Genomic DNA, 61,105 nt, shown 5'->3' with positions numbered 1-61,105 from the left:
TATTTTGATCGGGTTTCTGAGTGGAAGAATCGAAGACCCAGTCCATCCCGGGTCGGAAAGAAGGGAGAGGCGTAGCCATTGAAGAGAGCGAAATCCAGCAAAAAAAGAAAAAAAAAAATAGTACTGAGAGATGGGGAGAAAAGAAACAGTGAGTTGGAAGATTGGTAGGGAAGCAAAAATGGCTTTGAGGATGGCGAGAGGCGAGGGTTATTATCCAATGCGGTCAAGAACGCCAAGAATCTAAGGAGGACTTGGATATCAATTCTCAGGATGCCGTCCGTTGTCGTCGAGACATTCATTGATGAGGGTTAGATTGGAAACAAAAAGGGTAGTATAAGAGCACTCCAATGGATATTATAATGCATTTTTCTTTAAAATATAAAGAAATACTCTCAAAAGTGTCATCCATTAGATCTTTTATTTTAAAAATATTTTTACATTCTGCTATAATAAATCTCTAGATGTAGAGAATATTATTTATTTTTTGTAAATATTTTTAATTATTTATCTTTCATCCTCTTGCTAAGTTTTCCATTTATTCAACTTTCTTTATTCATGTTATATAATCATTGAGAATATTTTCAAAATATATTTAATATTTTTTTTTTAATTTTTTGATTTAAGTTATAAATTTAGATTAATTTAAAATAGCACATAATTATATGACATTATATATGGAGAGAAATTGTAAATATCAAAATATACGAGAATATTATTAGTAGTTAGATAAAATATTTGAAATGAATAAAAAAGATTAAAAAGTATAATATTTAAATGATATGAAGAAAAAATAGATAAATTGATGTATGGTATATTGTAAAAATTAGTATATAAAATAAAAAAAATGAATTTTAATAATATATTTTAAATGATAAGATGAATAATCCATTACAATTGCTCTAAGTACAAATAGTAGCAGGGCAATGAGACTGATGATACGGAAAGAATAGCGCAGGTGCTAATAATAAGGAAATTGATTTATACATAATATTATTTACAACGCATTTTATAATAATGTGTTAAATAAGAAATAATTTTATAAAATATATTATAAAAATGTGTCCTATTATCAATACTCTAATATTAGGAGAGATGAAGTGGATAAGGTTAGAAACTTAGAATAATGATAGAGTTACTATCCTACTACTACCCATTTACTACCCAATTTGTATTTGGTTTTTTTTTTAAATTTTATTTTACTTAATAATTAAGGAAGTGAGTATTAGTAAAGTTATATATATATATTTATTTTTTCTTAGTAATTAAGGATGTTAAAAAAATATTTAAAATAAAATGATAAAAGATAAAAAATAAAAAAAATTTAAAATACATTTGAGTAGTAGATAGATAGTAATAGAGTAGTAACAGTATCACTACTCATAAGGTTAAGGTAGCACACATGGAAAAACGTGCTGAGTTGGGGTGTTGAGGGGTTTAAGAGCATTGACATTGGATTGACCATTCTATTGTTCAAATTTTGACTAATATGAAGCTTTTTCACCTTTAGCTAATCATTCAAAACTTAAAGTCTATATTATATTAGTTATCACATTTTCTATAATAATAAAATATTATTATTTTTTTATATTTTTTAATTAATTTTTATTTTATGAACAATAAAAATTAATTAAAGCAGGTTCAAAAGGTTTGTTTGAAGATGAAGATGAAACAGAAGAAGAAGATGGAGAAGAGAAAGCAAAACGAGGAATTCACAAGCCTCAACCTAATCGTGACTCCTCATCACTTGTCGCGAAGGCAATTAGAGCATCTTCTACCTACTGCGACACTTTTCTCTCCTCTGCTTTTGGGCACTCTTCCCGCTCTCCCTATCAGAATAAGTGAGCCATTAACACCTTCGAACAAGTAGTTGGTAGGCAGGCTATGGACCACAGCCAAAACAGAGCAGCAGGGTCACAATAGACGCCCTTTACAACCAATAGCAGACTGACTTTACAATCCAAATACAGAAATGAAATTAGAGAAGTTTTTCATAAGTTTCCATTCTGTCAACACTCCCAACCCAACACCCGCATCTCCTTCTCGTTCTCCCCTGTCTCTCTCTAGTTTCTTTTCTTTCCTCTCCTTTTTTATATATTGCTTGTCATGCTGGAGTGTTGAAACGGAACTGGATTTGGTTTCTTTGTGTCATATTTTTAAATGCTTTGATTTGTTGGAACCGAACGGAACTAGAGAGAATAGTCACAGGAGAGAAAGATGAAAGTTTTTTTAGCCGCGGGAGAGAAAGAGGGAAGAAAAAGAGAAAAAAAACTAGAAGAATAAAAAGAAGGAAGAGACGCGGAAGATGGAAGAAGAAGAGAAAGAAGAAAAAAAAAAACTAGAAGAATCCGAATAAGGTAGAGACGCAGGAGAGAAAGAGGGAAGAAGAAGAAAGAAAGAAATCGCAGGAGAGAGACGAAATTAATAAACAATCTGTTTAAACTTGGAACAGTTGTTTTCATATTTGAAAGAAAATATGAAATTACTGCAGATCAAATTTCAGATAAAAGGAATTTGGCTAATTCAATGTGAGCTAACTATCTATAAAATTAGTTAAATTTGAAGATGAAATGGATTTTGAAGAAGCCGATGCTGATGCTCTAATTCGTCACCGTGGTTGGCATTTTTCTAGTTCCTTTTTGGTTCCTTTTTCTTAAGCTCTAGCGCCTAGGTTTACCAATCAATTTTATAAAATTAAATTTATAAATTAACTTAATTTATTGATATCATTTGTATCCCATCAAGTTAAATTCATTTATAAAACTTTTTTAGACAAACATTTATGATCCTCTTTTATAGCTTTAGATGGCTCTTTCGATATCTTTATGTATTTAATTGTTAAATATTTCCTCCTCTCTTTTTTTTTGAGATAATGGATTGTGCAATACCTATTGAGGGCATAGTCCGAGAGATTCTCCCGATAAAGTTATTTAGCCTTTTCTTCATATGTTTTTTTATATTCTTGAACGTTAAAAAAATTAAGAACTTCGTTAAAAAATATTTTCTTAATCATTAAATAATAAAAAGTCAAAATTCACTGTTAGTGCATTGATAATTTATTTTTTAAATATTAATAAATATTATCAACTATAAGTTATATTAATACTATGATAAGCTTTATTAATTAAGGCCTTAAAACTTGCAGTACAGATCATAAAAAGACGGGCGCCTCTATCATCCCATCTACGAAGTCTCTCAAATGACAAATCTAGGGCTGAAGACCGACTGTAGCGCTCAGGTTTCCTGTGAATTCCAACCATATCTCCATTGTTCCCACTCTAAATCCGAACAAATTAATTAAACTTTTGAGGCAGGAAAAGGATATATGTTATATATATATAGTATCGTTGTTCTTCCTCAACATATATATATATATATATATATATAGACTGAACCAGGCTAATCTGTTCTACCATATATCTCCATTATATATATAATTTACAGACCGAGATACACTAATTATTAAGTCGCACAAATTATCGGATACAAATACCCGATAACTGTCCAGGTTTTTCGGTCTGTTTGGACAAAGTAGTGGCAGTTTCATAGAGTGGCAGCAATTCTGATGAAGATTATTACAATGATGGTATATATAATGCATGTAGGTGCACTCCATTTGAATGCCTGAATTATGCAAGTGATAAATCAAGCTGAACCAAAATAACCGGCGGAATGAAGAACATTAGGGTATCTTAACTTGCAGCAGGTGGGGGTATTTCTGCGGGAGGACTAGTTGTGCTCGCTACCAACATTAATCCCACCGATGATGATCTCATAGAGTTCCGGCATCTCGGGTGCCAATATTGCATTTTCAGAATCCGGTTCAGTGATTCTTGGGTTGATAACAAGGCTTTGCGGAGTTGATGCTCTCATGCTGAAGTTTTGATCTTGTTGATTGGGATCAAGTTGATCGTGTGTTTGATGATCATGCCCCGGTGACCAAGTTTTACTAGAAGAGTATGGGAGTGGTGGGATTAGAGGTGGAAAATGGACCCAACTAGAACTACAACTGCTCTGTTCTAATATTCTAGGATCACTAAGATCTAAAGATTGTAGTATCCTGATTGGAGGGGGTTGGTGTAGCTGATCTTGTTGGGATTTTCTGTTCAAGTTGAAATTCGGATTTAGAACATGAGGTGAGACACCTTCCTCTGAACCACTAAGATACTCAGTTACAGAAAATGTTGCTAAAGCACGAGGAATGACATGATCTTGGGACCGGAGCTTCTTCTTTATGCTTGTGTTCCAAAAATTCTTCACCTCGTTATCTGTTCTTCCAGGTAGGTGCTTGGCTATACGAGACCACCTGTCCCAAAAAAAGTTACCGGCCTCTTGAATGAAAAACTCATGATCACAACCATGTTGTCGACGATCGATGATGATGATGTGCTAAAGCAATAATATTAGAAGAAGGCGTTGGAGAAAAATTTACTTGTTACCAAGATTTCTGTGGAGTTCAATGACTAGGGCTTCTTCTTGGGGAGAGAAGCTCCCACGTTTTAAGTCTGGTCTGAGATAATTTACCCATCTCAGTCTGCAGCTCTTTCCGCATCTCTGGAGGCCTGCAATATCAAATATACATCCAATCCAAAAAGAAAAATCAAGAAATTAGAAAGAAAATAAGAACAAAGAAAACAAGAGTATCATCATATATAGATGGTGTTAACCAACAAGTTAATCAATGTCTAAAGGGAAAAAACGTATAGACAAAAGTTTTTAAAAGCTTAATTTGTTGCTTATGGGTATAAATTAATAGAAGTGAAACTTGAATGATCATCAAAGAAAATAGAAGTGAGAAGGTCACCAGCAAGTCTAGGCACTGAGTTCCAACTACCATAGCCATTGGCTGAAATGTATTTGATGAGTTTCTCATCCTCCTCTGGTGACCATAGCCCTTTCTTCACCCTTTGGTTGATGCAATAGTGATGTGCCATCCTCCTTTCTCCAAAAATTAAATCAGTAGTACTAGTACGTCCTGCAGTACTGCGGCCAGTAGTGGTTGAACTGGAACAAGTTCAAACTTTGAGTATTAGCTACAAAAGCGAAAAGGGAGAGAAAAGATCAGAGAATAAAACAAAAGAAGGCTCCAGCTCTAGCCCCAGATCGAGTACTGCAAATTAGAAGAGCGTGCAAACTGAATTAAAGGACGTAGTACTATGAACGGAAGGCATGCAGCAGAGAAAGATTAGTAGCCCTATTAGGGTTTGTGGAAGATCAGCTAAACGTTTCATGAGTACATGATATATATCTCCCTGTGAGAGAGAGCTAGCGAGCGCTAACTGCATGGGTTATATATCGATGGACGTAAGGCAGCTACCCGTCGACTCACATATACAGCTAGGGAGGTGGGTCGTCCATGTCTCTGTAACAGGTAACTCCAATATTTCAAGCAGGCATTTTTGGATGAAGTAATTATTGTGAATGGGTTTTACCAACTTCAACTTGCCTAGGCTTTTTAAGGATGTCAATGATGAATTTTCGGATGCATTGCGATAGTGAGCCATTTTCTCGGCTGATGCCTCTTCCCCAAGATGGCGATAATGAATTGGGTCTGAGCTCACCTCATCAACTGCCGCTTTTTGCATGAAATTGGTAATGTATTGCACGTGGCTCGTTTGCATATGCAAGGATTGGGTTGAACTTCCCGAACCCTTCCTAATTAAGTTGTATAGTGACCACATGCATCTATCCATCGATGATTGAACACAATTTAATTTTTTCTACGTAGACTTGTACGTATATGAATTTATATATATATATATATATATATATAAACGATTGAATCAAAATGATAATATAGACGAGTAGAAATAGATCGGATAGAACGTCAAAGTGACTCAAACCATTTCATTAGTATATATTCACCTTCTTTTTTATCATTCATTCGATATAATCGTCATGATCAGCTCAAATGCATGAGAAAATGTTCGAGTTATAAGCTCTTCGATTCAATCGTAGTAGTAGTACTGGTACTACTACTGCTGATGCAGTACTTACGTACGTATGATATGGGCCTCCATGCATGTTTTTTTTTTTTTGACCCACAAAGTATAATCTAAATGACGTACAGATTGCTACAACTCAACGAAAATGAATGATCAGTGGTAGGTAATTAATTGCAAAGGATCATATGATCTAGATCGAAGTGCATTTAAGCAAGCTGTGGGAACCTTTGGCCAATTGATCCCTTCCGCCCTTGCGTATTACGTACGTGATTAACAAAAGATTGCTACAACTCAACGAAAATGCACGTAAGCTGAGTACCAATCATCACCTTTATCCATCATCTTCAGTATCGTCATGATTTTCTCCGGTAGGTAATTCATTACAATGATAAATTAGTGTCCCGGGAACTTTGATCCCGATCGAGCTTCCTTGATTTATATAAGAAAATATTAAGGGGCCCAAGATCTAGTACGTACTTCAAGACCAATCAAATTAATGAATAATACAAGAATATCGATTGATGACTAGAGTTATTTGCGATGAGAATAAACTCATTTTGATAGAAGTTGATTATTTTTAATTGTTTTTTTTTTAACGCGTGTAATTATATATAATACGAGTTTAAATTTACCCTTTAAATTTAGAACAAGAAATATTGGAACTAAATTGTTGATTATGTCGTTTCGTCGCTTAATCTATAAGTAATTACGATCGCCATAATTATTGATGGTGATCCCATAGCTTCTTAAGTAATGGATAATGGATCAGGCCTGGCCTGATAACAAAGCCTATTAACTTGAGCAAAGTACTTGTAATTGCAAGAGTTTTTCTGGATAAAGCCCATATATTTGGCTAAATTGGGTTGGGACTGTATCCTCTCCTCCATAAATGGAAGCATTTACATGCCATTACTATAGGGTGAGCCACCGCCCACATACTATAAAATATATTAAAAATTTAATAATCTTTTTAAATTGATATTAAATGGGGGGTAACAAGCAGGCTGAGCTTTGGTGCTTTCAAATCTCGAGGTGATGTGGGTGACGTTTTTTTTTACACATGGATACGTATCTGCCGTTCATGGCCATGTCCACGAAAATGATTACCATGTGGACTAATTACAAGTTTACAACATTAGCAACCTTTAATCAAGCCTTTTTTGTTTTGGAATCTTCACCTCTTCTTCAAGTCGTAGGACGTAGCTCTTGGCCTCTTCCTAATCAATGATTACGGGTTGATTACTTTATCATTGTCTCTCAATCTTGTTTTCATTTTCTATATCAATAATACATAGCTATATTTTATATATTACATTTCTATACTCTATAATTTTATTGTATTGATGGGATTTTGTCTATTAATAATTGAATCCATGTAAAGGTTGAAGCTTGGTAACAAGTGTCCCGGTAATGCACTATAATAAAATTATTTATTTATGATCAGTTATTTTTAATAAAATAATAATTATTTTTTAAATAAATCTATTTTCATCATTAATAATTATTCTCGTTATAAATAATTAATCATAAATATTTATTTTTCAGGACTTCTATCCTCTGCAGAGAGGAAGCAGAGAGCCCGAGCCGTGAATGGTGCAAACTTCGTTGCAATGGCACAGCAAGTCTGGGACCCCAAGAATTGCCCAAACAGATGTAAAGAATTGCAACTTTGACTAATGGGTGCCAACCTGTACGACTTCTACACTGCAACGCCCACCGCTATTTCTACACTTCTACCGGCCATTCTCGTTGTATGCCTGAGCGGCATATTTCGCAACATGACTCTCTTAAGAGTTCTGCTTAGGACTGTAAAAATAGGTTGGAGAATCGAAAAATCGGTCCGAATCTGATTGGTTGGTTAGTCAGGTTTTGGATCGGTTCATCTATTTTAAAAATCGGTCATAACGGATCCGATTTTGATTTTATGTTTTCTAGAATTGGATTGGAGTGGTTTGCATATTTATATATTTTTAATATTATATATAATTTTTATAAATTATAATTATATATGAAATAATGTTATATTATAATTTATAACATAAAATTTTAATTTTAAACATGAACATTTATTTGATAATATGTTTTTAATATAAAATATATATTAATTACATTTTATAACTTAAAAAATTCTCAATATATTCATTTTGATAAATATATTAGTAATACTAATATACATTAGTATATTAATTACTATATTAGTTTACTATATACTAATAGTATTAGTGACATAGTGTATTACTAATATTTATATATATATTAATATATATATAAGTATAAGAGATTAGAGATTTAATATATATTAAAAATTGGAAAATTAGACTGACCGGATATGAACCAGTAAAATCGGAAGTACCAGTTTAAGAGGGTAATCGGTGTGATATCGGTTCTTCAAAATGCAAAATCGTTGTATACTAGTTCGGTTCCAAAATTTGTCCAAAACCTGACTAATCCAAACTGGTTACACCCCTAGTTATCATATATACAGTCACTTTTGTATACCTTTTATACATTCAACTTATATGATTGGTCAAATCAATTATTTTATATTAAAAAAAAACGCAACCAATCATATTAGTGAAGTGTGCAAAAAGGAGCCAAGATCCTTTGGATCAATTGGCAACACCTTAGTTTCTCACTTAGAGAACCAATAATCGAATCTCCCTTCCCCATGTATAAAAAAAAAAGTGCACAAAAATGAGTACACATAGAGTTTTTGCTTTCTTAAATATTCTCGTACTACTTTGTTATTATTTATAAATTATTTACTATTATTTACAAACTATTTCACTACTATTTATATATCATTTAAAATAAAGCCTAAAACAATTGAAATCAAGATTTTCTCATTATCAAAAGAGAAAGTAGATACCATCTCTAATATTTAATAGGCAAATATTGTTTTCTATTTTAATTTTTTAATCAAATTCATACCATATATTTTAAGTAAATTCTTATTAGAAAAACACTACATCTTCAAAAAGATTTTGTAAAAATAAACTCATAAACTGGCATGATTTAATAAGATACGTTAGATTTATTTTACAATAAAAATAATTTTACAATTTAACGTAACACATTTAATTATATCAATTTATAAGTTTACTTTTGTGAAATCTCTATGTAGTTATAACATTTATCTTCCTTATATATTTATTTAGAAAAAAAAAACACAACGTGAAAAGGCAATAATAGGGAGGTAGGAATTTAATGAGCTCACATTAGAAATTTTGTATGATTGCATCTCAGTCCTCAAATGTAACTTTCATTGATACGAGTCTCACGGGTCACATGCCTAATAAAGTGAAGCATACACCCTTAGAAAATTAAAAAAAGTGCGAAATATCTTAACGGTACTTTTGGTCATTTTGGACATTCTGATACTTTTGCCCACTTGTGAACACACCTTTTATTTTTAAAAATATTTAGACATGATAACATGCAAATTAAATATTTATAAATTATTATGTCTTTTATTTAAGAAAGATATAATATGATGTTTAAGTTTGTCCTCTCAATTTGATGGTCAATTTATTTTTTTTTTTTGATTTAATAATTAAATAAGTGATTATTAATTTATTAGTTTTTTTAATTTTTTTTAAAAATATTTAAAGATGTTTAGAATATATTTAATATATATATATATATATATATAATTTACACTAGTCACACCAAGTGGACAAGTTTCGGTGGCATAGTAGCACCACTCTTTATTTAAACTTATAAAATGATTTTTGTAATTTTATTTTCTAGTTCTAGTTTTTATTTTTTCTTTTGTTTGATGTTTCGTATTTATATATATATTGAAAATTAATGATATTTTCTATTTTAAATTTGATCATTTTTCATCATATCTATTATCTATATATTTCAATTGAATATTATTTACCTGATTCACATGTAAAAGTATTTAAAATATGAAAATAATCAAATATAATTAAAAATGACAAAATTTAAATTAAAAATATTATTAGGTTGGGTTTGGATACAAAACGTGTTCTCATTTTATTATTATATTTTTTTAAATTTTTACATAAAATATAATAAATAATTCAACTTTTTCAAATCTCAAAACAATAATAATATTAAAAAATAATATTATAATAATATTTTATTCAACAATCAACTTACATTTCAACTCATCTCATTTCAACTTACTATCTAAACTATAACTCTACCTATATTGAAATGAAAATTGGAGAATATTGTCTCGCTGAGCATGAGAATAGAAATCAACAACTGGTCTGACATTAGTATCTTTTTATTGAAAAGTAATGCTACATATAGTCGTTAAATGCATAAGCGCTACGCAATCGTTTTGAAAAAGAATATGATCTACAATTAAAAAATTAGTTTATTTTTATACATGTATTGTATTTATTTACTTTTTTAAAAGAGGTTGTACGGCGCTTCAGAACTTCATGACTGGAAATATCATTTCTTTTTGCTACAACTAAAAAAAAAGTCTTTTCTTAAGTATAATTTTCATCTTATCTCATCTCATTCCTAAACATAATTTAAATACAAAATTTTAGAACTAATCATTACAATTTTTTCAAACTAATCATTACAACATTTCCAAACTTTCAAACAAAAAATAAAAAATAATTTAATTTTTTTAAATCTCTAAACAAAAATAATATTATAAAACTATATTTCAACGATATTTTAACTTTATAATATTTATATTCAAATTTTTTTCTCTCATTTTCTAAAATTTAAAAAATACTCAATTCGAACTATCTCATTACTATTCATAAATTATCTTACTATTATTTACAAAATTTTTATCTCATCTCAATCCCTAAACCAGCCATTAATGTCATCTGCTGAAACTAAAAAAAAAAAAAATTCTCAAGAGTTATAAGATTTTTTTATAAAAAATAATATGCATCAGTTACTATTCATTTTCGTATCTCACGCGTATAACTTTTTCATAAGACGTGAGAATTTTTTTCATAAAATATAAATGTATTTTTTATTATAGAGTATGAAGTGATAAGAAGAATTTTTATTTTTTTATTTTTATTTTTTGGATATTTTGTTATGGTTTTGCTGTCCTTCACGCGTGAGGGTTTTGGTGGTTTTGTTTCTTCACTGCTATAAAATGATATTTGTGTCTACCCCGACACATTCCCGAGAAAAAATAATCTTCTTGCAGTTCCAGCCACCTTATCTCTGCTTCCCCCATCCTCTTATCTGTGTCTCTCTTTATGTTCTCCTCTTGAAAAAACCAAGTTCTTGGTTTTTCTCAAGGGACTTAAGAGAGATATGGAGGCTGTTCTAAAGACCAAAGGGCTTCTTTCTCTTACCCCGAACCCAAAAGCCAGGGTTTTACCCCTGTCACAGGGCTTAAAGCATAGACTTTTCACCCGAAATCCTAAATCTTTTGGTGGGTTTTGTCTATCCTCAAATGGGTTCCAGAAATTCAATGGGTTTGTCTCAAAAACTCATGGGTTTGGTCAAAAAGAGAGAAACTTGTTTATCTGCAGGGCTGAGGCTGCAGCAGCAGCTGATGGTCAGCCACTATTCGGTGAAGCCGAAATTGAGAAGCCAAAGATTTTGGGTATGGAGGTTACGACGCTGAAGAAGATTATACCACTCGGGTTGATGTTCTTTTGTATTCTTTTCAACTATACGATACTCAGAGACACAAAAGATGTATTGGTTGTGACAGCCAAAGGGAGTAGTGCGGAGATTATTCCCTTTCTAAAAACTTGGGTGAACTTGCCTATGGCTATTGGGTTCATGTTGTTGTACACCAAACTGGCTAATGTGTTGTCTAAGCAGGCTCTCTTCTATACCGTTATTTTGCCTTTCATAGGCTTCTTCGGGGCATTCGGATTTTTCATGTATCCTCTTAGCAATTATATCCACCCTGAGGCGTTCGCTGACAAGCTTCTCAACACACTTGGCCCCAGGTTCCTTGGCCCCCTTGCTATAATGAGGATCTGGAGCTTCTGTTTGTTCTATGTCATGGCTGAACTTTGGGGTAGTGTGGTGATTTCAGTTTTGTTTTGGGGGTTTGCCAATCAGGTACTTAAGATTATCTCGTGAAGCATACTTGTGGAGATAATATGTCTGCTTGATTGTTTGGATGTTATGGCTTAGATTTTCATGTCAACTCTGTTTTTGGTATAGCATATATTTATTTTATTGACAATGGATATTTGTTTATTTTATTGTGTTACAATTCCCCATTTAATTCTTTCCTATGGCTGATCAAAGTTTCAAATAATAGAGCAAATCTGCTTCTAGCGTGACGTGGACTTTTATATTGGTTACCTATCTTCTTCTTACATGCTCCCATGGGCGCTAGTTTGTGGGTCTGCGGATATCAGTGTTGTAACTGTCGTTACATGGATGTGTTACAAATTAGGGATTTTCCCGGTAGAATACTCTAGTTTTCATCACAGATTATGCTCGGAGGTTGAAGGTGAAAGCCGGTATATGGTCATATTCAAACCTTGTTATTCTTCCTGCTTTTAAAAAACCAAACAAAGCAAAAGTCCCATTGACTCTTTTTTTTTGCCTTGGCCCTGGATGGATCATTTTTTTTAGAGACGTCTAGTTTACATGTTACTTCATAAACAGGTTAATTTGATCCATTGTGAGTCGTGCCTGGTTCTGCCTTTAAGATTAGTGTGGTATAATTATGCGTTCATTTCCTTATGTTATGGTTTTCTCTAGTACAGATTGTAGCTGAACTGGATATGAACTTACTTTGTCTGGTCTGCGTCAGTGATTTGATTAATGCCTGTTAACTACAGTTAATAGGCATCTGAGGGAACGGCTATCTCCCTGATGGTGTAAAGGGACCTGCTACTTCATTCAGTGAATGATTAGCATTTATTTCTCACTGTAAATGCCTTTTCTAGATATTCTTATTTTCTTGATTATTTAAATCACAGTCTTCCTTCTTCAACTATGTTTTCCTTTCCCAACATTAATATGCGTGGTTTTAGACATAATATTAAATTCCTGATGGACAGTGGAAACTTTGGAGGTTGACTCAAATATTCTATAGTACTCTTACAGTTAGTGATAGGGTGGCTGCCGATGGCCAGCTGTTCTATTATTGAAAAATCCAAATAAAAGTTAAAAATTAAAATAAATATGTTCAATCTTATGACAGTGAAATCATATTAAAGTTAAAAATCCCACCAAAGGCTGAAACAGGAAGAAAGGTTCAATCTTATAACTATGTTCAGTTCTGATAAATCTTATTATTTTGGTTGCTGCTGATATAATTGGTCTTTGAAAATTTTACGTGAATTCACAGCATTTTACATATTTGTTTCTTTACATTGTTTATAACACCTATCAAAAACATTGGTTATAACAGTCTCTGTCTTCCTCTAGTCATCCTCTAATCTATTGTAGGCTCTTTGTGCAGATAACTACTGTTGAGGAAGCCAAGAGATTTTATCCTCTGTTTGGTCTTGGGGCAAATGTTGCTCTTATATTCTCAGGTCGAACAGTGAAGTACTTCTCAAATTTGAGGAAAAACTTGGGTCCTGGTGTTGATGGTTGGGCCATTTCCCTTAAAGGAATGATGAGCATTGTGGTGTTGATGGGGTTTGCCATTTGTTTCCTCTACTGGTGGGTGAATAATTATGTTCCTCTTCCAACCCGTAGTAAGAAGAAGAAGGTAATCTAATGCAAAGTGACTCCTATTGTTTATTATGTTTCTTTTACAGGTTTGCCTAAAAAAAGGTTTCTATTACACGTTGATCCATAATCTGTCTAAATGTGTTTAGTTGATGTTAGACATTAAAATTGGCTAGATATTTGTTTGATAAGTAAAATTGGCTAGATTTTTCATTTGTTCCTTACGTTTGCTTAATATGGCACTCTTTCTTGAGAAACTTGGCAGAAAGCTACTGAGATATGATGGATTACCATCTTGTAGGTTAAATCGAAGTTGTTTGTTATCAAGCTAGCTGGGTCTGCTAATTTGATGCCCCATAGTTTGTTCAACATTGCATATTATATCAATTAAGACGAAGCCATGGTTGTTGTTTCGTTTTCATTGATCACAACTCTTCTGTATGTGAATGTCTTGTCTAGATGCACACACGGCTAAAAAATAAAGCTTTTGTAGACTTGAAAGATCCCTCCATGGTTGATGCAGTTGTTTAAAATATGTTGATATGTAGTTTTTCGTTTTTGCAGGAGAAGCCCAAAATGGGGACAATGGAGAGCTTGAAATTCTTGGTTTCTTCAAGATACATTAGGGATCTTGCCACTTTGGTGGTTGCATATGGTATTAGCATCAACCTTGTTGAGGTTACATGGAAATCTAAGCTCAAAGCTCAGGTGAACTCATGATGGATTTTTCCAATTGTATTTCTGAATTGGCTTATCACATAAAGGGTCTCTGACACTCTAAAATGTGCAGTTTCCAAGCCCAAATGAGTATTCTTCCTTTATGGGTGACTTCTCAACTGCCACTGGAATAGCAACTTTCACGATGATGCTGCTGAGCCAATTCATATTTGACAAATACGGTTGGGGAGCTGCTGCCAAGATCACGCCCACGGTCCTGCTTCTGACAGGAGTTGGTTTCTTTTCTCTGATATTATTTGGGGATCCTCTTGGACCTTCTCTTGCAAAGTTCGGGATTACTCCTCTTCTTGCAGCTGTATATGTTGGTGCCATGCAAAACATATTCAGCAAGAGTGCCAAGTACAGCTTATTTGACCCTTGCAAGGAGATGGCCTATATTCCCTTGGATGAGGAAACTAAGGTCTGAACACTGACATTACTATCCAGGCTTCTTAGTATTGGCGTAGATTTGTTTCAGTAATGTTCAAAACCAAATTAATCTGGAAGTTGGAGTTGTCTTAATAATTTAGGTCAATGAATTTTGTAAAAGAGTAAAACTCTGGGAACCTTCATGGCCTAAAGCCTAAAATTAAGGAGATGCCACACTCCAGAGATTTTATTAGAAACTAAAAAGTTATATATATATATTATATATATATATATATATGTACACAACACACACACACACACACACACACAACACACACACACTTCTTTCAGTTTTTATACCATTTTGTTTTGACATGAACTTTTTTAATATTCATCTCTGTGCCCTTCTGCTCACTTTGCCTCTTTATTGCTTGCTTTAGGTTAAAGGGAAGGCAGCCATTGATGTTGTCTGCAACCCATTGGGGAAGTCTGGCGGTGCTCTGATTCAGCAGTTTATGATCTTGTCCTTTGGTTCACTTGCAAATTCAACTCCTTACCTTGGAGGAATACTCTTGGTGATTGTTCTTGCGTGGTTAGCAGCAGCCAAATCTCTGGATACCCAGTTTACCGCATTGCGAAGGGAGGAAGAGCTTGAGAAGGAGATGGAAAGAGCAGCTGTCAAGATCCCAGTTGTGGCTGAAAACGCAACTGGGAATGGCTCTCTTGCTAGCGGCTCAGCACTGAATCCAATGGCCGGTGACACCACAAACAGTTCATCTGAAACCTCAGCTCCCCAAAATATTTAATAATTTTCTCCCATCATGTTGCTTAATAGGAAGAATGGTGGAGCAGATGAGCAGTAGTGGGTGAGATATTTGGTTATAGAATTTTATCTACCTATAAAATAAGTATGCCATTGCTACTTGCTGTTTTTGAAGTCCAGTTTTCAATTTATAATTAGCTTACATTCTGTTTAGTCTTTAAGTTTCTGTACTTACAAAATTTCTTTGGAACCATACTGATGAGAGTTTCTTTCTTTTTACTTTTACAATAATTTCTGCTGCAAATGTTGCATGTATGATCGCCTTCACTGAGTTTACTTCATTCGATAGGAACTACTGCTTGATCTTACGATGCTATTGATCTTCCATCTTTTGATTAGTAAAGGGTTTTTATTCACTCATCAGTCTGGCTGACAAACTGAAGGCTACTTGCAATGAGTTCGTTGTCAACTGAATCATCTTCTGCTCCATGAATTCAGTCTGGTTGCCAGGCTCTAATATTCTCGATCCATTCATATTTTGTTTGGAGCCTGACAATATGTATGAGCCTCTTATCCCATGAGTTTAACGCATCGTTTGAATACAGAAATATTTTTAATTTATTTTATCTCATCTTATCATATTATTATAATTTTTTTAAATTTTTATATAAAATAAAATAAATAATTTAATTTTTTTAAATTTTAAAATAATATTTTATTAAATCCATCTCATTTTGCTATTGAAACCAGCCTTGAGAGTGAAGCCTCGCCTACCTCTCCACAACACTACAGTTCTATACAGAAAATCGTACCGACTTTGCATAAATGGATTATGGTTTTGGAGTTCTCTCCAACAAAAGTGTGGCTTTAATTAATTGAATATATATGTATGAGCTATATATCGGTGGTATTAACCGGCACCGAAGCAGAATGATCAAGTTTCGGGACCGATTAGGCCAGGGTTTTAATAACGGTGGGCCCAAGTCCACGCAGAGTCGCGGTTTGCTACGAAACCAACGAATCAAAGTTCACGTGGTAGTTGTAGCATGCAAATTAAGAAAATTTTTATGAATAATGTTACTGTATCTCTTTGTTATGCTTTTTTATTTTGATCGTATTTAATTTTTTTTAATAATTAAAAAAGTAATTATTAGCATATTTATATATATTTTTTAAAATGTTTAAATATATTTAAAAAATATTTGAAAAAAAAGAAAAAAAAAAGAAAAATACATTTTACACTGGACGGTAGAGTATCACTACTCAAATTTTATACACTATATTATCATTTTACTTTCATTTTACTGTGTAAAATATAACACATTTATTACCGTCGGATAATCATTTATTAGATAATTTTTTATTATTAAATTATGATAAATATATCACATCTTAAATAAGATAATAGTAAAATAGGAGGGATGTATATCATTATTCACAAATTAATGAGCGAACCGTTCGACTATGCATCTGTCATCATATATATCTCCTCCGTGAGTAATACTACTCGAAAAAGCAAGACGTACGAAAAAAGGTTTTATTTAATGAGATTATTATTTTAAATTTTTATTTATAAGACACTATGAATAATCATCTAGAAAAGAATTTTTTAAACATAATTTAATTTAAAAGATAAATTTTAAAATTTTAATCTTTTAAATCAAATCTTATTACTTATGTGATGTAGATGATATATTTTACGCATCAATTTAAAATTAAAATAATTTTATTTTTTTAAAAGACTTGAGTAAAATGCAAATCATTTTCCCTTATCCAAACCCATTCTGCAGGTCCTTTTGCTGGGAAAGGGAAAGGAATCCAGATAACGGCTTTTGCGCCCACTAAAGATCATCCAAAATGCTTTCTTGCAATTGCTGCGAAGGCGGAGTGAGGAATTCTTTTGTTATGGGCTGGAGGAGATCATCCATTCCTCTGGGTTAGGCCTGACTGAGATATTAAATCCCATCCTGGCCCGAGTTGAATTCCTCCAGTGCGCCCAAGAACCCTTAACACAACTAGCCCACGAGCCGTACAAGATCCACCAGCCCATAAGACCTTGAGCCAACAGGGCCGTGTCGACGTGGGTAGGGAAGACCCACCAACTTTGACGCCTTTCCGCAAGAACACCTCACATTTAAGGGCCATATCCGTCAAACTAACGGGGATCGCATACACTACCCTTGCCTCTGACAGAGTGTGCGAGAAATAACCGCTCCCTACCTGCAGTCAAAGCATGACCCAGGATGCCACACCGCATTAAAGATTATGACCTGGCACCTGTACTCGAGACATTGACCCCTGACGCGAGAAACAGGTTGTCCCCCACGATATCTAATATAAAAGATCTAATATAAAAGCCGGACACTAGGTAACAAGGCTCTTTAATTCTTTGAAGAATAAGAAGAAAACACTAACTTTGACATCGAAGGTTTCCTGGAACAATCCTGAGCCTATCATTTCCTCTGTGTTGCGGGTGACTGAACTCAGTATCCAGTGTGCAAAACACGTCATCAACAAGGGCTAATTACTCTTGTTATATGTATGTATATATATATATATATATATATAATGTTTTTCATATAGTATTACTCTTGCACAACATATGACTGTATTTAATAATTACTCTTTTTTGTAAGAAGCTAACTAATTGGAATGTCCTATGCAACGAAAAATATTATATATATATATATATATATAACAAGAGTAATGCTACATTATATATATAAAGCAAGAGTAATTAACCCCTAACAAAAAATTCCTCACTTCGCCTCCTTAGCAATTACGAGAGAGCATTTTGGATTGAGTAATGTTAGATATAGTTATGAGTTGTATTAGTGTCGTGCATTCCTTTTAAAAAAAGAATGTGGTCCACCGTTAAAAAATTAATTTTTTTCATGTAAGTCTCATATTTAATCACTTTTTTCAAACAATGTACTTTAAATATTTTTATTGCGATAGAGAAATGTATTAGCCATAAAAAGATTCCATAAAAATAAATTCACAAACTAATACGGTTCGATATAATACGTTAAATTGTAAAACTACTTTGATTATAAAATAAATTTAAATTATGAAATTATGTCAATTTATAGATTTACTTTATAGAATATACTTGTGACTGCAACACTTTTCATTAAAATACTACATTTTAGCCAATATAAATCACATATTAATATTATATCTCCACCACTGAATGATTGAGGCTCTAGTAAGGTATCTAGGGGAAAAATCTTGAGAGAGAGAGAGAGAGAGAGATGTTAAGGTCCCTTTTTGTGTTGGGCTGTATGGTAATGAATCTTGTAAATGTTAGGGGATGGGACATTTTCTATTTAATATATTTGTCCTGAGATTCTTCGGTTCCAAACGATCACAGAGAACAAAAAAGACATTTGTTCTTTGTTCTTTTTTCCCATAAGTCTGTAAGCCCACATAATGGAGATACGAAATATCCTCTTATCCTATGTTTCCCCTACAAGTCGTCTATCTAACACCAACTCCCTGAAAAAGCCACTGGCCACAAGTTGTGCACCAAGGATGAAGAACCTATCCTTGCCGGAAACTGTCACTTCCCCTGCAAAACCATCTCAGTTCGTGGCCGAATGCTGGTTCGACGATGCATGTATCCTTGACATGGACTACTTTGTCAAAACCCTCTCCGGCATCAAGGCCAAGGGTGTTCGGCACGACCTCATCGGTTCCATAATCACCCATTACGCCTCCTAATGGCTACCTGACCTGTCTGGCGGGGACGTCACCCAAAAGGGCCAAACAAATTACTTGGAAGAATCTCCGGGAAGCGTCACGGCCTCATGGATGAAGAAAAGGTTCTTCGTGGAAACCATAGTAGGAGTTCTTCCTCCTGAAAAGGACTCCATCCCATGCAACTTCCTACTTCGCCTTCTCCGGACCGCCAACATGGTTGGGGTCGAGCCCACATATATAGCCCAGCTTGAGAAACGCATTTCATGGCAGCTTGACCATGCTTCACTGAAAGAGCTAATGATACCATGGTTCAGCCATACTTGTGGGACTTTGCTGGATGTGGAGCTCGTTATTAGGCTGGTGAAGAGGTTTGTGAATTTGGATGAAACTACTAAGACGGGGGCTTCTTTGATTAAGGTAGCAAAGCTCGTTATCTCGCTGAGGCCGCCCTTGATTTAAATATGAGCTTGTCGGAGTTGGTTGCGCTTGCAGGAGCTCTCCCTGGCCATGTTCGTGCCTCAGATGATGGGTTATACCGAGCCATTGATACTTATCTCAAAGTAGGTTGCATTTTATGATTCATTTTGATTTTCAGTTTTTTTTAAGATCCCTTTGGTAGATTAAGTATATAGTTTTCTCGTTAATTTAGTTTCGGATTACTTTTTTTGGGTTCAGAAATGAACAATTTAATTTCAGATTATAATTTATAAGAGTACTACCTAATCCAGCTAGTATGATTCTCTGGTAAGAAAAGATACACAGTAAGAAATATTTATACCAAAAAAAAAAAAGTTAAAAAAAGAATACAAGAACCTCATTTGGGATTTATTAAAGTTACCAGCATGAGATTCTTCATCTGAGGATGCCTGAAAGTTGGTTAGGTGGCCAGGGTTCTTGCAGGGCACACAGAAACTTAATTGACATCAATCCCCATTATCTCGATCGATTAGTGATTAAAGTAGCCTAGATTTTTCTAAATTTGGCTTTTGCATTGTCCTGATCTCATGGAGCATGTGAAAGCTGGTCATGTAAGGTGTGGGATTGGATTGGAGATTACTCCCACGAAAGGCAAACTGACAATGATCAATTTGTTTAGAATGTGCTTTACAACATCTCCCTGTTCCCATCTTAGAATTAATACAATTTGCCCCTTATCTTAAAAGGAATCTATTCCCTTCCCAACGCAACCCATGCTTGTGCAACCGTCATGAAAAGGAAAATGGAAATGGAAAAGAAAACGGGTGTCTTATTCAGCAAAAAAGTGATAAAAGTATTAAAGAGTAAATTCACAAAGTGATGTGACTTAATGCAATACGTCAAATTGTAAATTTACTTTTATTGTAAAATAGATCTAACGAATCACATGAAACCACATCACTTTATAAGTTTACTTTTATATAATTTCTTTGTCTGGAACACTTCTCTTTACATAAATCATTTTGGAAAAAAAATGAATAGATGATCTAGTTAATTAGAATGTTTTTGTGCCCAGGAGTTTAGTAACATATAGTTTGTGATATGCATATGTCATTGCTTCGTTCATGCCTATGCATTGTGGAATCCTAACTGAATATATAGCTTGTTTGCTAGTAGGCACATCCCGCGACATCAAAGGAAGAGAGAAAGAGTCTCTGCAGACTAATTGATAGTCTGCTTCGTTTGGAACATGAACTACTCTCAACTCATCTCAACTCATCATTATAACTTTTTTAAATCCCAACACAAAATATAATAAACAATTCAACTTTTTCAAATTCTAAAATAATAATAATATTATAAAATAATATTCTAACAATATTTTATTATCTCAACTCAACTCAACTCAACTCACTTCAACATCCAAACTCACCTTAAAAATGTCACAGGAAGCATCTCTCCACGCTGCCCAAAACGAACGCTTGCCCGTCCAAGTTGTTATCCAAGTACTCTTCTCTGAGCAAAACAAGCTCAGTCGCCATATTGATTGGAGTGGCTCCTTCAGTACTAGGACCTGGAGCCCGAACCCAGGGTTTGAACCTCCGACTCGGTGCTATTCAAAGCTTGAAATGACAACTCAACAAATAGAGATAAGGAGGTTGAAGGAAGATGTTTTTTGGCTTCAAAGACAGTTTGAGTTCATGCAAGCACAAATTGAGAGACTTACGAAGAAGAAGAATGGGTTTTTCAAGTGGAAGAAGTTTGGAATGCCTTCACTCAAGAGTGTTAATGTAATTGAGAAAATCGAAGAGGTTGAAGAGGAGGCAGGGTTAGGGCTGGAAATGCCATTAATGGACATGAAAACCAAGTTGATGAGAGGTCAGACTGATCCTCCCAAGCGGAGGAAATCCATGTCTTGAACTTGAAGACGGGTTAGGAACCAACTAGCTTATGTTCTTGTATTGATCATGTAATTTGTTTGTTATGTCTACGGAAATACTTGGTCCAAAAAATGTTTTACATATTGATTGGTACCTCATATTAATTATTTTACATTAAAAATAATTTTATAATGTGGTACCATATCAAATTGCATTAGTTTGTAAGCTCTCTTTTTTATAATTTTTTAAGACCTAACACTTCTTGTTATGTTATTATTTAACGAGTACTTTTGGAAATATTGCACGGATTGAGCAAGATATATCTATGTAATTTCTGTTGCAACTTCAGAATAGGATAATAACATTTTAATGACAAGATTATCGAGCACTCTCAAGCATAGAGATGAGTGGAGGAAGAAAGGGGGCATGCCCCTTAGTCTCCTCTCCTATTAACAAAATGTTGGGAAAATATCTACTGGGATGAGGGTCGTTCGGGGAATCCTAAAATGTAAAGAGTGTTGGAAGAATTTCGAACACTGAATTAATTGTGATAAAACAAAGGAATAGTGTCTTCAGGGTGTTTGAACTCTATGGTACTGTTTAATAGAGCTATGGATCATGGAGTGGCCCTTCAAATTCAAAATAATGTAATCCTTGGAAGGAAAAATAAAATAGACCACAAGAACTTAGTTGCACACAAAACATCTTGAACCTAACACTGGTAAGTTTTCAAGTGTGTACTTGGTAGAGTGAGGAGGGAATACTATTGACCGAATCATATCTTGCACCAAATCAGGGATTACACCAGATCAAGGATTACTCATTTCTAGGCATACGTTACACAAGAATGTTTTCCTTATTTGTAAATTTCCTTACTTAGTTTCATTGTACATCTATATAATTTGTGTAAAGCACAATACAAAATATACTTTTTTTGAGTTATTCAAACACGTCTCCTTTTCTTTCTCAACATGGTATCAGGCTAGGTTGAGGTCTTGCAAAGTCATGACTGAATCCTCCAACCCAACCCTCCCTTCCCCTTACCTTCTTCACCCCTCAGATTCCCAAAGCTTAACGCTTGTCAATGGCCTTCTAACCGGCGACAACTACCCCAAATGGCAAAAAGCCATGACACGAGCTCTCAATGCCAAAAACAAGCTTAGCTTTGTCGATGACACTCTCAAACCCCCTGCCCCTAACACTCCCGAATACACCCAATGGAACCAAACAAAGGACATGGTCCTTACTTGGATCCTTAATTCTATCAGTCCCTCTCTTGCCAATTCTCTTGAATACCATACCGACCCACGTGATGTTTGGGTTGATCTTTCATCCCCTTTTTGTCATGGAAATAATGCCCGAATTTATCAACTTAAACGGGCCCTTTCTTCCCTCAACCAAACAACCAATTCAGTCCATGATTACTACAACCAAATCAAACAAATCTGGGATGAACTTAGTCATCTCCAACAGAGCACTAACCTCCAAGCCTTCCAACAGCAAGCCGAAGATGAACGAGTGTTCCAGTTCCTCCTCGGTCTCAAAGATTCTTTCGCCTCCCTCCGCACTCAAATCTTAGCCATGGATCCCCTTCCACCCATAAGCAAAGTATTCTCCATTTTATTTCAGGAAGAGCAACAAAGGCTGCTCAACATTCGGCCCCCTTCATCGGACACCATGGCCATGGAAGTCCGAGCTAGTGGGAGCCCAAAAACCCCTTTCAAGTGCACGGCCTACGGTAAAGAAGGACATACCCGAGACCGATGTTGGACCCTAGTGGGTTATCCTCCTGGTCGTAACCCGAGATCCAAGACCCAGCCCTCTGTTCTCGGTCAGCCTCCATCAAGCATCAACCAACTTGCCGTTGCTCCATCGACCTCGAGTCCGGTACCTGGTTTGTCACCGGAGTTATACCAGAAGCTCCTCGACTTGCTCGTGCCATCCCCGTCTCCACTCGCGCCCTCCATAGTCAACTTCATTGGTAACATTTCTTCTCCTCAACTTTCTTTTCCCTTCAATTGGCACCTCCATTGGGTGGTAGACAGTGGCGCCAGCCACCATATCTGCCACCACAAGGAAGCTTTCACCGATCTCCATCCCTTAGCCACTCTCCATTCCATTCGGCTTCCCACGGGTCAGGATATCCCAGTCAAAGGTCTTGACACTTGTATCCTTTCTCCATCTCTTACTTTAACTCAAGTTTACTTTGTTCCTCTTTTAACCTTCAATTTATTATCTGTTCCCCAAATTGCCCTTCAAAATTCTTGCATTATTACATTCTCTTCTAATAAATGCTTATTTCAGGACCCACAGTCGATGAAGCTGATTGAAGCGGGTGAATTATGCAATGGGCTTTATGTGTACCGTCCTGAACCCCCTATGGTTTTCGCTGCTCAATCCACTGCTAATAAGACTTTATGGCATCAACATCTAGGTCATCCCTCCAGTTTTACTATCCCTAATGTGTTAGATTCCTCTTGTATTCTCTCTGATTGTGATGTTTGTGCTCGTTCAAAGCACACAAGATTACCCTTTCCAAAATTTGCTAATAAAAGCGTTTCTATTTTTAATCGGATTTTTTGTGATATTTGGGGTGGATATCATACTTCTTCCTTACGTGGAGCCCATTATTTTCTTACAATTGTTGATGATTTTTCTCGCACAACTTAGCTATATTTAATGCATTTTAAATCCGAAGCTTACACCCATTTAACACATTTTTTCTCCCTTGTCAAAAATCAATTTAACACCACCGTTAAAATTATTAGAACCGATAATGGTTAAGAATTTCTTTCTCATCAATTTCAATCATATCTTCGTGATCATGGCATTATTCATGAACGTTCCTGTGTTGAAACTCCTCAACAAAATGGTGTTGCGGAGTGTAAACACCGGCACCTTCTTAATGTTGCCCGCAGTCTCCGTTTTCAAGCACACTTACCCCTTCCTTTTTGGGGTGATTGTGTTCTCACTGCTGCATATCTCATTAATCGCACTCCCAGTCGCACTCTTCAAAATAAATCACCCTTTGAAGTTCTCTTCAACAAAACACCCAACTACGACCACCTTCGTGTGTTTGGATGTCTTTGTTATGCACAAACTCTTCGTGCTCACCGTGATAAATTCTCTCTTTGTGCTACTAAATGTGTCTTTCTCGGCTACCCCAGCACCCACAAAGCATACAAACTATACAATCTTGATACTTAGTCCATTTTCTATTCTCGTGACGTTACCTTCCATGACTAACAATTCCCTTTTCAAGATATTCCAGACATCTCCTTTTCTCCTTTCCCATCTCCCATCATTCCTCTTCCCGTCCCTGAACTCATTCTCCCTACTTCCCAAACACCTCTTAATCCTCCTCAATCTCCACCCTCTCCTTCACCTGTATCTCGTCCTCGCCGCCACACTACACGGCCTACCTATCTCAATGACTACATATGTCCCACCTTACATACAGAGCCCACGGCATTTTCATCTGCTTCCACGGCTTCTGGTACTGCTCATCCTTTATCTGCCTTTCTTTCGTATTCCCCTTTTTCTCCCTCTCATATTACTTATTTAAATGCTCTTATCTCTTGTATTGAACCCTCATGTTATTCTGATGCTATTCGCCGTCCTCATTGGCGCGAGGCGATGTCCGCTGAACTACAGGCACTACAAGATAACTCCACTTGGACTCTTGAGCATCTTCCACTTGGTAAGAAACCCATTGGATGTAAATGGGTTTTCAAAACCAAACTCAAAGCCGATGGATCCATTGAAAGGTATAAAGCTCGACTGGTTGCCAATGGCTACACTCAAGTTGAAGGTCTTGACTATCATGAGACTTTTGCTCTGGTTGCCAAAATGACCACCGTCCGCTACTTATTGGCAATCGCTGCTACAAAAAATTGGATCATTCATAAACTCGACGTCAACAATGCTTTTTTGCACTGCGATCTTGATGAAAAAGTCTACATGAACCCACCACCTGGTTTTTGCACTCAGGGGGAGACCTGTGTTTGTCGACTCAGAAAGTCCTTATATGGTCTCAAACAAGCCTCCAGCAACTGTTTTTTCAAACTAACCACTGTGCTTCTTGATGCAGGTTTTTGTCAATCTCAGGCCGATCACTCATTATTCACCCTTGTCACCCACACCAGCATCACTATTATTCTTGTGTATGGCGATGACATCTTAATTGTTGGCAATGCTATTTCCCAAATTGATTTTTTCAAGAACCTCCTCTCCACTCACTTCAAAACCAAGGATCTTGGCTCTCTCAAGTTCTTTCTTGGCCTAGAAGTTGCACGTTCTTCTGCAGGTATTTTTTTGAATCAGCAAAAATACACTCTTGATATACTTTCTGATAGTGGTCAACTTGGTGCCCGAACTGCCTCTTTCCCAATGGAACAACATTTGAAGCTTTCCACTGAAGATGGCTCTCTTCTTCCTGATCCTAGCATTTATCGTCGTCTGGTTGGTCGTCTCATTTACTTGACCATCACTCGACTTGACATTGTTTATGCCGTCAACATTCTCAGTCAGTTCATGCATGCCCCTCGTGTTCCTCATATGACTGCGGCTACGTGTGTTCTTCGTTATCTCAAAGGGAGTCCCGGCCAAGACATTTTTTTCTCTTCCTCCAGCACCACACAAGTCACAGCTTATATTGATTCTGATTGGGCCAACTGCCCCACCACACGTCGTTCCACCACATGTTACTTCATCTAGCTCGGTACCAGTCTAATCTCGTGGCGTACAAAAAAACAGACTACCGTTGCTCGTTCTTCCGCTGAAGCTGAATACCGCGCCATGACTGTCACCACCTGTGAGCTCACCTGGCTAAAGCAACTTCTCACTGATCTCGGCATCCCTCATCCCGAGCCATTCAACCTCTACTATGACAATCAATCAGCTCTTCACATTGCCCACAATGCAATGTTCCACGAACGTACTAAACACATTGAGATCGATTGCCACATCACTCGTGATAAAATTCGATCCGGTCTCCTCAAAGCAGTTCACACTTCTTCACATGAGCAAATTGCAGATGTCTTCATCACAGCTTTAGGCCATGATCTATTCCATCATTTCTCACGCAAATTGGGTATTACGAATCTCCATGCGCCAACTTGAGGGGGAGTATTGACAGAATCATATCTTGCACCAAATTAGGGATTACACCAAATTAGGGATTACGCATTTCTAGGCATACGTTACACAAGAATGTTTTCCTTATTTGTAAATTTCCTTACTTAGTTTCATTGTACATCTATATAATTTGTGTAAAGCACAATACAGAATATACATTTTTTGAGTTATTCAAACAAGTCTCCTTTTCTTTCTTAACAAATACTTAGCTGCTTTTCGGATCAGGATAAATGACATTGAAAATTTGAGGGTAGGTTCTGAATTGAACCTTTGTTCACTGTTCCTCAAGGTATTGTCATCTAATACCTTGCAGTGTAAAACTGTATCGCTGAGCTTTCAACGTAAACTAAATTTTGAAAGCCTGGGAGTCAAATGAACTAAAATGCCTTCCACTGATTAATTCATCAACAATGCTGCGTACAAGCGACTTTGTGGACGAAATGCGTACTCTGCTGCTGACGTGGCAGAAGTCTACAGTTGTTTAAAAAAAAAAGTGTGGAAAAGACGGGAGGAAAGAACCTGTACCCAGAGAGAGAGAACCTGCCAAAATTGCAGCAAGCAAGCTAGGGTGATTTCTTTTAATAAAGTAGAGCTTGGTTTTGAGCTGTGGAGTTGAAGTAAAGGCTATTTTTTTATAGCTTTTACATATGCATGCGGGTCTTCGATCTCTCCAGGTAATGTTTATTTTCTAGCTTCTAGGAGTGGAATAGCCAAGGTCATGAAGGTTAGCAGCCATGGCGGTAGAATGGTTAAGAAGAGTAGTAAGGAGGATCTGGTTTGAAAGTATTTCATTGGTAGAAATGACAACTGATTCGAGGAGAACAAAACCCAGTTTCCCAGATCCTCTCCACAACTAGCAGAATTTTTTTTTTTCGTTTCAATTTGTGATGAATCTGATGCAAAATACCCTCATTTTTCTCATAATTTTTTGGTCTAGTATTTTGATGGTAATTATTCTTGATTCATGGAGAAAAACTGGGTGCATTTTGGAATTTAAGCTCTTAAGTTTCAAATCCCGCCCAGCACCCGAAAACGCCATTTTCTCTTCGACATAAGCATTCAGTTTGAGTTTTACCGTACACGCCAGGTGGATTCGTGCACCAAAGGGTACACAAAATCGACTGCCATAGAATTTTCCTCTTTTTGATAAAAAAGAGTTCTTTTACATACAATCGTTTGTACGAGTCTGGGTGCAGTCGATTGCCACGTCAAAGTTAAAAAGACAAAAACAAAAAACGAAAGAAAAGAAACCCATCAAGCACATTTTTTTTCAAACAAAAAATTGAAGAAGAACACGCACAGAGCCTTCATCCCAAGCCTTCGTCCAGAGCATTTTCTCCCAGACTTCGTTGCAAAAACAGAGGAAGAAATGAGTTTCTCTGTTAGATCGAAGAGGTATTTTTTTTCCTATTTTTCCGAGTTCTTCTCATTTTTTATGTTGATTTGTGAAATTGGATTTTCATGGTAGTGGATTTTTTTCATCATTTTTTTTTTCCTTCCTATAAGATTTCCACGGTAGTAGGTTTCTTTTATTTTTGGGGAACTGTAAATGGAATCATCTTCAACCGTAATTTTTTTCCTTCAAATGGGATTTCCATGGTAGTGGGTATTTTTGGTTTTTGAAAAACTGTAAATGCATCATTTATTTTCTTCTTATTAACAGTAATGCGAGAAAGCAAAATAAAAGAATGAAAATTAGAGATTATCAAGTCTTGTCTTTGGCATATGTGAGTTAAAACATGTATTTCTTGCTTCTAATTCCGCCTTGTGTTTCATAACTTGACCGCTCGGTTTCAGCATCTCAAATTAAATTAAACAAACCGTTTCATTAAAAATCCACGACTATGAGACGCTTGCATGAACAGACTCTATTTAGAGTTTTCCTATTCAAATAGTAATTTTAAGCGATAAATTTGAAGGACTAAGTATTATTTTTCTAAATTATAATAATCAATATTTTTTTCTTTGGTTTTTTATTTAACACAATGTCAATATTATTAACATAGTGATGGAAGATTGGGGATTAGAGATCCCGAACAACTCCTCAAATTAAGTTCCTTGAAGTCATTAAAAAATAAAGTCTTGAAAATAAAATCAACCGATATGATCTATTGAATTTTATGGTCCCTGCAATACTCCACAATTAGAGTGAAATACTCAAATCTAAAAATGCAAAAGCAAGTGGGTCGAACAACAGATAATTCCTTTAAATCTAGATTCAACATTGTGTATGTAAGAGCTAGCAATATAATGCATGCCAACATTGCAGTTATTGGAAACACGGCATATGCAAGCTCTTCGTTAAATAGAAAAAAGTATCATTTTAATAAGGATATTATTATAATTTTATAAAAATTTAAAAATAAAATTAACTAAACTTGTAATATAATCTTTAAATAGAGACTGTACGTAACATTAGTCATTTGAATATTGTTTTAATGGTTAAAAAATTGACTATATATATTTTTAATTATTAAAAATATTTAAGAAATAAATAAAAAAATTTACACTAACGGACGCGCAAGCACTGTCCTAATATTTATGGCACACCATTTGAAAAGAGTTTTTCTGCAAATCACTTCACTTCACATTCAATATTTATAACTTTTTTATATTTCTCGTATAATACGATTGTTTTTCATAAAATATAAAAATATAGGAGGATGATAAATAGTAGCTGATCATTAAAGTTTTTCATTTGAAAATAAGCAGTCTTTACACCGTTAGCTTCTTCCTCAAGGTAACAAAAAGATCGAAAATGATATATGTACCGTTGGGCTACCGCCGGTAGCTCTCGGTCTCAATTTTTTATTTTTTATTATTTAATGATTAAGTATGTATTTTTTTAATAATATTGTGAATTTTTTAAAAAAAATATTAAAAAATATTAAAAAATACATATATGAAAAAAAAAAAATCCTAAAACTAGCGGAGGCAGCCTCTCAGCGAGAGCGGTGGCTGTAGAGTCACTCTTTTTTTATTTCTTGATCAGATGTCCACATTCAAATTGAAGATGATGATCTAGCTAGCTAGGCACCGTAGGTCAAGATGGTACTTCATCATCACTTTGCTTTTAGGTACGTTTGGTTACTAAACACTTCTCAATTCATTTCAACTCAGCATTACAACTTTTTCAATTTCTAACACAAAATATAATAAATAATTCAACTTTTTCAAATCCTAAAATAATAATAATATTCAAAAATAATATTCTAACAATATTTTATCATCTCAACTCAACTCAACTCACTTTAACATCCAAACGCAACCTTAGAAAAGAAAAAAAAATGAATTGAATCCTATGGGAGAAGCAGATCAGAGAGGAGGAGGATGAGGATTTTAATTCCTCTCCTCTCAGAATATTCTTATTGGATTAGTTAAAAGTTAAATCTATTGAAAATTTAGTTATTAAATCATAAAATATGATCACATTGAAATAGTTAAATTTCAAATAATTAGAATTTAGCTACAGTCTTTTCTAAAATTATTTCTAAATTTGAAATGAATTATTTATTCATCAAATACATTTTATATTAATTATTTCTCTCTCCTTTTTATATCAATTATTTTTCTCTCCCTTTTTAAATGACAATTGAAAAAATATAATTCGAATATGATTACTAATTAATATATAATATTATAAATAGTAAAATATGATAAAATATAATAAATTCATAATTAAAAAAATAAAATATTTTTGAAATTATTAATTATTCATTAATTATTTTATTTTATTGTCATATAATGAAAAAATAATTATTCCAATGTGGAGACTTATGTGAATGAAATTGCTAAAAATTAAATTTATTTTACATTTATAAAAAATGTACTTTAACTTTAACTAATCCAATGAGAATACTTTTATCACACAAGGGAGTGGCATTAAGTTAATTCTTGGCATATATATTCACGTGGAAATTATGATGATCTAGGTCTTGATGGTGAAGCTGTTAAGCTATGTGGACGCGATGATGCTTGGAAAATATGCTGTTATGAAATTATGTTGTCCTAATTATTGCCTATGCTTATGATTGAATAAATAAACTCCTACCCGACTCAGTCATTATTCACTCGACCAGACCCGAAACCCGACCCGTTGGTGTGTAAAATCGGAATCGGCTTAACCCACACCCATTTTTGTTAATGGTCGGGTAATACCCAATACCCATTTTAAAGCCGGAAACGGCATCGTTTTTGGTATATGTATAATTTCATTTCTATCCTTTTCGTCGTCTTCGAGTCTCCAGGCTTCGCCACTCCAGCTCTACTCTCTCTCGCTCGATGCCCGACGGTCTCCTCTCTCGCATCTCAGACTCTCTGTCTTACCCTCTCTCGCATCTCACTCATTCTCTCTCTATATCCCTGTGCCCCAACTCCGTGGCTCTCTCAATCTCTCAGACTCAATCTCGAATCTCGCAACTTCAGACTCAGCCGATCTCTCAGCCACGTCTTCACTCTCAGTCGCATCTTCACTTTCTCAGGTAAGGATTATTTGAACTGTTAGGGTTAGGTTGGGTTTGGGTTTGGGTTTCGGCATTTCTTAATTTCTGCAACCTTAATGAATAAGAAACAAGATGATTTTTTTTGTTTTTTGTTTTTTGTTTTTGTGATTGGATACTTGGAAAACGAGGATTTCCCAGAACTTTAATGGACTTCAGAAAGTAGAAAACAAAGGAATATGGAAGGGTGTATATAAGATTTTTATTTGCCATCTACTACTAGATCTCAAACGCAAATGCAAATTTATGTGTTGTTTATTTGGATGGAGGTTTTGTACAAATCTGTGGACATTAGGTGGAATACTTGAAATGAGAAAGTTTTCAACAATATCGAAAGCATTGTGAGCCATTCAATTAATTCGCGGAGTTTCTTGAACTTGGTTTTTCATTAAAACTTTAATATCTTGACTTCTAGTGTCAGTGATATTTTGAATGTTGAATAATTTTTCTGATGAAAGCTATCTATAACATCCGAATAGATACAACAATCTAGAAATCTAAACAGAGAGTAAAGGTAGCTGACAAACAGAGAGTAAAGGTAGCTGACATAATCATTAAAATTGTTAGAATACTGTTATGAGCATACCTAGGAAACTCTGACTGCATTTAGTTGAGGTTGATGTAATACAAAATAAATAATGGTGGCACTGTACATTGAGACTCGTTTGTTTTAATTGAATTGAGATGAAAGTTAAAAGTTAAATAAATATTATAAGAATATATTTTTTTAATACTATTTTTATTTTGAGAGTTGAAAAAGTTGATTTGTTTATTTTATTTTATGTGAAAATTTGATAAAATTGTAATGATAAGATGAGATAAGATGAATTGAGATGAGTTATGAAAATAAACGAGACGTTTAGAACAGATACTACAACACATACTACTTTTTGCCAAGAGGAACTATGGTCAGAAAAAAATATATACTTCGTGACAAAAAGTTTGTTCTCACCAAATTGGTCCGTGGCAGCTAGGTAGCATTTAACTGGTAAAGTAAGTCTCTTTTTCTACTAAAAGTTTAATTTATGACAAAAAAATATTTTTCTCCACGACATTAATGACGGAGAAAACATACAAAATTTTGTGACAAATAGTACTAGACCTACCCTCCAATCATGAGAAATGAGTGAATTTTCCATGAAATTCAGTAGTGGATAATTGTTTTACCCATGACCATGTTTAGGAAAAATGCTTGCATTCCTTTTTTTTTCCCAAGAAAAATAGTCATGGCAATTATAAATTTTGTACATTTTTATCAAGAAAAATAGTCATGGCAAGAAAAATCTATATTTACCAGAAAAGGTTTACAATCAAAAGAGTATACAGACGATGTCCAGGCGAAAAAGTTTCTTTTTTATTTTGTTTTTGCAACAATAATACATTGAAATTGCACAGTACACCAACATAGAAATATCTACTCAAAGAATCTGATCCTTCAAAGTATCTCTTGGCAAGTCTCCCATCGTTCCAAATAGGTGAAAATAATAAAATTAAAAGTTTGCCTGAAAAATTACCAGAAAGTAAAAGTTGTCTTTTGACTAATATTTGTCAATTTGAGTTTAGTATTTGTTGTGCGATTTATTTTCGTTTTACTTGTTCTCTCTAATATGGCCCCTTATGAAACATATACGAATTATCTAATGGTTTCTTATTCAAAGTTCACTTGTTTTCTTCACTGTTTTAATATCCTATTGCATAAAATTATTATAATATAGGCTCTCTTCTATAATATCCTCTTGCATAAACTTTAAGATCCAAATGCGGAATTGTGAAGTCTTAATTCGGCATTGGAGTAGAGCAGTTGAGTTCTACTGTAAAAACAAACGAGATTTATTTGATTTTTTCTATAGTGACATGATAAAATCAAAAGTATGTCTGAGAAAACTATAAAATAAAAATTAACTCCTAGAGTTGCTTCAAGTGGTAAGAGTCTTGGTTTTGGTAGTATGCTCCCTATATGTTTGAGGTTCAAACCATGTGTACAAACAACTTTTCCGGCCATCGGATTTGGACAATTTTTCCTTGAATTACTCAAAGTGTACTTAGGTTAAACTTCTTGCCAAGGATCTATATATATTGCACAATTGTTTTCTTTTGATTTATCATCTCTAATGTATCTTTGTTATTTTGAGTTTATGATATGCAACACTTTTTTCTAGCTCACTTGTTTTTATAATTAGCTATATCTTAATATTTGTTAACTTAGTTAATCGCCAGTTAATCTTCATAGCCATTTTATTTGAACAATCCGACAATTATTCGAAATAGTACTTTTACCATGAGAAATCTAACAATGTCCTTTACTCTGCATTCTTCAACATTGATGCTAACTATGGTTCTATTGGTTCTCGTATGGTAATTCCGAAGTTTATGTAATTTGATAGTGTTGGAAATTCTTGTGTAGATGTCAGTCAATACGACTCATGTTTATTTCCATTCGAGATCCAACAAGTTGTCTGTAGTTGGAATTTTTGTTCATTTTTATCCGGAGTGATGTGTATAATCTTTCTATGGTTAACATTAATTTTTAACTTACTCAAGCAATATAATTTCCCTTTCTTTCTTTCTTTTTTTTTTTTGAACTTACTCAAGCAATATATATAATTTTTTTTTTAATCTCAAATTGCAGTTGAATCCTATGGAACCTAGTGCTGCCATGCCTTCATCTGAGTCTGAATGAATGCCCAATGTGATTCATTTGGATTACACTCAGCCTCCAACTTTGAATAACTCTCTCTCAACAACTAGTTCTCAAGCTCGCCCTCCTATCACAAGAAGACGGGATAGATTATATGTATGGCAACACTTTATGAGGACTGAGAATGTTGAGGATCCCAATGAGCCAAATAATAAAATATAGCAAATAATAACATACCTGATGAGAGATATTATTAAGATAAATTATTTTTATAATTTTAAAGTGTACAAATTCTGTGCACTCTCTTTGAAAAAATAAATAAATTTGAGATTTACATAAAAAATTATTTTTTTTAATAGTGGACCTTATCTTTTTTTGAAGAGAGTGCATGAAGTTTACACTTCTTAAAACTATATATAACATTATTCTATTATTAATAACATATTTTCATTTCTTTTATATTATTGCGTGGTTGACAAGATTTACCGTGTCAAGCTAAGAAAGTAAGAACACCATATCAACTATGAGTTTTATTATTCATCATCTTCATACATTACACATTACATTTATTTTAAATTTTTTTATTTTTCATAAACTAATTTAATTCTTTTATTTATCATCCATACATTATAGATTTAATAAGAAGAAAAATAAAAAAAAATTATATATTATGTAATATAAGGATGATGAGTAAAATCAAACCAATTATATATACACGCATAAACCGTCCAATATATATACAAATATACATACCATGCACAAAGAAAGATTGAGAAACGACTCCATGCTACGAACATTGTGCAGGCCTGTTTTTCAGAGTGATTACTGACACGATTATAGGGCATACGAAACATTACAATTCTGTATGGGGGACAAAATCAGAAAATTTAATTTGGAAGGGAAAACTAATTTATAGAGTCTAAAATATATATAAAAAAAGAAATTACATTTTATGAAATTTTTACACTCATAAACTTCATGTAAATATAATTATGTAAAATATTAAGAAAAATATCGAGTGTCTATAATTATTACTGCAACATTTTTCATGGTTCCGGTCAATTTCTAATTTCGTCCAAACTACTTTCATTAATTTTTAATCCTATTCCGGATAAGATTGATCTTTTTTTTTTTTTGTGATATTGTACATTATTGTTACTGTGACATTGAAGTTGATGTCCCTTGGAATAGATTGACTTGCCAAGTGGACCGCGTCTTCACTTCAAAAAGAAATGTTGACAACGACAGAAGAGGCACGGTTAAGGCATCGCATCAGATCAGATTATCTCGGGTGGATAAAAGTATATATTCTCCTATACTACTAATTATCACGGGTGGATAATGTGCTAGGCTGCTAGCTAGGACAATATCTCATTAGAACTTTTCTATTTATAAGCTTCAAACATCATACGTGACAACTATTCATATGTCAATCATTTCTCAATCAAATCTGAACAAAGAGCTCGTTTACGAAGTGGGATAAGATAATAATTTTATGAATAATAATAAGATAGTTTAAATCGAATATTTTTAAAAAATAATAAAAAAATAGTTAAATAAATAATATTATAAAATAAAATATTGTTAGAATATAATTTTATAATATAATTTTTATTTGAAGATTTGAAAAAGTTGAATTATTTTTTATTTTTTATTTAAAAATAAAAAATGTCTGTATTTGAATTATTTGAAATTTTGAAAAGTTGTAATGATTAATTTAAAAAATATTTGTATTTGAATTATGTTTGAAAAGGAGATGAGATGATATGAGAATTTTTGGATGAGATCTATTTCCAAACAAGCCTTAAAAATTTTGAGTTGATCGTATGAAATTCTTTACACCACAAACTATTCATATGTTATAACTTGATTTACAAGATTTAAATTTTAAAATTTATATTTCAAATCAAATTATGTAATGTGGATTGTATATAGTATAAATGTATAAAAATATAATTAGTTTTTTTAGATTTCTTTAAAAACCAAGGTAACCCATATCTATGCCAAAGACTCTTGTATAGTTTGAGAAGAAAATGAGGTGATGGTTAGTTTGAGAGGAGCCATGCAAGCTTCCAAATTCTAACACAGTAAGATAATGTTTTGAGAGAATAATTTACTTGACTATTCCAGCCAAAGGTTCTTTGTATAGAGAAACTCGTTTACAATTATTAGATTAACTATAATAAAAAAGCTTTTAATTGACCAAATTTATGTTATAAAAAAGTCATTTTGGTAAAAAATGACTTGCTTGCTACCAAGATGACATTTATCTACCATTGAAGGTGGTGACTCAGTGGTTCATGAGTTTAAAGTTGTGTTTGAATGTTGAGCTAAATTCAGTTGAGTTAAGTTCTTTATTAATAGTAGTGAGTTGAGTAATGGAGAGAGTTATGTGAGGCCCATCTAAACTGAGTTTAAAGTGTGTTTGGATGATAAAATGAGTTTAATATTTTTTTATGAGAAATTGAAAAAGGCCGTAGGACCCACGTGTAAAGATGTTTTAAGTTGAAAAAAGTTGTGGGTTCCACGTGTAAAAAGGTTTTGCGTTGAGATGAGTTTAGTAATTTGAGAGTTAGGTGTTTGGATGTTACACCAAGTTTAAAGTTAAACCGAACTCAGCTGAGCTCAGCTGAGTTTGGAAGCCAAACGTAGCCTAATAGTGGGCACTACGTCTTGGGGTCGAATCTTGCAATGGGAAGTGCTTAGGATTATTTGTGACCCATTGGCTCATGGATCATTGATGCCTTTGTGGGGCTAGGATCAGGCTATGACTCAAGTTCGATTTGCAGGGAGCGCCTATGGTTCTCGCCGTCTAGACCCCTCCTATCTGGCTCTCTAGTGGGTTGGGTGCTACTATGATCACTTATTGGTAAAGAAGCCATCTCTAGTCTCCCCCTCCAACTAGGGGTGCTACCCGTAACATAAGGTACGGGATAGCCCCCTCCTTGCCCCCGCCTTGCATGGGTCATGGGTGGGGTTTTATCTCTGCCCTCTGCCCACTTTAATAACGGATTACAGTCCACTAGATTCAAAAATTATTTATGCGTTTAAAAGTTATCAAAAACACATTTTTAAACCTAAATTGTAAATTTAAATTTGTAAATATGACTATAATTTAAAAAATATGTAGTTTTTAAATTTGCTCGTATATATTTTGTGTAAGTTGTAATGTAATGGAGTGCCCCTTTTATAGATTATTTTCACAATACAAGTTTCACACTTAAACAGTGTGATACTCTTGTATTGCCTTAATAATCTATAAAAAGATCACCTTACTACACTATAACTTACACAAAATATTAACTAAAAGTTATATTTAATACATAAAATAATAAATATTTATAAAATAAAATATATATGTGTGGGGTGGGAGAAATGCGGCGCGGAGTTGGGCCCTCCCCGTTAGGGGGCCAGATACATGGCGCGGCAGCGGGACCCTACCTCCAACACCCCCCCCCCCCCCCCCGCCCCAATTTTAAAAAAGATAACATTTATCTAACAAAATATTTAGCGTAATAAAACATTTGTCCTAGTGAATACAATTAATTTTATATGATAAAATTCTATCCATTTGAAAATCTTTTTCTTGTTAACCACACAATAATATAATATAAAGGAAAATAATAAATGAATTAATTGAAATATGCAACGAATAGTACGCCATTAGTCTAGGTATTATTTCGATTTGTTTCCTTAATTGGGGATTGTTCACGGCAACTTGTTTGAATCCAATTATTTCGATTCATGCCTTACATGAATCTCCGACGGGTCCATTTCTCAGACCCAGATCTCCTCCATTTTCATACCCTATCCCCACCACACCCAATGTTTATAACCATGCACGTCAAATCGTGTTAACGAGTCGTGTTTGCATCATGTCAATATATATATATATATATATATATATTATATTATATGGGTCAACTCGAACACGACCCATTACGTTTATCGTGTCAAAATCTCAAATCTTAACACGACTCATTAACATAAAGGATTGACACGACATGACCCATTAGTGAATACTACGAAATGGTTAACACGGCTTGAACTGACCCATTTTAATTAGTTTATGTAAATGAGTTAAATAGACTTGAAATTAACTCGTTTGACCTGATCGAGTTTAGCATAATTTTATATAAATGTTAAAATTTCAATATTTATAAAAAGTATAAAACTAACTGCAAGTAATCAAAATATCAAAATTAAAATCTTAACAATTTTACTTTTAGGTATAAGAGTATAATTGTAATTTTAATTTTCTTAACGGATCATAATGAGTTATAATATATCAAAACAGGTTAGTTTGTTATCAACCCATATCAACCTATTAAGCAATCATGTATTAATAAGTAAATTCGTTTTGATCCGAACTTGTTAAGATTAAATTTAAATTTATTTTTATTATTTTATATTCATATTAAGTCAACGGATCGTGTCACATATTGACACTCAGACATGTAGCTCAATAATAAGCTTTTTTTTTGAAGGCCACCTCTTGGGAATCACCTTTTTGCACACCAAATAGACTTAAGTACAGCTAAGACAATATTCGTGGCAATCACAAATTTACACACCCAAGTTCTTGAAAATTTCACGAAAAAGGAGAAACAAAAGAGAAAAGAAAGATACATTTGATTAGCTGTAATATGGTTATGGAATTTACGTGAACGAAATTTAGGATAAGTCTTATTGTAAATGATTTTGTATATCAAATTGTATATTAATATTAAATATAAAATATAAAATATTCGTTTAATGAAATAATATAAATTAAAGATAAAAATAATTTTTGTGAGATAAAACATCTTATTTTTTTTCTAATTTTTTTTTTATATTTTTAATAAAAAAAATATATGAGGGTTGGTAAACTGTGCTTCGACCTAGCAAGTCCCCGAAATTTAATACCGTCCTTCTAGAAGCATAAAAGTCCAACAAATCAAGAGAAATCCTAGAGGCGAGAAGGAAAGCACAGAGTTTAATTAGAACGCCCGCTCCCCACAATTCATGGGCTGTCCGCCGTTGAAAGCATGAGTTTGTTGACCACATTAATTCAACTACTATTATTTCTTCTCTCTTTCTAGAAGCCCCATCATCATCATCAGACAACCAACTTATGCAACTTTTTCTCCTTATTTATTTATATATTTTTCTCAGTAGTAATTTTTTTTTTTAATTGCCTTTGGTCACTGCTGATATCATGTTTCATCTCTTTTATTTATGTTTTCTGTTTTTCTGAATTACTGCCGATATCATATGATTCCTTCATAAATAATGTGACGTACAATGGATATGGAAAATCCGATCCCCCCTGCATCCATATATATATAATCATTCAAGATAATTGAAACGGTTGATTCTTTTCACATACGTACTGTTTGGATTTTTGTCAAAGTCATACGACATTACTCGTCATTTATGACCCGAAATCTAGAACGTGCGTATTTTGTTTATTTTTTCAATAATTAGATTTAAAAAAAAATTATAAATTAAATGACTTGACTTGACTATGTTATGGGTTTATAAATTTAACTCGTTTTAAGTATTTATATATATATATATATATATATATTGTCTGTCTCTATTCACCAACCGACGTATTGAAAAATAATTGAAGCATGGATGGGCAAATGTGGGTCACTAAAATGGTAAACGCATGATCTGATTCTACAAAAAAATATAGACAATTTGGTTAATAATATTTTATTTAATATCCAATAATAAATTAACATCAACCGCGTTTTATACAATTTTTTATTCAAGTGGAAATGTTGGTCTAACAGCAGCCGGCGTCTTGGGTTCCGTTCAAAAGACGGGAGGGAGCAGAGGAGCCAATGACGAACAACTTTTTCAACCTTTTTTTATTTTATTTTTTGTTGCATTTAATTTTTATTTTCCGCGTCAGTTCTCTTACACAAAAAGGAACGATTTTAGCCGCCCTTATATTTGCCACCATCCCTAGTCCTATGTATATAGGTGTCATGATCTTTCCTCATTTTCGACATTGCTAGAACGAGAGAACACAGAGCTGAACCAACCCTATAGAAAGAAAGACATAACACTTCTGGGTTTTGGTGGGTTTTTGCAGTTGTTGCAGCATCGTTCTTTGGTACTTCTGTCCACGAGGATTACAAATCGTACACATAGTAAATTTCTGAAAAAAAATACAAATATTTCTGGGTTTTGGCTGCTTTAGCAACTGCATTAATCTTTTGTTGGGGGTCTAATAATGGACGCCTCTGGTGATATCTACAAGGCCAGTGGTAGTTTACGAGGTAGTTTACGATTACGCGGTTCGTCGGCATGGAGGAATAATGCTGTGGATGTTTTCTCGAAGTCTTCACGAGAAGAAGATGACGAAGAAGCTCTTAAATGGGCTGCCCTCGAAAAACTTCCAACGTTTGATCGCCTAAGAAAAGGTATACTAACTACTTCGAAAGGCGAGGCCAGTGAAGTTAATATACAGAATCTTGGATTTGAAGAAAGGAAGAAATTGCTCGAGAGGTTGGTGAAATTGGCCGAAGAGGATAATGAAAAGTTTTTGTTGAAGGTCAGGAATCGGATAGATAGGTAAGAGCTCTGCCAATTTCTTTTTCCCAAGTTTTCTTGGAAGCCAACTGGAATTAACTTGTTTTCTTGAATATATGTACTTATTTTTTCGTATATCATTTAAAATAATTTCTTCGTTTCTTGGAATTTCTCAGAGTTGGGATCGATCTTCCAACAATCGAAGTCCGATTTGAGAACGTTAATATCGATGCAGAAGTTTATGTAGGAAGCAGAGCTTTGCCTTCATTCTTTAACTTCAGTATCAGTATCGTAGAGGTAACTATATATTTTCATCATATATACCGTAATCTAAGTTAAAAAAGTTTTATTCCTATCGAGTGTTTTTGTCAATTTGTTCTCGAATTTACACTTCGCAGGGATTTTTGAATTTTGCCCATATTTTATCAAATCAAAAGAAACATTTGTCTATCCTTAAAGATGCTAGTGGAGTGATCAAGCCTAGGAGGTGAGAGAACAGGCTTATCTATAATCATGAGTTTCTGATAATTGGAATGAACTTCTGGGAACCACGTTTTATGTTGTGCGTATCTATTTGACAGAATGACTTTGCTATTGGGTCCTCCAAGTTCCGGGAAGACAACACTGTTATTGGCTTTGGCTGGAAAGCTTGACCCAGATCTGAAGGTGAATATAAATTCATTTCAGATTCAATCCTTTCTTTTCTCTATTATTTGTAAACTATTGTCATTTTATTCTAATCAATATTTGAATAATATAGATTCGAATTTTTTTTTTTAAATTAATATAATAATAATGATAATTAAATCTATTATTCTCTATTTTGGATTTTTAATATCATGTCTAATTCGGAAACTGTAACTTCTAATTTCAGTTCTCTGGGAGGGTGACTTATAATGGCCATGACATGAATGAGTTCGTGCCTCAAAGAACTGCAGCCTATATCAGTCAATTTGATCTCCATATTGGAGAAATGACTGTAAGGGAAACCTTGGCCTTCTCAGCAAGGTGCCAAGGGATCGGATCACGCTATGGTTAGATTATTACTTTTTGGCATCACTTTTTCCATTTTCTCCTTTCCTTCAATTAAACTTTTCCGACGAGTAATCTGTAAACAAAAGAATGACTAATATTTTTAAAATGTGCAGATATGCTAGCAGAGTTGTCTAGAAGAGAAAAAGAGGCAAATATCAAACCTGATCAAGATGTTGATATCTACATGAAGGTGAGACAGAAATTATTGGCCTGTAATTATTATCATTGGGAGGTCAATATCATTTAACTTAGGGTGTGGGATTTTTATGTAACTAGTTTTTAACTTGTTCTGGACCTCAGAAGACAATTAAGATTCCAGTACTATTAAGAGTAACAATGCTTGCAACTATAATCTTTAGCATGGTTCATATTATGAGCAAGAATTACGGTCGAATTTGGATTGAATAGAGTCATTAATCTTGGTATTTTTTAAACATTATATAGTTTTACAGTTAGTGATGATGGCTTTCTTCTGTTTTTTGGCTTCTGATATATTAGGCAGCAACAACTGAAGGCCAAGAGGCTGATGTGGTGACAGATTATATATTGAAGGTAATTTTCTTATTTCCAATAGAGTTCTGCAAGTGGATGACCATTAGGATTTTGGAAGCATTTGCATCATATCCTTCAGATTTTTTAATTTGCTTCACCCTGAACTCACAGGTTTTGGGTTTAGAAGTGTGTGCGGATACCATGGTTGGAGATGAAATGTTGAGGGGTATTTCTGGAGGACAAAGAAAGCGTGTCACAACAGGTACATGAGTTACATGGAAAACAAAACTCACTTTTCCTGATACGAGTTTCCTATCTGATAATCTATGTAACCCAAATTGTAGGGGAAATGATGGTTGGACCAGCAAAGGCATTGTTTATGGACGAAATATCTACAGGATTGGACAGCTCGACAACTTTCCAAATTGTGAATTCGCTCAGGCAATATGTTCATATTCTCGATGGAACAGCAGTCATTTCTCTCCTGCAGCCTGCACCAGAGACATACAATCTTTTCGATGATATCATTCTCCTCTCAGATGGCTACATTGTGTACCAGGGACCCCGTGAAAACGTTCTCGAGTTTTTTGAATCCATGGGCTTTAAATGTCCTGACAGGAAAGGTGTGGCTGACTTTCTGCAAGAGGTTAGTGTAAATCTAGACTTCGTTGGCCTCATTCATACTAATAATGGTCATGCAAATATTTTGGCAAGCCAAAAAGTGCGGTGATGGTAGAATAGCATTGACATGTAGATAAGGAGATGAGCCTTAAATCTGGAGTCTCACGCTTATTATTTTCTTTATGATCAACTGGTCATAGGTGACGTCAAGGAAAGATCAAGAGCAGTATTGGGCACGCAAAGATGAGCCTTACAGTTTTGTCACGACCCAGGAATTTGCCGAGGCATTCCAATCATTCCATGTGGGAAGAAGAATAGGAGATGAACTTTCAACTCCATATGACAAGACAAAAAGTCACCCAGCTGCATTGACCACCAAAAAGTACGGCGTTAGTAAGAAGGAGCTATTAAAAGCTTCCTTTTCAAGAGAGTACTTGCTGATGAAAAGAAATTCGTTTGTTTATGTCTTCAAGTTAACACAAGTAAGTTTAAAGTTTGTGTTTTTTTTTTTTTTTCCTGTTGCTTTTATTTTCTACAAACAGGATCTTGACTAGGTTTTCTTCTCTGCTTTTAGCTTTTCATTATGGGACTGATTGCAATGACACTTTTCCTACGGACGAAAATGCCACGTGATGATGCAACCGATGGAGGAATTTACACCGGTGCTTTGTTCTTCACTGTGATTATGATTATGTTTAATGGAATGGCAGAGTTGTCTATGACCATTATAAAGCTTCCTGTCTTTTACAAGCAAAGGGACCTCCTCTTCTATCCCTCATGGGTGTATGCTATTCCTCAATGGATCCTCAAAATCCCGATAACATTTTTAGAAGTTGCTGTTTGGGTATTCATGACCTACTATGTCATTGGATTTGATCCGAATGTCGGAAGGTACTTACAATGAATTTGCTGCACATTTAGCCAATGTTTTAGCCGTGTGTGCTTCCTAATATTTTGCCAATGTCCATATTACAGGTTGTTTAAGCAATACCTGCTACTAGTACTTGTAAACCAAATGGCCTCTGCATTATTCCGATTCATTGCAGCAATGGGGAGGAACATGATTGTTGCTAATACCTTTGGGTCATTTGCATTGCTCTTGCTTTTTGCCTTGGGTGGCTTTATCCTCGCCAGAGGTAACAACACATTTAACTGAGAAATTGGTTTACTAATTTTTCTTTCCCTATTAACTACAATATACATTAAATAAGGCTCCTTTGCTCTGTTTGCTTGCTTCTACAGAGGATATAAAGAAATGGTGGATATGGGGTTACTGGATATCACCTTTGATGTATGGGCAAAATGCAATAGTAGTTAACGAGTTCCTGGGAAACAATTGGAAAAAAGTAATTCTCGAACTATACTTTTGAAACTTTATGATGTCTGCCTCTTATTAAAAAGCTAATGCATGATTATATTTAACAATAAAGGTTCTCCCAAACACAACCGAACCACTGGGAGTTACAGTGCTGAAGAGTCGTGGGTTCTTCACCCACGCCTATTGGTATTGGATTGGTGTAGGTGCAAGTGTTGGATTCATCTTCCTTTTCAACATTGGTTTCATCATCGCTCTCTCTTATCTTAACCGTGGGTATCTCCTCCTTTTTTCACTTTAATCATTCTAAACAAATCAGATTTGTTAAGAATAATGGAAATTTTGTGCAGCATTTGGGAAGTCACAGTCTACAAAATCAGACGAACCGGAAAGCAATGAAGAGGGCAAGAGGACAGGGGGGGGCATACAGTTAACACAGAGAGAAAACAGCTCAAGTCAGAGGGGAAGTACCTCATCAGCAATTGAGGCCAGTCGTAATGGGAAGAGAGGAATGGTCCTTCCATTTGAACAACATTCCATCACTTTTGATGAGATTATATATTCTGTTGACATGCCACAGGTAACTTAAACGATAGATTCTCGACGAGATGAATTTTTCTGTATTGATTTTCAAAATAAGGATTGCCCGTAAACTTCTGACCTGAATTTTTTCAATTGAACTTGCAGGAAATGAAGGAGCAGGGTGTCCTTGAGGATAAACTGGTGCTTCTAAAGGGTGTAAGCGGCGCTTTCAGGCCCGGTGTTCTCACAGCTTTGATGGGTGTTAGTGGTGCTGGTAAAACAACACTGATGGATGTGCTGGCTGGTAGGAAAACTGGTGGATATATAGAGGGGAACATCACAATTTCGGGTTACCCAAAGAAGCAAGAAACGTTTGCTCGAATTTCTGGGTACTGTGAGCAAAATGACATTCATTCTCCTCATGTTACCGTGTACGAGTCCTTGGTCTATTCAGCATGGCTCCGCTTATCCTCTGCTGTTGATTCCGAAACAAGAAAGGTCGGTATTTAAAAGACAACTCTCTCACTTTTATGTTCCTATTTCTCCTAGTGAATTGGCAATCTGGCTTGTGCTCACACCTGGAGTCTGGAAATTCTTGCTTATGTTTAGCTTACTTGAATGTTTTCAAATCTGAGCTTGTCTTCTCTAGGCATGGCAGCGGATTATGACAACAAAACTGCAATGAATTTTATACACTGCAATGTGTGTGTGTACTTTGATTACAAAACTGCATGGTATTGTCAAATATTGAGTCCCGCATTAGGCTGTACCTGGGTTATCTGGGCTATTTAAGCAATTACAAGGAGCCCAACTGTGATTAATGCTTTTGGGTTTTTGCAACCCTGGGCCATGAAAAATAATCTCAATAAATCCACTTATAAGCTGTAATTTGTCGTTCTTCAGATTGAGTTTACAAAGCTTGTTCTCAATACTCGAGCGTGATATGATGATGAAAGATGGTTGAATTGCCATGATGAGTTTGAATACCACTACCAGAAATCTTGATTCATGATTCTATCTAATTTTTGCAGATGTTCATTGAGGAAGTCATGGAGCTTGTGGAGCTGAACCCATTGAGGAATGCACTTGTTGGGTTGCCTGGTGTAAATGGTCTCTCTACCGAGCAGCGCAAGAGGCTCACTATTGCTGTCGAGCTTGTGGCAAACCCCTCCATAATATTCATGGATGAACCAACTTCAGGTCTAGATGCAAGAGCTGCCGCAATTGTCATGAGAACAGTTAGGAACACAGTGGACACTGGAAGAACGGTTGTGTGCACAATCCATCAGCCAAGCATTGACATATTTGAAGCTTTTGATGAGGTGAGAACTCTTAATTATCTACATACCAGGTGAGAATTTGTTGGTTCTCTTGTAGATTTGAACATGACATATAAAACATGTATTGCAGCTTTTCCTAATGAAGCGTGGAGGACAAGAGATATATGTTGGCCCATTGGGTCACCACTCTTGCCATCTTATCGAGTATTTTGAGGTTGGTTGCTATAGAAATCAGAAATACTGACTTCCAAACATCAATAAATCATTTTCTATGTTGAAAATTTCCTAATACCTATACATTTTCCTGTCTTCTAGAGCATCAAAGGAGTCAAAAAAATTGCAGATGGTTATAATCCAGCAACTTGGATGTTGGAAGTTACAAGTCAAGGGGAAGAAATTGCTTTGGGTGTAGATTTTACTGATGTGTATAAAAACTCAGAACTATACAGGTATGTTCATGTTAAATGACTGATTGGAAAAAAAGAAAATATACAATCTTGACGATGTACTTATAGATCCATGTCAATATTAAGAACTTCAATTTTTTTTGGCTGAAATTTCCACTCCCGATTGGCATGTGCATCAGGAGGAACAAAGCATTGATTAATGAGTTGAGCAAACCTGCTCCTGGTTCAAAGGATCTCTATTTCCCGACACAATTTTCGCAGTCATTTTGGACTCAGTGCATGGCTTGCCTATGGAAACAACGCTGGTCCTATTGGCGCAACCCACCATATACTGCCGTCAGATTTCTCTTCACGGTATTCATAGCCTTGACATTTGGGACAATGTTCTGGGACCTTGGCTCCAAGACGTAAGTAACTACCAGAAAACTCAGAAATGTGTGTATGTATGCATATGTATATGTATATAGACTTTCATGGTTTACGGCTACATTTTAATTATTCCTTAAATTTTCTATTGCAGGAAGAGGATGCAAGATTTATCTAATGCCATGGGTTCCATGTATGCTGCTGTTCTCTTCCTTGGCGTCCAAAATTCTTCGTCTGTGCAACCTGTTGTGGCTATTGAACGAACAGTCTTCTACAGAGAAAGAGCTGCTGGAATGTATTCTGCTTTGCCATATGCATTTGGACAGGTAACTAGGTTCACATATTGCACACTCAATATATATATATATAGTTCAATAGCTGGGTATGTTAATGCAATTTTCATTTATTGTATCAGGTTGCGATTGAGATCCCATACGTTTTCATGCAATCTGCAGTATATGGCATTATAGTTTACGCAATGATTGGATTTGAATGGACTGCAGCCAAATTCTTTTGGTACCTATTTTTCATGTTTTTCACATTGCTGTACTTCACCTTTTACGGCATGATGAGTGTGGCTTTTACACCAAACCACCATATTGCTTCCATCGTATCCTCTGCGTTTTATGGTATCTGGAACCTGTTTTCAGGATTCATAGTCCCTCGAACTGTAAGTATTTGCCACTTTAGATGTGCAGGTTTTTAATTGTACAGACAGGTATTCATAACATTTGCTAACTCTCTTTTTTCCTTTCCTTTCCTTTCATTTATCTACTTGGTCAACAACAGAGGATTCCCATTTGGTGGAGATGGTACTACTGGGCATGCCCTGTTGCCTGGACATTGTATGGACTGGTGGTTTCGCAATTTGGAGATATTAAGGATGTACTTGAGGACAGTGAAATTCCTGGTGAAACCGTGGAAGAATACGTGAAAAGGTATTTTGGATTCAAGCATGATTTTCTGGGAGTTGTGGCAGTTGTGGTTGCTGGGACTGCCGTGCTCTTTGCATTTATCTTTGCGTTTTCGATCAAGGTGTTTAATTTCCAAAGGCGGTAGGCAGATTGTATTTGATTATTTGTATCGGATCATGTTTCAGGATTAATGCTAACAACTAGCATTGTCCAAATTCTATTTTTCATTATTGTCATTATTATTTTCTGAGCATAACAATGTACTTGATTTAATATAAAGAAAGAGTTGGTTACTAGCACTATATGTGGTTGTTCTTCTTCTTAGCTCCATCCACTAACTACTAGAATACAAAAAACGAAAGCAAGTGACAGTGGATCGATGGACTTCTTAGCTCCATCATCCACTTCTTTATGATACATGTTGATCACTTCATAAGAGATCATCTTCTTTCCAAAAAAACACATTTTCTAAGCAACTAGTTTTTCTTCAAGGTGACAACCCAACCCCATTACAACAAATATGGATTTCAAACCCAGGATTGTGGTCTGCTATCATCAGGTTTTAGTATTAAAACTAGGAATAACTGGAGTAAGCTGTTAAATTAATATACCTATATCATGATATATAGCTAAAATGGAGTGGCACACTATTTTTTGTCAGCTCTTAATGCATTTTTTTTTTTGGAAGAGGACGGCACCTCAATTTTATTGATTGCCCTCACTTATGGCAGAGGAATACCGTGGTAACAAGCAGGACACCTGTGATTTACAAACAACCATCCCATGCATCAAAACCAGTAAAATAAAATCCCTATACATTAAACTAAACCAAAAAACCAATCTAAACATGCCTATGTCCTTTTACTGAAACAGTTAAATTCTAATGCTTGGAAGACCAATCTTGTCTAAGCGCAACATACCTTTTATTTTCCGTGGTAAAGAATCAATAGTAGTAATCTACGATTAAGGCCCTCCTCTCCCATACGTGCAAGAAAATCCGCTGAAGCATTCCCTTCTCTAAATTGGTGCAATATGGAAAACTGAATATCATGTAAAGCAAACATCAACTCATCCCAAAAATCCCATAAATACCAAGCCGTGCACCTTTGGTTTTTTAACCAATTAACCACAAGACTAGAATCACATTTTATCATAACCTGTGCGAAGCCCATCTCTTTGCAAACTCCCAACCCCCACAATCAAGGCTTGTAGTTCCGCTTCATTGTTAGTACCATGACCAAAGTGAGTAGAGAACGCACTTATAAAATTCCCGTCATGGTCCCGTAAAATTCCCCCACCGCCACAATTACCAGGATTACTACGACAACTTCCATCCACATTTAGCTTGATCCAACCCCGTACAAGTTTATTCCAATAAATAATCATCGGACACCTTTTTGTGTGATTAATAAAAGGCACCTCTAGTGCTTTAAGGATGGCCTCATCCGTAGAGGAAATGGACCATTTTTGGACCATCAATGAAGAGATTTTCCGTAGCCATATCTTCACCGCTACCCACACTCCCATAGCCGATTCTTGCACTCCCTCCATTCGAGCTTTGCATCTTCTTAACCATAAACGCCAAGTGATAAGAGAAGGTATCATGCCAATTAAGCTGCCACGTTGACTTGATTTTTTTGCATAACAAAACCACATCCTTACCGTCTCCCACCATATTGATCCCTCCAAACTAGGAACACCAAGTGCTGTTGAGGCCATAGTCCACACCTGGTGCGCAATATTTCCTGACCAAAACACGTGTTCCAGCGACTCAACTTCCCCTGTTGCACAACAATCACATCTTGAAGCCAGTGAAATGCCCGACGTTTGGACCTGGGTATCTACCGCTAGAGCACAAAACTTGGCTTTCCACATACAGATGGAAATCTTCTTGGGCAACAAAGGATGCCAAATCCAGTTCATACCTGGTTGTTCCGCTCCCTTAATGCGAATTAGTTCCCAAGCACTTTTAGATGAAAAAGTGCCATCAACTTCCGGTTTCCAGATTATTAAATCCTTCCCCTCTCTTCCGGCAACTATTTCTTGCATAATTTCCCCAGCCTTATCCAATCCAACTAGCTCCACCAGTTTATTTTCATCCCAGGAGCCTTCAACCCACACATCTTTAATTTTGAGCCCCTCACCTCTCAATTCCGAATAACTACATAGAGGTCCAGTCTTCAGCCACCTATCATACCAGAAGGATGATTCGCCATTCCTTACTTTGACTTGAACATTTTCCACCACATCTGGCAGCACACGTAGAACAACTTTCTAGAAACGGGAAGATTTAGCTCTAATCTCAACATTAACCACATGTCCCTGTTTGACATATTTAGCCCGGAAGAAATTAGTCCACAAATTTTCCATCGTCAAGAATCTCCACGCGAACTTCATGTGCAAGGATCTTTGAACCTCCGAAAAATTCCTTAGCCCCAGGCCCCCCTCTTTGACAGGTTTATATAAACGATCCCAGGAGCACAACATTCTTTTTTATTTTCCACCATGTTCCCCCAGAAAAACCTGGCCAAGATAGCATTAATTTTTTTAAAGATAACCATATGAACCTGGAGTACAACCAAAAGATGTATTGCCATACTAGAGAGAACATGCTTAAGAAGCACCAGTCTAGCACCTTGAGATAGCATATGTAATTTCCAGTCGGCCACTTTATTACGGATCTTAGTAACCAGAGGCTCTAAGTCACGGGAAGTGAGACGTCCTGTAACTAGGGGAACACCCAGATAAGTCACTGGAAATTTCCCCTCCACAAATCCCGTCAATCTCATTAAACTCCGCCGTCTAGAACTATCAATTTTCTTCGAAAAGAAAATAGCCGACTTATCTTTATTTATTGATTGCCCTGACCATTTCTCATAAGTTTCCAAAACATAACCAAGTCTCCTTATCGATCTCTTTTCACCATTTACAAACATTAGGAGATCGTCAGCATATAGAAGGTGAGATACAAGTGGCATACCAACTGGATGTGAGAATCTACGTATTCGACCTTCCTCAAAAGTTTTCCGTAGCATTCTTGATAAAACTTCCTCCATTAAAATGAATAAATAAGGCGACAAATGATCACCTTGCCTTAATCCCCGAGAAGGTTGAAAGAAACCTTTATACGTCTCATTCATCATTATAGAGAACCATGGTGTAGTCACGCATCGCATCACCAAAGTACAAAAATGAGAAGAAAATTCGAACCTGTCTAGAACCCTTGCCAAAAAAGACCAATCAACACGATCATATGCTTTGGCCATGTCAATATTTAGCATAACATTTCTGCCCTTCACTTTTTTGTTTAAAGAATGCACTAATTCTTGGGCTAAAGTAATGTTATTAAAAATACTCCTGCCCGGAATGAATGCTCCTTGTTCAGAAGAAATTAAACGAGGTAATAACCGAGTCATACGTTGTACCAAAATCTTTGAAAAAATTTTATACACCACTGAACAAAGACTAATGGGTCTAAACTTGTCAAAACTTTTTGGTTCCTCAACTTTAGGAATCAAAACAATGTATGCAGATGTATAAAAGTGAGGCAAAGAATTGCCCAAGAAAAAATCCACCGCGGCCTCCACCACATCCGCCTTAATAAAATCCCAACAATGTAAATAAAAGGTTGAGCCAAAAGCATCAGGCCCCGGCGCACTCTCCTTCGGAATTGACTTTAAAGTAGCGTGAATCTCTTCAACGGTTTTTGCACGGACAAGTTCACTATTATCTTCCATAGAAATTTCCGTAGCCAACAGTTCGGATAAATCCCCTTGTACAACAGAATTTGGTGAAGTGAGAAAATCCTGGAAATAAACTGAAGCAGCCTCATGTACCTGCTCCGGCTTCTCTAAAATTCTGCCATCTTCAAGAACCATCCGAGTAATGATTTTCTTCCTCTTTTGGTTAACAATAGCATGGAAAAAACTAGTGTTCTGGTCACCCACCGAAAGCCATTTTTTCTTAGCCAATTGTGATAAACGAATTTCTTCTCTATATTCCCAAGTATCCAGTTCAGATTTTGTACTTAGATAATCACACTCAACATCCCGGTCATAAGCTCTTTGAAGCTGATGTTCTAAAATCTCCAACCGCTCCCCCAACATCTTTATATGCTGCCCCACATGCGCGAAAACATTTCGATTCCAAGCACGCAGTACATTCTTCACATTCTTCAATTTTTCCACCAATTTTAACAAACCAGAGGACATGACTGGTTCACTCCATATCTCTTAAACACATCTCCGGAAACTTGCGTGAGAGCACCACATATTCTGAAAGTGAAAAGGATGAGGACCGTAGCTTACCTCAATCTTTTGGAAATTAATGATCATAGGAGAGTGGTCCGAGAACTTCCTCTCTAAATATTCAAAATGTGTCGTCGGAAAGAGAGTTACAAAAGAAGAATTTATGAGAGCCCGGTCTAAACGAGCCCAGCTTCTCATGCGTCCTTCATGTCCATTGCACCATGACAATCTTCGTCCCACCACCGGTAGATCTAGGAAACTACAAGCATCTATACATTCATTGAACTTAGCCATGGAAGATAAAGGCCTTGGATTCCCACCGATTCTCTCCATATCCTCTCTAATGATATTGAAATCCCCCACTACTATCCACGGATCAGTTAGACAAACATCCTTTAAACTATTCCATAGATCACACCTCTCCATCTGATTACATTTAGCGTAAACGAAAGTGATCAAAATCCCGTCTGCACCATTTGGTTTGACGTACGGACCACCTCAAATTCAAAAGAATCTCTCCAAAAAATCCATAATTTGCCACCCAGCTCCGAATTGTTATAGAAAGACAGAAGCCTCATAGATACACCCAAATGCTCCATTTTCTCACCAAACTACGCAGTCTTTTCTTGGAACTGCCTAAACCTCGAACATTCCACACCAACATTTTTCCTATCATAAGTTCAATTTGGATGGACGATATAAAACCCGTTGAGACTGCCTCACTGATGTTTTCTTCACACTTAGCTGTGTTGAAGACTTTTCTTTCTTTTCCGGATCCAATTCGTAACATTTCTCCTTTGAAAGGGGTTGTAGCCCAAGTCTATCCTCCTTATCTGACATTTCGCACATGTTTTCTAGATTTAGAAGCTCATAACTAACGAATCCAAATATACTGTTGTAATGTATTTTCCTTAAAATTAAGGAAAATATAACGATTAATGGTGGAGATTTATGATGAAGAAGGAGCACAACAATATCAACACGTGAACCACACATAGACACAAGCCTTTTAACACAAATTCAACATGTGAACCACACAATATCAAGAAAAACTCAAGGTATCTTGGATATGGCTTTCTAGCTCAGAGACACATGAAGCCTTTAACACACAAATTACTAAGTTCAAGGTGATTTCAAGTCCTAAAAAATAAATTACTTGTGGAAAGAACTGGATTAGAGTCTAATTGGAGAGTTTGAGATGCCAGTTTTGAGATTTAAATTACAAAATTAAAAAGGGAAAAGTGTTCATCATGACAAGCAGTAAGAGAATTCATACCAAGTACAAAAGAAAACCCCTCCACCCAACGGCGTAACTACAAAAGAAAACCCCTTCCTCCACCGGGTTGGTTTGGATAGTGAGGTGAGATGAGATGAGATGAGATGGTTTTAGATAAAAGTATAAAGTTGAATAAAATATTGTTAGAAGGAGCACAACAATATCAACATGTGAACCACACAATATCAAGGAAAACTCAAGGTATCTTGGATATGGCTTTCTAGCTCAGAGACACATGAAGCCTTTAACACACAAATTACTAAGTTCAAGGTGATTTCAAGTCCTAAAAAATAAATTACTTGTGGAAAGAACTGGATTAGAGTCTAATTGGAGAGTTTGAGATGCCAGTTTTGAGATTTAAATTACAAAATTAAAAAGAGAAAAGTGTTCATCATGACAAGCAGTAAGACAATTCATACCAAGTACAAAAGAAAACCCCTCCACCCAACAGCGGAACTACAAAAGAAAACCCCTTCCTCCACCGGGTTGGTTTGGATAGTGAGGTGAGATGAGATGAGATGGTTTTAGATAAAAGTTGAAAGTTGAATAAAATATTGTTAGAATATTATTTTTTAATATTATATATTATTGTTTTGGGATTTGAAAAAATTGAATTGAAATTTGAAAAAATTGAATTGTTTATTATATTTTGTGTGAAAATCTGAAAAAATTATAATGATGAGACTAGATGAAATAAAATACTCTCTGAATCCAAACAAACCAAGAAAAGGGGGCCATGGCCCCCCCTAGCCTCCCAAAAAAGAATTAACAATTCTTATTCAAATTCAAATAAAATTTGGTAAAAAATAATTATTTGAAAACTTTCAAAAATATGAGAATTTTCTTCTAACTCCATAAAAAATTCTTGAATAAAAAATAGAGTATGAAAAAAAAAAGTTTCTATATTTTCTTTTTAAGTACATAAATTTTGGGTATTACTCCTCTTCTTGCAGCTATATTATATGTTGGTGCCATGCAAAACATATTCACTAAGAGTGCCATCAGCCATGTAGTACATGTACCAGCATATTTGATCCTTGCAAGGAGACGGCCTATGTTCCCTTGGATGAGGAAACTAAGATCTGAACACAAATGACAGTAGTATCCAGGCTAGGTTTCTTAGTATTGGCATATGTTTGTTTGAGTCACTACAAGAAAAAGAGCTTTTCTGACAACTAAGTCATCGCAAAAATTCCTAAATTTGCCGAAAAATCTATTTCCGGCAAGAAATAAACAGTTTCAGGGCAGCCGCAAATGTTGTTCACCAAAAACCCGTTTTCAGACACTTAAGAGTGCGTTTGGATGTTGAAGTGAGTTGAGTTGAGATGATAAAATATTGTTAAAATATTATTTTTTAATATTATTATTATTTTGAAATTTAAAAAAGTTGAACTATTTATTATATTTTATGTTAGAATTTGAAAAAATTGTAATGATGAGTTGAGAGGAGTTGAAGATCCAAACTAAGCTTATTCAAGTGAAATAAAACTTTTTCCTGCGATTTTTGTTGGCCGGAACAGGTGGAAATGAGCGCGAGAAAAAGCCTACCAAAATGAAAGAATATCTTCGGAAAATTCATTTTTTCGTAGCAACAAAGCTGTCGCGTTAACATAATAATTGTTCTGGATTGACCTCAAGTAAAAATAAAAAATAAACCATTAGCAACCACAATATGTATGGAAATGTTAGCCTTATCAATTAAGCAACAGTATGACCTACATGCAGGCTGCAACGAACAATCCGCGTTTTGATTTGATCAAAATGCATTATCGTCTACTTGATAAAAAATGTGCATCAGGGTATAACATATTGATGAAAATTACCGTCAGAGTTTAATTCCATTATGATCTGCAATCTAAAATTTACGATTATCATGATCAGAAGAAATCATGTCATGTATATTTTCCTAAGGATTTTCACGTCAGTTCGCAGTTTGTGTCTCGGATTTCTCTACTTGCAACCTATAAAGTAGTTTAGTTCTCCTTGGTTGGCTGGCTGGCATGCTGCATGGGCGTAATACGTACAAATATTTTCACATATATAAAATATTGCACACACATATCTACATATTTTGTGAATATTTGGGATTGATCATGACCTCAAACCCCATATCAAGCATTCTATCAGTACTTGATGATCATGTTATTAGAAATTAATTAAGGAGATGCCAGAGATTTTATTAGAAATTTACAAGTACTTATATATACTCTTAACCCATTGCATGGGGAATTAGTCTGGCGGTGCTGCTCTGATTCAGCAGTTTATGATCACGTCCTTTGGGTCACTTGCAAATTCAACTCCTTACCTTGGACGAATAGTTAATTTGGTGATTGTTCTTGCGTGGTAATTAGCAGCAGCTAAGCCTCTGGATACACAGTTTACCGCATTGCGTAGTGAGGAAGAACTTGATGAGAAGGAGATCATGCATGGAAAGAACAGCCGTCAAGATCCCAGTTGTGGCTGAAAACGCAATTGGAAATGCATGGTTCTCTTGCTAGTGGCTCAGCACTGAATCCAAAGGCCGGTGACACCGCAAACAGCTCATCTGAAACCTCAACTCCCCAAAATATTTAATAATTTTTTTTCTCCAGGAGAACTCACCATTCAGAATGATTTCTTTATTTTATCTTTTAAAATAGATCGTTAAATTTTATTTTATTTTAAATAAGAATTTTTATAATATATCTTATCTTTTTTACCTTCATATCATTTAACTAATTATTTTTTATTCTTTTTAAATATTTATTTTCTATCAATAAATTTACAATATCCATATATTTTTTATATTTGCAATATATTTTTATATATAAAGTAATATAATTTAGTCTTATACACACAAAATAAAAATATATGAGCCAAATAAAAATTAAAAATAAAATCAAAATATGAAAAAATTGGTTAGAAGAAAATGAAATAGATGTGTTTTAAATGATGAATAATAAAAAGAATTGCTTACATGGTAAAAATTAAAGTAAAAGAAAATGAGGGAATAAATGAAATATAAATAATAAAAAAAATTTTACAGGATGAACAGTATCCACTACATGTATCGGGTTACTATAGTTAATTGTATTTTTTTTCTTTTACATAATCAGATAGAACTCATTTTTTGAATAATTCTTCAAATAATTTATATTTCTTGTATAATACATGAGTCATTATGAATGCTCTAAGGTGTAACGTATGCTACCAGAAACATTATATATGAAAAACAAAAAGTTTCAAACAACATTAAATATTTATATTATAATACAGTAATGTCAGGTACAAGTTTCGAATAGATAAATTTCGTACAAAAGTAGATTTCATTAAAATATAATAAGTTTTATTTATACTTTCTGAAGTTTGGTTTTTTTTTTTTTTTTTCCGATAAAATGATTGTACAAGACTTATCTATTTGAAACTTGTCTATTTAAATACAAATTATACATCGTACCATAACATATCCAAAAAGAAGATTATAATTCACAAATTTCGTATATATAATGAGAATTGAAGATGTTTCAGCCAATATATATCACATATTAATATTATATATCCACCACTGAACGGCCGATGCTCTTGTATCTTGAGAGAGAGAGAGAGAGAGAGTTGTTGGGTCCCTTTCTGTGTTGGGTTGTATGGTAATGAATCTTGTAAATGCTAAGGGATGGGACATCTCCAGTCTCGAGTACATGACTCGCCTCCACTTGGCTAGATCTATGATCATCACACTGGTGTTAAAGTAGCATGGTTTCCTTTCATCGAAAACGCCCTTAAATCTCTGTTCCAACCATAACCCTGCTGTGAAATACTTGTTGAAATTCACGTGGCAGTACTCCAGAGCTCTGATTGTTTTGAAACCCAAACTCGTAGTCCATAGCTTGGATATCTCATCGACGATGGTTTTCCCATAGCTTGGAGATGTCATGGACAACTCGTAGTCCATAGGTCCCGTACAATCTTCAAATCGAAGAAATACCCGTTGAACTTCAAGTGAAGGAAAGTGGATCTCACCAAGGTTTCGAGGTTCGTCTCCGAGACCAAGAAGTGGAAGAAGATACTCTCCAGACACAGCGAATGCTGCATAATCGAATGGACAACGACGATTGAGCCGAATGTACCAAATTGGGATTGCAGACATTGGTTTTGGGAGAGCTTTCCAAAATAACAGAGCTACATTCATCGGCATTGCAAAATGCCGAAGGCTTTTCAGAACGAAAACCAGCTGAGGTTATCGGATGGCAACACTTGACCCGGTAAACGGAGGTAGTTGTCAAGGTGGGAAGAATGAATGGCTTTTGCGAGAGGGAAGAAGGACTGCAGAGAAGGAGAGAGGACGATCGTGACCATTGCGACGGAGAAGAAGAGATAAAATCTCATAATCCAAAGCATCTTCACTGTATAAATCCCTCTACCTTCTTGAAATTGCTAGAATCGAGGAGAGGAAAGAGTCAAGTACGTACGTTTGGGTAGTGAGAATACCTAAAAAGTATTGAGAATGTTTATGAATAGTTATGAGTAGAGATTGGGGTGAGTTTATGAGTCCCATTAAGAGTATTTGAAGTTGTTTGGATGTATGAAGTATGTTGAGTTGTTGACTTTTGGATAGATAGTTGAAAAAGATGTGGGCCACATCAATGATAGATTTTTTTTTAATGATGATGAAATGATAATTTTATTTATATATAATAGTGATAAATATTTTAGTAATTTTATTTATTTTTTATATATAATAGTAATAAATATTTTAGTGATTTTATTTTTTTATTTATATATAATAGTGATAAATATTATAGTCATTTTATTTTTTATTTTTACTCTCTCTCTCTCTCTCTCTCTCTCTCGCTCCCTCCTCTGGCCCGATTCTCCCCCGCACCCGATTCTCCTTTAGCCCAGTCTGGCGGCGCCGTGAGCCACCCAGCCTCACCGCCACTATCGGCGACTCCCCCTCACGCCGGCGACCAAGCCAGCCACCATCGATCTCCCCAGCGCGTAGCTTTCTCTCCCCTGCAGTAACCCAACCGAAATGGGTTTCACCCATTTCTGTCCATTTGTGCCGCCATACGCGGCCACCCAGGCCACCGCACCTCTACCACCTCACACCGGCAACCACCTCTCGCAGACCTAGCCACCACGAACCTCCCTCTCCCTCTCCGTCGCACACTGGCATTCGCATTCGCACTCAACACAGACTCTCGGCTCATAGTGAAACACAGTGGCAAGAGATGTTTGAAAACTACTTCAAACTCATTTAGATGGAAGACTATTTCCATCTGTACGAGAGTTCCTCAGAGTATCTCAAAGTAGTTGGACACCCAAACGTAGCTAATATATTTGTCCTGAGATTCTTTGGTTCCAAACGATCGTCGATCACAGAGAACAAAAATGACATTTTTTTCTTTTTCCCATATGTTTGTAAGCCCATGTAATGAAGATATGAAATATCCTCTTATCCTGTGTTTCCCCTGCAGGTCGTCTATCTAACACCAACTCCCTAAAAAAGCCACCGGCCACAAGTTGTGCACCAAGAATGAAAAAGATATCCTTGCCGGAAACTGTCACTTCCCCTGCCAAATCATCTCAGTTCGCGGCCGAATGCTGGTTCGACAATGCATGTATCCTTGACATGGACTACTTTGTCAAAACCCTCTCCAGCATTAAGGCCAAGGGTGTCCGGCACGACCTCATCGGTTCCATAATCACCCACTACGCCTCCAAATGGCTACCTGACCTCTCCGATGGGGACGTCACCCAAAAGGGCCAAACAAATTACTTGGAAGAATCTCTGGGAAGCGTCACAGCCTCATGGATGAAGAAAAGGTTCTTCGTGGAAACCATAGTAGGAGTTCTCCCTCCTGAAAAGGACTCCATCCCATGCAACTTCCTTCTTCGCCTTCTCCGGACCGCCAACATGGTTAGGGTTGAGCCAACGTATATAGCCGAGCTTGAGAGACGCATTTCATGGCAGCTTGACGATGCTTCACTGAAAGAGCTAATGATACCATCGTTCAGCCATACTTATGGGACTTTGCTGGATGTGGAGCTTGTTATTCGGCTGGTGAAGAGGTTTGTGAATTTGGATGAAACTGCTAAGACGAGGGCTTCTTTGATTAAGGTAGCAAAGCTCATGGATTGTTATCTCACTGAGGCCGCCCTTGATTCAAATATGAGCTTGTCGAAGTTGGTTGCGATTGCAGGAGCTCTCCCTGGCCATGCTCGTGCCTCAGATGATGGGTTATACCGAGCCATTGATACTTATCTCAAAGTAGGTTGCATTTTATGATTCATTCTTATTTTCAGTTGTTTTGTAAGATCCCTTTGGTAGATTAATATATAGTTTTCTCGTTAATTTATTTTCATATTACTTTTTTGGATTTAGAAATGAACAATTTAGTTTCAGATTATAATTTAGTTTCATTTATAAGAGTACTGCCTAATCCAGCTGGTATGATTCTCTAGTAAGAAATGATACATGGTAAGAAATATTTATACAAAAAAAAAAGTTACAAAAAAAAAAAAGAATACAAGAACCTCATCTGGGATTTATTAAAGTTTGAGTGGTTTTTTCCCCTTGGGGCCTTGAAGAAAAAAAAAAAAGGGTCCCAATGGATTAGTTCTTGTGTTGTCACCAGCGTGAGATTCTTCATTTGAGGATGCCTGAAAGGTTGGTTAGGTGGCCGGGGTTCTTGCCGGGCATGCAGAAATTTAATTGACATCAATGCCCATTATCTTGATCGATTAGTGATTAAAGTAGCCTAGACTTTTCTAAATTTGGCTTTTGCATTGTCCTGATCTCATGGAGCATGTGAAAGCTGGTCATGTAAGGCGTGGGGTTGGAATATTGGAGATTACTCCCACGAAAGGCAAACTGACAATGATCATTTTGTTTGGAATGTGCTTTACAACATCTCTCTATTCGAATCTTAGAATACAATCTGCCTCTTATCTTAAAAATAAATCTATTCCCTTCCCAGCGCAACCCATGCCAGTGCAACCGTGATGAAAAGGAAAAAGGAAATGGAAAAGAAAATGGGTGCCTTATTCTTCATTTACATAATAAAAGTATTTTAGCAACAAATATATTACACAAAAATAAATTCACAAAATAATATGGCTTGATGTAGTACATCAGATTGTAAAGTTATTTTTATCATAAAGTAGATATAACGAATTATCACATGAAATTATGTCATTTAGTGGGTTTACTTTATTGTAATTTTTTTTGTCTATAGCACTTCTCTTTAGATAAATCATTTCGGAAAAACAAATGAATAAATGATATAATTAGAATGTTTTTGTGCCCACGAATTAGTAATATATAGTTTGTGATCAGCATATATGATTATATAATTGATTTGCATACAAATGTAAATACTCATTTTGTGTTATTCTTGTTCATACATTGTTAGTTCATCGCTTCCATGCATGCCTATATATGCATTGTGGAATCCTAAACTGCATAGTGCATGGCCTGTTTTCTGGCAGGCGCATCCTGCAACATCAAAGGAAGAAAGAAAGAGTCTTTGCAGACTAATTGATAGTCGAAAATTGTCACTAGAAGCATCTCCCCACGCTGCCCAAAACGAACGCTTGCCCGTCTGAGCTGTTATCCAACTACTCTTCTCCGAGCAAAATAAGCTCAATCGCCATATTGATTGGAGTGGCTCCTTCAGTACAGCACCTGGAGCCCGAACCCAGGGTTTGAACCTCCGGCTCGGTGCTATTCAAAGCGTGAAATGACAACTCAACAAATGGAGATAAGGAGGTTGAAGGAAGATGTTTTTTGGCTTCAAAGCCAGTGCAACTCCATGCTAGCTCAAATTGAGAGGCTTACAGAGAAGAAGGGGTTTTTCAAGTGGAAGAAGTTTGGAATGCCTTCACTCAAGAGTGTTAATGAAATTGAGAAAATCGAACAAGTTGAAGTGGAGGCAAGGTTAGGGCGGGAAACGCCATTGGACATGAAAACCAAGTTGATGAGAGGTCGGACTCTTCCCAGGCGGAGGAAATCTATGTCTTGAACTTGAAGGCGGGTTAGGAACCAATTAGCTTAATTATGTTCTTGAATTGATGATGTTGTTTGTTATGCCTACAGAAATACTTATTAATTGGTATATCACATTTATTTTACATTAAAAATAGTTATATATATATATGTATGTATGTAATTTCTATTGCAATTTAAGAACGGGATATAACAGTTTAATGACAAGATATAATGATTTATAGATCAGTCAAGCATAGAGAGTCAGAGACAAGTGGAGGAGGAACAGAGGGGGCATGACCCCTCAGAACTCCCTAATTATCCTCGCTTGTTTTTAGAGATGAAATGAGATTAAAGTTAAAAAGTTGAATAAAATATTATTAGAATATATTTTTTAATATTATTTTTGTTTAGAATTTGAAAAAATTGAACTGTTTATTTTATTTTATGTGTGAATTTAAAAAAATTGCG

At 35.3% G+C, this 61,105-nt stretch overlaps 3 protein-coding genes and 3 pseudogenes across 7 annotated transcripts; 4 read left to right on the top strand and 2 right to left on the bottom strand.

Moving 5' to 3' along the window:
• Window positions 1–3,322: 3,322 nt before the first annotated feature.
• On the bottom strand, window positions 3,323–5,273 carry LOC121246972 (transcription factor WER-like). 4 transcript variants are annotated; one of them, XM_041145302.1, is made up of 4 exons: window positions 5,153–5,244; window positions 4,802–5,001; window positions 4,430–4,559; window positions 3,323–4,303 (listed from the first exon to the last, which is right to left on the bottom strand). In XM_041145302.1, the coding sequence occupies exons 2-4, from the start codon at window positions 4,929–4,931 to the stop codon at window positions 3,727–3,729; spliced, it is 837 nt and encodes a 278-aa protein (XP_041001236.1). In that variant the 5' UTR covers window positions 4,932–5,001; window positions 5,153–5,244; the 3' UTR covers window positions 3,323–3,726. The 4 variants fall into 4 exon arrangements, with proteins under 4 accessions (XP_041001236.1, XP_041001235.1, XP_041001234.1 ...); XM_041145301.1 differs by having other exon boundaries at window positions 3,324–4,303; window positions 4,802–5,030; window positions 5,153–5,273; XM_041145300.1 differs by having other exon boundaries at window positions 3,324–4,303; window positions 5,109–5,245.
• A 5,782-nt stretch (window positions 5,274–11,055) lies between these two features.
• Window positions 11,056–15,718, top strand: LOC121246151 (plastidic ATP/ADP-transporter-like). Its single transcript, XM_041144172.1, has 5 exons — window positions 11,056–11,975; window positions 13,336–13,590; window positions 14,115–14,258; window positions 14,341–14,688; window positions 15,077–15,718. Exons 1-5 carry the CDS (start codon window positions 11,211–11,213, stop codon window positions 15,440–15,442), a joined length of 1,878 nt encoding a protein of 625 aa, XP_041000106.1. The 5' UTR covers window positions 11,056–11,210; the 3' UTR covers window positions 15,443–15,718.
• A 3,200-nt stretch (window positions 15,719–18,918) lies between these two features.
• On the top strand, window positions 18,919–21,570 carry LOC121247799 (annotated as a pseudogene).
• A 17,873-nt stretch (window positions 21,571–39,443) lies between these two features.
• LOC121247793 (pleiotropic drug resistance protein 1-like) lies at window positions 39,444–47,401 on the top strand. Of its 2 annotated transcripts, XM_041146243.1 has the most exons (23): window positions 39,445–40,238; window positions 40,373–40,493; window positions 40,595–40,683; window positions 40,778–40,862; window positions 41,071–41,230; window positions 41,345–41,421; window positions 41,730–41,783; window positions 41,895–41,985; window positions 42,068–42,369; window positions 42,545–42,826; window positions 42,919–43,235; window positions 43,320–43,480; window positions 43,587–43,690; window positions 43,775–43,931; window positions 44,010–44,239; window positions 44,347–44,679; window positions 45,213–45,503; window positions 45,592–45,675; window positions 45,777–45,910; window positions 46,048–46,275; window positions 46,389–46,560; window positions 46,650–46,904; window positions 47,024–47,401. In XM_041146243.1, exons 1-23 carry the CDS (start codon window positions 39,898–39,900, stop codon window positions 47,291–47,293), a joined length of 4,338 nt encoding a protein of 1,445 aa, XP_041002177.1. In that variant the 5' UTR covers window positions 39,445–39,897; the 3' UTR covers window positions 47,294–47,401. The 2 variants fall into 2 exon arrangements, with proteins under 2 accessions (XP_041002176.1, XP_041002177.1); XM_041146242.1 differs by having other exon boundaries at window positions 39,444–40,238; window positions 41,730–41,985.
• Window positions 47,402–56,188: 8,787 nt separating this feature from the next.
• Window positions 56,189–57,045, bottom strand: LOC121247465 (annotated as a pseudogene).
• Window positions 57,046–58,023: 978 nt separating this feature from the next.
• Window positions 58,024–60,775, top strand: LOC121247798 (annotated as a pseudogene).
• Window positions 60,776–61,105: the final 330 nt, after the last annotated feature.

The sequence above is a fragment of the Juglans microcarpa x Juglans regia genome, chromosome 1S (genome assembly GCF_004785595.1).
Source record: "Juglans microcarpa x Juglans regia isolate MS1-56 chromosome 1S, Jm3101_v1.0, whole genome shotgun sequence".
Classification (NCBI taxonomy): Eukaryota; Viridiplantae; Streptophyta; class Magnoliopsida; order Fagales; family Juglandaceae; genus Juglans; species Juglans microcarpa x Juglans regia.
Note: the sequence above shows the minus strand (reverse complement) of the source record. Positions and strands in the feature narration are given on the sequence as shown.

Excerpts from the sequence above, each read along its gene's own strand:
- LOC121246972 (XM_041145301.1), bottom strand. The coding sequence starts at position 4,931 with ATGGCACATCACTATTGCATCAACCAAAGGGTGAAGAAAGGGCTATGG. Across the intron at positions 4,560-4,801 it reads CTCAGTGCCTAGACTTGCTG|GCCTCCAGAGATGCGGAAAG; the intron begins GTGACCTTCTCA and ends TTGATATTGCAG. Across the intron at positions 4,304-4,429 it reads CACAGAAATCTTGGTAACAA|GTGGTCTCGTATAGCCAAGC; the intron begins GTAAATTTTTCT and ends TTTTTGGGACAG.
- LOC121246151 (XM_041144172.1), top strand. The coding sequence starts at position 11,211 with ATGGAGGCTGTTCTAAAGACCAAAGGGCTTCTTTCTCTTACCCCGAAC. Across the intron at positions 11,976-13,335 it reads TTTGGGGGTTTGCCAATCAG|ATAACTACTGTTGAGGAAGC; the intron begins GTACTTAAGATT and ends CTCTTTGTGCAG. Across the intron at positions 13,591-14,114 it reads CCCGTAGTAAGAAGAAGAAG|GAGAAGCCCAAAATGGGGAC; the intron begins GTAATCTAATGC and ends TCGTTTTTGCAG.
- LOC121247793 (XM_041146242.1), top strand. The coding sequence starts at position 39,898 with ATGGACGCCTCTGGTGATATCTACAAGGCCAGTGGTAGTTTACGAGGT. Across the intron at positions 41,231-41,344 it reads AGGGATCGGATCACGCTATG|ATATGCTAGCAGAGTTGTCT; the intron begins GTTAGATTATTA and ends TAAAATGTGCAG. Across the intron at positions 42,370-42,544 it reads TGGCTGACTTTCTGCAAGAG|GTGACGTCAAGGAAAGATCA; the intron begins GTTAGTGTAAAT and ends AACTGGTCATAG.